This window comes from Pipistrellus hanaki, assembly GCF_964339955.1.
Source record: "Pipistrellus hanaki genome assembly, chromosome: 5".
In the NCBI taxonomy this organism is placed as follows: domain Eukaryota; kingdom Metazoa; phylum Chordata; class Mammalia; order Chiroptera; family Vespertilionidae; genus Pipistrellus; species Pipistrellus hanaki.
In genome coordinates, this window is record NC_140507.1 from 75377394 (window position 1) to 75449482 (window position 72089).

At 37.6% G+C, this 72089-nt stretch overlaps 4 protein-coding genes and 2 pseudogenes across 6 annotated transcripts; 2 read left to right on the forward strand and 4 right to left on the reverse strand.

The window, feature by feature from the left end:
- Positions 1-8379: 8379 nt before the first annotated feature.
- Positions 8380-9309, reverse strand: LOC311623545 (olfactory receptor 7E178-like; the record flags this gene model as incomplete). Its single annotated transcript, XM_084885742.1, has 1 exon — positions 8380-9309. The coding sequence occupies one exon, from the start codon at positions 9307-9309 to the stop codon at positions 8380-8382; it is 930 nt and encodes a 309-aa protein (XP_084741868.1).
- A 5161-nt stretch (positions 9310-14470) lies between these two features.
- LOC311623352 (olfactory receptor 7E24-like) lies at positions 14471-16054 on the reverse strand (annotated as a pseudogene). Its single transcript has 2 exons — positions 15969-16054; positions 14471-15387 (listed from the first exon to the last, which is right to left on the reverse strand). The product of its transcript is annotated as an olfactory receptor 7E24-like (transcript).
- A 6056-nt stretch (positions 16055-22110) lies between these two features.
- LOC311622583 (olfactory receptor 7E178-like) lies at positions 22111-39063 on the reverse strand (the record flags this gene model as incomplete). The annotated part of the gene is made up of 2 exons (XM_084883836.1): positions 38972-39063; positions 22111-22954 (listed from the first exon to the last, which is right to left on the reverse strand). The coding sequence occupies exon 2, from the start codon at positions 22939-22941 to the stop codon at positions 22111-22113; it is 831 nt and encodes a 276-aa protein (XP_084739962.1). The 5' UTR covers positions 22942-22954; positions 38972-39063.
- LOC311623560 (olfactory receptor 7E178-like) lies at positions 32289-39045 on the reverse strand (the record flags this gene model as incomplete). The annotated part of the gene is made up of 2 exons (XM_084885758.1): positions 38987-39045; positions 32289-33132 (listed from the first exon to the last, which is right to left on the reverse strand). Exon 2 carries the CDS (start codon positions 33117-33119, stop codon positions 32289-32291), a length of 831 nt encoding a protein of 276 aa, XP_084741884.1. The 5' UTR covers positions 33120-33132; positions 38987-39045.
- A 12822-nt stretch (positions 39064-51885) lies between the features above and the next one.
- LOC311623532 (olfactory receptor 7D4-like) lies at positions 51886-52824 on the forward strand (the record flags this gene model as incomplete). Its single annotated transcript, XM_084885725.1, has 1 exon — positions 51886-52824. One exon carries the CDS (start codon positions 51886-51888, stop codon positions 52822-52824), a length of 939 nt encoding a protein of 312 aa, XP_084741851.1.
- Positions 52825-63088: 10264 nt separating this feature from the next.
- Positions 63089-64026, forward strand: LOC311623535 (olfactory receptor 7D4-like; annotated as a pseudogene). The gene has a single exon. The product of its transcript is annotated as an olfactory receptor 7D4-like (transcript).
- Positions 64027-72089: the final 8063 nt, after the last annotated feature.

Sequence of the window (72089 nt, forward strand, 5' to 3'; positions counted from 1 at the left end):
AGAGACAGGATAGACTGAGTAGGTTGCCCAAATATTTTCTTTTTGATTTATTTTAATTTCCATATTTGATTTAACCCATTATACCAAAAACATAGTTTCACCAATATACACAATTGAGATTTTTAAAAATATTTTCTTAAATGTCTTCAAAATCCGGTGATTTACTAGTTTAAGGACAGCACATCTCTGTTTGGACTAGCCACATTTCAAGAGCTCAATAGCCATGTGAACCTAAATTGTACAGAAAGACACTGTTCTGCACCCTGTGTTCTGTGAATAGCGTCTCGCTATCCAAATCTGACTCCAGGAATCTGGGAACAGATTATATAGGAATATTTTGCTCTTTTCCTCAAATCTAAAATAACAATATTTGTATACCCTGATAATGAGGGTATCATGCAGGTGAAAATGGAAGCTACATAACACAGAGCTCTGAATCTGGCACAAGGAAACCTTCAAGGGTGTTTTTTGATATTAGGTTACTATCCTAATCAACACCATGATCATAACCACAGCATTCATGGTCATTCTGGAATTCTTAGGGAATGAAGACTTCCAGTTCCCACTCTGGTATAGGCAATGACTTTGGAAGATAGGAATGTAGTGGAGAAGTGCAGAATTCTGAATGAGAATTCTAAACTCCCCAATGGAAAGAATAACATAAATTCATAGGCCTCTGAGCTATAACTTTGCTTATCGATGCTCTCCCATCTGGCTATCTTAGCTGCCCTACTGCCTCATTAATGAGGAAACAAGTTTTTCCATAATTTCCCCTCCATCCACCATATCCCTTGATACTCACTGGTTTGTGCTATTTCTCTGCTGAGTCATGACCTAAAAGTTTGTATCCACTGCCCTCTCCTGCCTGGTAATGAGAAGGCTGAGGCTCTGTTCTCAGGACTGGCGTGAAGACAGACTCAGCCATGGACCTCCTGAAGCAGTTCTCAACTCTGGGAGGAAGAGCCACACGTATTACTCTTAACTGGGACTGCCAGCCTGTATATCCTTGAGAGTTTAATGCACAGAGCTCATAATTAGTGAAGTTGGTCCAGGTTTAATTATTCTCTGAGGACTTCCTACTATTAACAAAGAGAAGAAAGAGAATAGTGAATGTATGTAGAAGGGTCTGCAACTTCCCTCTTCTCATGAGAAAGCACATCTGTACACTTTGCTTCTGACTTCCAATTTCAATAATATTAATTTAGAATGCAGACATTTTTCAAGTTATGACCTTTTGACTTTGACATCTGCAAAATAATTATGTTAAAAATGTAAATTAGGGACATTAGTCCTTCTGTAATAAGAACCAATAATTATTTCCATTTTTTTCATTATGACTTCTGTCTTTAAAAGGAAAAGTTTATCTATTTTAGATTTTACATTTATTTATTTATTTATTTATTTATTTTTATTAAGGTATTATATTTGTACCTATCTTTCCGTTACCTCCCCACACCCATATAAGCCCTCCCTCCCAGAGTTTTTTGTCCATTGGTTTTGCTTATATACATGCATACAAGTCCTTCTGTTGATCTCTTATCTCCCCCATATCTTCCTATCCTCACCGTTGTAATTTGACAGTCTGTTTGTTGCTTTACCCTCTTTGTATCTATCGTTTTGTTCATCAGTTCATAATGTTCTTTATTATCCATAAATGAGTGAGGTCATGTGGTGTTTCTCTTTCAATGATTGGCTGATTTAACTCAGCATGATGTTCTCCAATTCCATCCAGGTTGCTGCAAATGATGAGAATTCCTTCTTTTTATGGCAGCATAGTATTCCATTGTGTAGATGTACCATAGTTTTTGATCCAATCATCTGCTATTGGGCATCTAGGCTGTTTCCAAATCCTAGCTATTGTAGATTGTGCTGCTGTGAACATAGGGATGCATATTTCCTTTCTGATTGGTGTTTCTGGTTTCTTTGGATATATTCCTAGAAGTGGGATTACTGGGTCAAATGGGAGTTCCATTTTCAGTTTTTTGAGGAAGCTCCATACTGTTCTCCACAGTGGTTGCACCAGTCTGCATTCCCACCAGCAGTGCACCAGGGTTCCTTTTTCTCCGCAACCTTGCCAACACTTGTCGTTTGTTGATTTATTGATGCTCCCCATTCTGACAGGTGTGAGATGGTACTGCATTGTTGTTTTGATTTGCATCTCTCTGATAATTAGTGACTTTGAGCATGTTTTCATGTGCCTCTTGGCCTTCCTTCTGTCTTCTTTTGAAAATATTCTATTTAGGTCCAGTGCCCACTTTGTAATTGGATCATTCATTTTCCTTTTATTAAGTTTTAAAAGCTGTCTATAAGCTGTCTATAAGCTGTCTATAAATGTTATCACTTTATCAGTGATAACATTTGCAAATATGTTTTCCCATACAGTGGGCTTTCTTGTCGTTGTGTTGATGGTTTCTTTTGCTGTAAAAAATCTTTTTATTTTGATGTAGTCCCATTTGTTTATTTTCTCTTTAGCTTACATTGCTCTAGGGGTAGTATCAGTGAAGAAGTTCTTTTGGCATGTCAGAGATTTTCCTACCTGTGGATGCCTCTATTATTTTTATGGTTTTTCATCTTATGTTTAAGTCCTGTATCCATTTTGAGTTTATTTTTGTGTATGGTGTAAGTTGGTGATCTAGTTTCATTTTTTGCAAGTTTCTGTCCAATTTTGCCAACACCATTTATTGTCTTGTCTCCATTGTATGTTCTTACCTCTTTTGTCAAACATTAATTGAGTATAGAGGTTTGGGTTGATATATGGGTTCTCAATACTATTCCATTGATCTATATGTCTGTTCTTGTGCCAATATCAGGCTGTTTTGAGAACGGTGGCTTTGTAATACAGCTTGAAATCTGGTATTGAGGTCCCTCCTACTTTATTCTTCTTTCTCAGGATTGCTATGGCTATTCGGGGTATTTTTATGTTCCAGATGAATTTTTGGAGAGTTCTTTCTAGGTCTGTGAAATATGCCGTTGGTATTTTAATGGGAAGTGCATTGAATTTAAAAATTTCTTTGGGAAATATGGACATTTTGATGACGTTGATTCTACTAATCCATGATCATGGTATGTTCTTCCATCTGTTTACATCTTCCTCTATCTGTTTTTTCAGTGTCATGAAGTATTCCGCATATAGGTATTTTACTTCCTTAGTTAAGTTTATTCCTAGGTATCTTATTTGTTTTGGTGCAATGGTAAATGGGATTGCTTTTTTAGTCTCTGTTTCTGTAAGTTCACTGTTGGTGTATAGAAATGCCATAGATTTCTTGGCGTTAATTTTGTATCCTGCTACATTGCCAAATTCATTCATTAAGTCAATTAGTTTTTTGATGGAATCTTTGGGGTTTTTGATGTACAATATCATGTCATCTGCAAATAAGGACAACTTTACTTCTTCTTTTCCAATTTGGATGCCTTTTATTTCCTCTTGTTGTCTAATTGCAATGGCTAGTACTTCCAGTACTATGTCAAACAGGAGTGGTGAGAGTGGGCATCCCTGTCTTATTCCTGTTCTTAGAGGGAATGATTTTAGTTTTTGCCCATTGAGTATGATGTTTGCTGTAGGTTTATGATATATAGCTTTTATTATGTTGAGGTATGATCCTTGTACTCCCACCTTGTTGAGAGTTTTTATCAGGAAAGGGTGTTGGATTTAATCAAAAGCTTTTTCTGCATCGATTGTTATGACTTTATGATTTTTATCTCTCAATTTGTTCATGTGATGTATCACGTTTACTGATTTGTGGATATTGTATCATCCTTGCATTCCCGGAATAATTCCTACTTGGTCATAGTGTATGATCTTTCTGATGTACTGCTGGATCCGATTTGCGAGAATTTTGTTGATGATTTTGGCATCTATATTCATGAGGGATATTGGCCTGTAATTCTCTTTCATTGTGTTGTCTTTATCTGGTTTTGGTATTAGGGTGATGCTGGCTTCATAGAAGGAGTTTGGAAGTGTTCCTTTCTCTTGAATTTTTTTGAATAGTCTGAGGAGGATAGATTTTGGTTCTTTCTTAAATATTTGGTAAAACTCTCCTGTGAAGCCATCTGGCCCTGGGCTTTTGTTTGCTGGAAGCTTTTTGATGACTGCTTCAATTTCTTCCCAAGTTACTTCTTTAATATATATGAGAGAGAGGGAGAGAGAGAGAGAGAGAGAGAGAGAGAGAGAGAGAGAGAGAGAGAGAGAGAGAGAGTAAAAAACAGAGAGAGAGAGAGAGAGAGAGAGAGAGAGAGAGAGAGAGAGAGAGAGAACACCATTCCCCTTTAAGAAATAAAAATTATTCTAATTATAAGAAATTAAGAAATAGCTACAAATACATTCTTTTATTCCAATAGAATGCTAGTTAGTTAATTCCTATATTTTGAGTATTTTCAACACTTATAAAAGACAGGATTGTGTAATCTGGATTCTAAATGAAAGTTGAATGTTCATAATCAGAAAATATTTTTTATGTGCTAGTTATCTTCATGACTTTTATCATTCTTTGGTTTTCGGTCTCTCCTTCATAGAAATAATGATTACTCAGGCATGAGAGTTGTTCTTTAAAAGTCAGTTGGAAGTTGTTTTTCAGTTAGTACTAGTTTAAAAATTTTTTTTTGTTTCTTATATTGTTTCTTATAATGAATGTAGGATATTTGTTCATACCAACAGTGTACCAGGGTTTTCTTTTCTCCACATCCTTGCCAACATGTGTCTTTTTAAATCTTAATTTATCTTTATTGTTGAAAGTATTACAAATGTCACCCTTTTTTTTCACATTGACCTCCGCCAGTCCAGACCTTTTATTAGAAGGGTATGCATTTGAAAGTATTTTTGAAATCTGTATCATAATAATCATTCCATGAGAGCTCCACATGAAATTTTCATCTTCATAGCAATTTATTTTCCATTTTGGATTTAAAAATTGGACTGTATAACGCATGACTATAGAAAACCATAATATCCTCAATGTTTGTTACATTATGGCTCCTGACACATTTCCTAATTCACACTGAACCAAACGGGTATAAATCAGTTCTTCTATCTCTATTTCCCATTGGGGACCAAGTAGGATTGAATGAACCACTCCTTAGCTAAAGTGGAGGTGACAGTGCCCTGGTGTGGGAATATGGAGATCGAGTTTGAGTCCTGAATCTTTTACTCCCTCCGTATGGAGTGTGTGGAAATCTCAGAATCTCTGTGCTTGCGTTCATTCTTGGAAATGGCCAGTCTAACATTGATCTCTAGACCACGTGTGGCACCTAAGGGAACTTTGGAAGTCAAGACAGGTTTGATCATTTTTTAACAAAGTATTTCAATCATTATTAGGGTAGTGTGCTTACTAATAAAATACAATTCCAAAATGTAATGCCATTTTATGGCAAAAAGGGTAATGCCTCTCCTGAATCAATCAAGTCACTAGTGCATGGAATGACATGAAACCTGAAATGTACCTCAGCTCAGCAATAACATTTACTACCCCCTTCTTTTCTGCCTCTATCTTTATATTTATGAGGACTCCTTTCAAAGGATATTCAGTATTTGAATAATATAGATACTACCACATGGAAATAAACAGTTGTCATAAAAAGCCGATGACATAGACACAAACAAACACTTTTATTTTCTCTCTATTCCTATGGGACATTCTAGAAATGGAAAGAAACACTGGCATGGATGGTCAAATGTGGGGAATTCATATTGGCCACTTTGTTTCTATAAACAATGGAAGAGTCTATTCAATATTTAAGAGAGATTTTTTGTTTTTTGATGTCTTCTGTCTGCCCATGACGTATAGGATTGGGTGGAGATCAAAAATAAATGATACTCAGTCACTTCCCTTGATATTCTAAGGATGTACTTGCAAAATCCAAAATTAAAGCTCATGTCAGGGATGTAGGGAAACCGTAAGTTCAGTACACCCTTACTGTATGCATCTATCATATATTTATTACATAGAGGGCATCAATTATGTGTTTAACCCTTATTCAGTGAAGTTGTGTCTACTGAGAATCAATAAGGAGGACAATCCCACATTACAAAGACATTAAGAACTTTCCCAGTAGCACACTAATAATAAGTAGAGCAGAAGGAATTCAAAATTAAATGTTCATTCTCTGAAGTCTCATGCACTAAACTTCATTGTGACCCAACTTTCTGAAATTTTAAGCTGAGGTATAGAGATCTTCACCACAGGTATCTCTGAGGTACATTTTGAACTGCTTTGAGTATCCTGAATAGGAATGGTCCCAAAGATTCTGACTTGGGCCCTAGCATATTTTGCCCATTGGATAGAGCATTGGCCTGAAGACTGAAGGGTCCCAAGGTCACATGCTCAGGTTTCAGGCTCAATCCCCAATAGGGGTTGTGCAGGAGTCAGCTAATCAATGATTCTCTCTCATCAATGATGTTTCTATCTCTCCCCACTTCCTCTCTAAAATCTGAAAAAGTATATATTTTAAAAAGACTGATTTTGTCTCCTTTTGAAATTGAGTAGATTGATTATAAGAATGGAGGAAGAAGAGGACAGTTGATGTGAAATCCAGGAGCAAGGACAAGACAGGGACCAAATTATCCGGCCTAAATTATCATGTGCCACTTCTTCCTATGACCTTTGTCTATGGTCTCATCCATCCTTTTTATAGTTGATGCAGCAAATGTGGCCTACTGCTCTCCACTGTAGTCTACCAGAAGACTCCATAGAAAAGACAATAGTAAGTATGGTTTTCCTGTTAGGATGAGGAGAGAAATGAAATGACTCTTTGGATTGGCCTAAGAGAAAACTGGCCAGATATCCTGAATCTGGAGTCACACTGCACAGATACAAACCTGGCTTCAGTTCTTACTAACCCATGATCTGTTTCCAGTTACATAAAATGCTATGCTCCTTTCTTTTTATGTAAAAGAATAATAATGTTTGCACTTTTAGTTCAGAAGAGATTACACAGATGAAACCAAACAAAATACATAAAACACATATTTCAGAGCCTAGCACTTAGGGAGCACCCAATAAAAGTGCATGATGTTATGGTTAATGTCACCCTTCTCACCATCACCTTCACGATCATTTTGAGGTGCTTAGGGGCAGGTTTAGAGAGATTCACTTTCTGGTATGCTGAAAAAGATGCCAACCAGATCCAGAACCAATGAGGATGAAAGGTGAACTCTGAAAGTCTTGCACCCCCACCAGAACCAAGAACACAAACTTGTGAAATTTTGCATATTGGTGCCATCTCACCTATTTATTCCAATCTGTTCCTTCTCCCATACCTCTGCATCTCTGCTGGAGCATGAGCAAGGAGTATCAATGAGTCTGCAGCCCTTCTCCTGCCTTGTATGTGAGAAGGGCTTGGGGTTTCTCCTCAGGGATGGCAGGAAAACAGGGACCTTCTGATGCATATGCCACAAAGAAAGAAGACACATATGTAGCCACTGCGGTAGCATTCTCATCCATAAGGGCTGGAGGAATCAGCCAATTATTTACTCATCATTGGTGAGAGAGGCCCGGTGCAGGATATTCATGCACTGGGGTGGGTGTCCCTCAGCCTAGCCTGCACCCTCTCCAACCTGAGACCCCTTGGGGGATGTCTGACAGCCAGTTTAGGCTTGCTCCCTCTCACAATCTGAAACTGCTTCTGCCTGTCAGCCTGATCTATGCCTAACTGCTCCCCTGCCAGCCCAATTGCCCCCAACTGCTTTTCCATACTAGCCCGTTCGTCTCCAACTACCCTCCCCTGCTAGCCTGGTCGCCCCTAACTGCCAGTCATTTTTAAATAAAAGGTCAGACCAAATTCAGGAGTTCTCGGCTAGGTCTCAATAAGGATTAGATTCACCTGGGCTATTGTTAAAAAACATTATCTTCTTTTCACTCTAATTCAGTTATATCTTTATGTATGGCTAATGGACTCAGGCATGAAGATTTTTAAAGCTTCTCAGATGCTTCCTAGATTTAAAATCCGTGACACACATTCTCTCACACACCTGCAATAATAGATTTAATTAAAGCCTAAGTTTAATGAAAAATAGCATAGGCAGTGAGATGGTTGAGTCATATATAACATTCACATTAAAAAAGAGGTGAATTTCTATAGGATGCCAGGGTCATAGGCAACAAATATAAAAAATTAAATATTGTGATAGGATTAAATTGTGCATCGATTTTGACATACATAGGATCCAAGAATACTCCCTTAATCCCATCAAAGATGTGCCCAAATAAATTATTATTAGACAAAATAGATCAAGAGGACTGAAAACAGTAAGCTACAATAATTGTATGACCAAAAAGATACTTTTGCCAACTACCACTTTTTTAGTCATTTCTAATCCACACATAAAATTAATTATAAATAAATTAATAAATTAGAAAAAATCTCCAATTGGCCCATGTATTAAGACTAGGCTATTCTGTTGAGGAATCGCTGCAAGGCCATCTTCATGTCCCTATTTCTCAGACTGTAGATGAAAGGGTTCAGCATAGGGGTGACCACAGCATACACCACAGAGGCTCCTGCAGCCTTCCTGGGAAAATGTGAGACAGTAGAACTGAGGTACACACCAAGGCCTGTTCCATAAAATAAACAAACAACTGACAGGTGAGAACCACAGGTGGAGAAGGCTCTGTACTTTCCACCTGATGATGAGATTCTCAGGATGGAGGAAACAATTTTATAGTAAGAGAAAAAGATACCTGAGATTGGAATACCAGCAAAGATGGCTCCTATAAAATAGAGTAATATTTTATTAGTAGAGGTATCATTACAAGCAAGCTGGAGCAGTTGAGGAGGGTCACAGAAGAAATGTGGAATTTCCATGCTTGTGCAAAAAGAAAGCTGTGAAATCATCAAGCAGTGCAGTTGGGAGTCCAAAACGCTCATTAAAAGGGCCACCAGAAGCAGCAGGCTACAGACACGGGGATTCATGATATCCAGGTAGTGCAATGGATAACAGACAGCAATAAACCGATCATAGGCCATCACAGATAGGAGTGCACTGTCCAAACATCCAAAAAAATTTAAAGATGACAACTGAGTCAAACAGCCAGCATAGGAGATGACTCTGCTATGAGTTTGAATGTCCACAATCACCTTTGGGACAGTAGTAGAAGACAAGCCAATGTCAGCCATGGACAACTTGGAGAGGAAGAAGTACATGGGGGTGTGCAGATGGGAGTCAGAGCTGATGGTCAGGATGATGAGCAGATTCCCCAGCAGAGTGACCACGTACATGGACAGGAACAGGCTGAACATTAGAGACTGTAGTTCCAGATCATCTGAGAAGCCCAAAAGGAGGAATTTCAATGCACCTGTTAGGTTCTGGGGCTCCATATTGCAGAGACACCTTTGAGAAAATAGACGAGGGCAACAAGAACATTAGTGTGTCAATATTTTGAATTTAAGCAATTCATCATTTTCACACTTAAGGACCATGCCTGTCTAATAATATTTCTTGGTTCTGACCAACATTCTTCTTAGAACTCTTTGCTTATTACATTTTTCTCCATGAGCCTATTACTGCATGCTTCACTTTCGAAATAATGAATCAATGAGAGGAGTATGGTTGTTTAGAGGTTTATAAATCCATAAGCACACACTAGCCTATCAGTACTAGTACAACATTGGAAAGAAAAAAAAAAAGAGAATTATCCCTCGCTCTTAACAAAGTGCTCTTCATTATTGTCCTTAATAATTGAAGGCTACTAATAATAAGTTAAATGTTCTTTATTTTATCCAAATGAAGAGTGATTAATTTTTTTGACCTGTAGTATTTATAAGCATGCGATATGATTTATGTAATAAACTGTCTGTAAAAAAGAATGAATCTCACCTTTTCTGACAGAATAGATGGACCTAGAGGGTATCTATAGTGAAGTAAGTCAGACAGAGATACAAAAATACCATATGAGTTCATTTGTATGTAAAATCTAAAGAGTAAAAAAAACAACAACAACAAAAAAACTTCAGTACAACTTAGCAACAAATTAGAAATTCTCAACCCCCCTCATTTGTTTCAATTAGTCATTCTGGGAAGGGTGCTTGGAGGAAAATGATGAATCTCATTCATTTCTTTAGTCACACACCATCCCTAGAAGTGATGAATCCCAGGCAGCAAAACCGCCAGTGTGTGTCAGCTTATGGAAGATGCTGTGTTATTGTACACTAACAACATGTAATCAGTATTTCACAATGTGTGTATATATTTTGTTTGTGTTAGTTGCCTACTCTGTGCCAACCACAGTGCAGTAGCTGGGCTATCAGAAATAAATGAGACTCAGCTGCTTCCCCACAGGCATGCTGCCTGGAGTGACCTGGAAAGAGAAAGGATAGACTGAGTAGCTTGGCCAAAATTTTGTTTTTGTTTATTTTCATTTTCATATTTGATTTAACCCATTATACAAAAAACTTGTATTAATAATTTCTTATACTTCTTCAAACTCTGTTGTTTTACTAGTCTAAGGACAGCACATCTCCGTTTGGACTAGCCACATTTCAAGAGCTCAATAGCCATGTGAACCTAAATTGTGCAGAAAAACACTGTTCTGCACCCTGTGTTCTGTGAATAGCATTTCACTATCCAAATCCGACTCCACTTTTTTTGCCCAAGAAACTGAGTACAAATTGAATAGGAGTATTTTGTTCCTTTCCTCAAATCTAAAATGGCAATAGTTGTATACCCTGATATTGAGGATATTATGCAGGTGACAATAGAAGCTACGAACACAGAGCTCTTAATCTGGCACAAGGAAACCCTCAATGGCGTTTGTTTAATATTAGGTTAATATCCTCATCACTGTTATGATCATAACCACAGGATTCATGATCATACTGGAATGCTTAAGGAATGAAGACTTCCCTTTCCCCCTCTGGGATGGGCAATGACTGTGGAAGGTAGGAATGGTAGTGGAGAAGTGCAGAATTCTGAATGAGAGTTCTAAAATCCCCAATGGAAAGAATAGCATAAACTTCATAGGCCTCTGAGCTATAACTTTGCTTCTTGATGTCCTACCATCTGGCTATCTCAGCTTTCCTGCTGCCTTGCTAAAGAGGAAACAAATTTCTCCATAACTTCCCCTACATCCACCATATCCCTTGCTACTCACTGTTTTGTGCTGTCTCTCTGCTGAGTCATGACCTAAAAGTTTAGATCCACTGCCCTCTCCTGCCTGGGAATGAGAAGGGTGAGGTTCTGTTCTTGGGACTGGCGTGAGGAAAGACTCAGGAATGGACCTCCTGAAGCAGGTCTCAATTCTGGGAGGAAGAGCCACACACCTGACATTTAACTGGGACGGGCAGCCTGTATGGCCTTGAGGGTTCAATGCACAGAGCTCATAATTAGTGAGGTTGGTCCATGTTTAACAAGCCCCTGAGGACTTCCTAATATTAACAAAGAGGAAATGGAGAATATTGAATGTACTTTGGAGGGTCTGGGACACTCCTCTTCTCAGGAGAAAGCGCATCTGTACCCATTGCTTCTGACTTCCAGATTCCAGATTCTTAACATAGATGCAGATTTTTTAAGTTATGACTTTTTTGAGTTTGACATCTGCAAAGTCATTGTATTAATCATGTAAATTAGGGACAATTAGGCCTTCTCTAATAAGAAACTATAACTGTTTCAATTTTCTTCATTATGACTTCTGCCTTTAAAAAGAAAAGTCTATTTCCCTTTTTTAGGTTTTACTTTTGACAGACATAAGTATTGTATACTGGTGTTTAATGTGTGCCATGTGCTCTTTGCAGCACGATGTATTTCTGATCTCTCTTTTTCACTTCTTTTTTCTTGAACTTATTGGGGATGACATTGATTAATACAATTACATAGGTTTCAGATGGGCTATCCTATAATATGTCACTTGTATATTGTATTGTGTGTTCAGTACCCCAAATCAAGAAGGGATTATTTATTTATTTAAATGACAGTCCAAGTTCTGATTTTTCTTGTTCATTGATGTTTTCGGTACACTAAAACACTACTGACTTTCTCTTAAATTAAGCAAGGTACCCAATAAGAGTGCAATCAAAGTATTAACTAGTGCTGCAGTCCCCTCAAAGTTTGACTGAGTTGATATATTTCCAATCACACTCACTTTTGGAAAGAAGGAGGTCCTTGTGGGCTGTTGGCCAGAGGCCTTCCTCAGGTCTCTGCCTAATGGGCTTTACTCAGGGAAGCTCCTGCATGGCTGTGGCTCCCATTAAGACAGGTTATAAGAGACAAGGAGAAGGAACATAAAGTCTTTTTTTACCCTGATATCAGAAGTGACATCTCCTCACTTTTGCCATGTTGTGTTGGTTGGAGACAAGTCATTAGGCCCAAGAAACACTCAACTGGATTGTTCTCCACAACAGCGTGAATTCGGGAGAAGATGTCATTGAATACATACTGGAATCAGCACACCATACAGGCCTCATCTCTATCAGAACATTGGTCACTAAGCACCAGAACTCTGGAGAGATGACTCTGATTCCCAGATAGTCCACAACCCATCACACCACAATGCTCTCAGCAAAATGTCTGGCAGAGAAACTGATACATGAGTAGAAATTGCCTATTTTTTGGTTTGGCTGTTAATCCCACCATGTTCTCTGAGGACACACAACCCAAAAAGCCAGCATGATTTCCCTTCCATCACCAGGGTCCCTCACATCAAGCTGCAGCCATTCTGTATCCACATTCAACAAATATCTCCAATGGCTTCTGGTTTCTGTCATTGAGAAGAGCTTAACCTATTCTAGGAAGAATTTTTCTTGAGCTTTGTGTCCACAGATCCTAAAATTTATATAGTGTGTTTGGGGCTTATTTCGTCCTTGTTGTTTTTTTCCAATTGATAATTTAAGTATGTGAATGATGGTACTTTTCAACCTCCCACATTCTACTCATGCAGTCCTCCTGTCTCAGAGAACTCTGGATGAGGAATTTAGAGATCAGTCTGTCATTCACTGATAGGAAATAAAATGTGGCAAAACAAAGATGGTGATATAGGAGACAACAGCCTCTGTTGCCAGGTAAAGATCCACAATCAGATCCATGAACAAAAGCAGATCTGGAAGACCTCAAGGGTCCACTTATGGAATGTCAGCAACACATTGGAATAAGACACCGGAGAATATGACACAAAATGAAGCAAAGAACAGCTTTATAGTTCCTGCATCATACTATCACCCAGTCCTCTATACTGAGCAACTATAGGCAACTCCAACCTAGAGTTGTTTACGTGGTGGAAGGAGGGAGAGTAGAGCAATGAACTAGTTTACCAAACCTTTTAGTGTCCCATAGGAAAGACATGTTTTATTTCACTCCACCCAGAGAATGGCAAATCTTAGACATAAAGACAGAGCTAAAAGCAATGAAAAAGAGTAGGGATTGACACAATGGGATATAGGAATGGATTAAAAATGGACACAGACACCAATGGTACATAATCTAGGGTCAGAAATAAATCACTGCATAAATAGCCAGGTAATATTTGACAAGGGAGACTCCAATGGTTCTCAATCTAAGAAACTTCCAGGTGAAATATGAACCAGCCCCCTTGCATGGAAAGCAGGGAGAGTCCAAAGAAAGCTCACTACAGATCGGGAGGTAGTAGTTTTCTTAAACCAGTGAATTTATAGTAAGGCTCGTCTTAGGTGGCTACAAGACAAGTAGATCGATATACCTTCTCACCAAATCTTAAAAGTTTATAAACAATAAAGGCCTTGACTAGGTTCAGTGATATATAACATCTAACTAGTCTGAAAAAAAATGTAACAAGCTCACGTGTATATCTTTGGTTCATCTTCTGGAGAAGGGTAGGCAAGTGAACTGAACATTCCCAGAAAGTCTCTGATCCCCACGAGCAGGTCTTGGGTTCACTGGCAGTCACATCGTGATGACCTCCTCTCACTGACCCAGTCATATTTATATATAAAACTCCCCAGAGGATTCCAATAAAATCCATAATTAAAAAACAGTAAATTGCATCCTCAGTAATTACCTGAATACATAGATTGGAAAAAAGCAAAATGTGTATGGAAAATACCGTAAAGCTATGGGGAAAGATGTAACATTTAAGTATCTACTAAGAGAACTGTACATTTCACCTGGATACCAGAATCAATGCATTTACCCTGTTTCCCCAAAAATAAGACAGTCTTATATTAATTTTTTCTCCCAAAGTTGAGCTAGATCTTATTTTTAGTGGATGTCATATCTTTCCATGCGCTAGGTCTTATTTACAGAAGATGTCTTATTTTCGGGGAAACACGGTATTATGCAATTATGATGATGGATAAAGGATCCCACTTTACTCTGCAATTCAATTAAAGTCAATCAAAAGAAATAAAGTTCATATGTGAAGCATGGAGAGGAATGAAACCCATGAGATTAAACACAATATGACTAAGGGAACAGTGTTCACTGGTCTACATGTTTGGTTTTACTAGATTTTCCAAATACACTCCAAAAGAGATAGCAGAGATATTAAGAGTAGTCTTTTCTGCTGTAGAGCCTCTAAAGGGCACTCTTAATGTCCCTGTCCCTCAGACTGTAAATGAAAGGGTTCATTTCAGAATGGGGGTGACTACAGTGTACATGACCGAGGCTACTTCATCCTTCCTGGGTAATGCAACAGTGCTGATCTAAGGTAACCTCCAATAGCTGTTCTATAAAATAAGCAAACAACTGACAGGTGAGAACCACAGATAGAGAATGCTTTATACTGCGCATCTATTGATGGAACTCTCAGAATGGAGAAAACAGTTTAATAGTTAGAACAAAAGTCCTTCAGATATGGAGAAAACCAGAGATGCCAACAAAATATATGACTATGTTATTTGTGAAGGTGTCAGAGCAGGCAATATGAAGGATTTGAGAAGGATCACAGAAGAAATTAGAAATGTTTACATCTTTGAAGCAGGTAATTTGTAACACAATTAAATTTGCAGCTGGGAGTCCAAAAGACTTATGAGAAATGACATGAAAACTAAGAAGCAGCAGAGGCATGGGCTCATGATGGCTGAGTAGTGCAGAGGGTGACAGATGGCCACAAGCTGGTCATAGGCCATGATAGTCAAAAGCATGCCATCCATACATCCAAAAAGGATCAAGAAAGACATTTGTGTCAGGCAGCCCCCATAGGAGATGACTCTGCTGTGATTCTGGATACCCACAATCATCTTTGGAACAGTGGTAGAAATGAAACCAATGTCAGCCAAGGACAGGTTGCAGAGGAATTAGTACATGTGTGTGTCAAGGTGGGAGTCAGAGCTGACAGTCAGGATGATGAGCATGTTTCCCAACATGGCAACCAGGTACATGGACAGGAAGAGCCCAAGAGCAGAGGCTGCAGTTCCAGGTCATCAGAGAGACTCAGGAGGAAGAATTGTGAGACATGTGTTAGATATTGTGGTTCTAGGTAGCTAGGACATCTTCAGAAGAGGATTGGGAAAAGAAAAATAAGTAAATGAGCACACAGCATTGTAACCATATTCTGTATTCAAGCTATTCACCCCTGATGTCATATATCCAAGTATTTTTACCAATATATCTCAGTATGAAAAAATCCTATTTAATTAGAACTGTTCTTTTTTAAAAAAATTATTGTTGAAAGCATTACGTATATACCCTTCTCCTCGCCCCCACATTGACACTTGCAGCCTGCTCTGCCCCCAGACCCAGGCCTTCACCACACTATTGTCTTTCTTTATTGATTTTCATGTTATTCACCTCTTTCTATATACACTTTACTGTCCAGAAACTCCATTGTAAAGTATCAGAGGAGTCATTGCTTACTTTCCTCCAAGAAAGCAGGTTGAATTTTAATGGAGGGTGGAGGAGGAAGGGAAAAATTGCATTCAGAGGAAATCCAGCATCATTTTCCTCTACAGTGTCCTTTTAAAAAGCCAGATAAAAGCCAAATGAGGAAGCAAGGAAAGAGTACACAATGTATCAGTTCTGAAAACCACCCTGCATTTCAGTCTGAAGCAGGGAGGTCATACCCAGGCATCACAATAGCTCTTCTGCTTTCAGAAAATTAACTGGTTCCTCTAGGTTCTTGCTCAAATTCTGGTTTCTGCATTCTGACTCCTGCATCATCGTCTCCTGCAGCATGACTCATTTTCAGGCCCCTTGATTGCTCCATATTTTGGTGGAGACCAGAGGGACACTGTTTTCAAGATGACTGTTCTTCGCAAACCAAAGATGTGACCAGCCTCTGGATGCTATTGAGGCATAACATTATGTCCTTTTGCACTGCAGAGGACATTTTGACACCTCTTAAAATTACCAGATTGGGGAAGAAACCAAGATGGCGGCAAAGGTAAACACCTAAACTGCTGTCTCACACAACAATTTCAAAACAACAACTAAAAGACAAAACGTCTATCACCGAGAACCACGGGAAAACTGGCTGAGTGGAAGTTCTACAACTAAAAGGAAAGAGAAAAGAGCATTGAGACGTACATAACCGCTGAAAAGCTGAGGTACAGAGGCATGCGAAGTGGGCTGGTGGTGGGCAATTGAATGTGCTGCTGCTTTTCAACCTTTAAGGAGACAAGCTCCCAATTACTATGAAATCCAGTTTCTGGGGAGATGCTAGGGACCCAAACTCCTACGGGAAAAGGCTGGACTGTTGGCCATTGGTTGGAAAATGAGATTGACTTTATTTCAGAGGTGTGCCAAATAATCATTGTTTACTGCAGCGTTTTTCAACCGCTGTTCCGCGGCACACTGATGTTGCCTGGTGTGCCGTAGGTGCAGACAAGACAAGAATTTTATAATTTTTCACTATTTTGTTTACTTAATATTTCATAATAAAGTAATTATAAAATACTTTCTTTGTGTTTATTTGATTCCTATTCAAGAGAATTACTTTATATATAGTCAATATAGGCACAGAGTTAAATTTTTTAACATTTTCTAATGGTGGTGTGCCTCATGATTTTTTTCATGAAACAAGTGTGCCTTTGCCCAAAAAAGGTTGAAAAACACTGGTTTACTGCACTGGAGTGTTGGATCGGGGACTTGGAAACGTGCAAGCACAGAGAAGGCTGACTAGCAGTCATTGCTCTTTGCCACGCCCAAGCCTAATGATGCCATGAGACTCCACCCTGCACAATCCACAAACACACTCAAGCTCCACACAGTGGCTTTTGCATATAAATGGCCTGCCCTATCACAGCTTAACCAAACTAACTGAAACTCCAGTCATATAGCTTCAAAACCTCCAAACTCCAAAGCAGAGGAGGAGAAAACTAATTCTTGCTGTAACTTCTGCTGGGTGACCTCAGACAGTAGCTGACTTACACCCCATTGGAGATACAGAAGCTAGTGTATCTAGTGGTCTGTGTGAGACAACACCAGATTTCAACTACTTTAATAAGGGACACTTTCAAGAGGCAGACTCAGTGAGCACCAAAGCCCCACTGAAATAAGTCCTGCCCCATAAGTGTGTCTCCAGCACAGCAATTATTCCATTATAGACACAGAGGGTCCTCACAGCCAATTGGCCTGGAGGTCAATTCCTCCCAGTGACCCCACAACAATCAAGACTTAAATTCAACAAGGCTGAACTCACAGTCCACAAAGGGGTGCACCACCAGTGCCCACCTCAGGTAAGTGGGAGGCTGACCCATTGAACCATATAGGACACCAAGCACATAAAGCCACCCTACTAATTCAGGGGAGCAGCAAAAATGAGGAGGCAAGGAAACAGGTCACAAATGAAAGAAATGGAAGAAAATGAATGACTGGATATAGAGTACAAAACCATGGTTATAAGGTTTTTCAAGAATTTCCTTAAAAAAAGTCTGATAAATTTAACAAGACCCTCTAGGATATGAAAAAGGACTAACTAGAAATTAAATATACACTGACTGAAATTAAAAATATTATACAGAGACCCAACAACAGACTAGAGAAACACAATAATCAAGTCAATGATTTGAAATACAAAGAAGCAAAAAACACTCAACTGGGAAAGCAAAAAGAAAAAAGAATTAAAAAAAATTTGGAGATAGTATAAGAAGTTTCTGGAGCAACTTCAAGTGTAACATCAGAATTATGGGGGTGCCAGAAGAAGAGCGAGATCAAAATACTGAAAATCTATTTGAAGAAATAATGACCAAAAATTTCCCCCACCTGGTGGAAGCCAAGAGAACTACAAACAAAAGGAATCCAAAGAGGACCACAGCAAGAAACAACATAATTAAAATGCCAAGGGTAAAAGGCAAAGAGAGAATCTTACAAGCAGCAAGAGAAAAACAGTTAATTACCTCTAAGGGAGCACCCATAGGATTGTCAGCTGATTTTTCAACAGAAAGTATGCAGGCCAGATGGGAGTGCAAGAAATAGTCAAAGTGATGTACAGCAAGAATCTACAATCAAGATTACTCTACCTAGAAAAGTTATCATTCAGAATTGAAGGTCAGATAAAGAGCTTCACAGATAAGAAAAAGCTAAAGAAGTTCACCACCAACAAACCAGTAGTAAATGAAATGCTGAAAGGTATTCTTTAAGAAGAGGAAGAAGAAGAAAAAAGATAAAAATTATGAACAACAAATACATATCTATCAACAAGTGAATCTAAAAATCAAGCAAATAAAAAATCAGAGAAACAGAATAAACTGATGAATATAATAGAATCAGGGGCATAGAATGAGAGTGGATTGATAATTCACAGAGGGAAAGGTGTGTGGAAGGTACAGGAAGAGCCTGGACAAAAATCATACACCTATGGATGAGGATAGTGGGGGGGGGGGGGGGGGAGGTAAGGGCAGAGAGAGAAGTGGGAACAGGGTGGAGGGGAGCTATGGCGGAAACAAGGAGAAACAATTGCAATAATCTGAACAATAAAGATTTATTAAATTAAAAAAGAAAAGTATCAGAAGAGCAGGAATATTAGAGATAACAAAGCCATAATCACAAGAAAACACAGCTACTTCATATATATATATATATATATATATATATATATATATATATATATATATATATATATATATATATATATATATTAGAGTACTGGTGCATGAAATTCATGCACCGGTGGTGAGGTGGTGGTGGTGTCTCTCAGCCCAGCCTGCACCCTCTCCAATCTGGGACCCTCAAGGGATGTCTGATTCCCATTCTTATAATTGGTGCCTTTGCTAATCAGCAGCCTCTGAACTAGTTTGATTATGAAAGAGAGGGCTAAGGGGCTCCCTGGCTCTAATGGCCAGAGCAACCTCTATTGCCTGCCTCATTAGGCCTTTACTAGAATTTTTATCTTTAGATACTATCAATAGGGTGAGTAATCTTGGGAGGATATATATGTTTACATTGTCCTCTAGGCATGAACAGCCAGAGATTCAGATTAAGGATTCCAGGAAACAACCAGGGGTTTGAATGCACACAGACTTGTTTGAAAAAGGCAAGGAATAATTAGAGGTGCTGCCTCCCACTCTCCCCTAAATCTCCTTCAGGTTGGAATGCCAATGAACACAGAAGGCAGCCTTCCACACACTTCCCTTTTATCAAAAGGTCCCCCTTACAACTTTCCAACCAAGTCTCTTGTGCTCCATGAAAGCTCCACATGAAAATTTCATCTTCATAGCAATTTATTTTCCATTTTGGATTTCAAAATTGGACTGTACAATGCATGACTATATATAGAAAACCATAGAATTCACAATGTTTGTGACATAATGGCCCCTGTAAATCACTGACACATTTCCTAATTCACAAGTGAAACCTCTGAAACAAGAGGAGGTGAATCAGTTCTTCTCCCTCCCTTTCCACTGGGGATCACATAGGTTTGGAGGAACCACTCTTTAGATAACGTGGAGGTAATGATGCCCTGCTACCGGAATAAGAGGATTGATTTTAAGTCCTGAATCTTTCACTCTCTCCATGTGGAGTGTGTGGAAATCTCAGAATCTCTGAGCTTGTATTCCTTTTTTGAAATGGCCAGTCAAACCTTCATCTCTAGACCCAGTATGGGGTGTGAGGGAAGTGTGGAAGTCAAGTAAGTTCTGATCATTTTTTTAAAAGGATTTCAATCATTATTAGGATAGTGTGCTTACTAATTAAATACAATTCCAAATAGGTAAAGCCGTTTTATGCCAGAAAGGGTGAAGCACCTCCTATCTTAATAAAGACAAGTATGCTAATTATGTGTGTGTTTCTAAATGGCAGAGGAAAACTTTGGGGATTCCAAATAAGCAAAGGACAAGAGTATAGAAAAGTGAAGAAGGAGATGTGAGTGTTGTACCTTTAAGAATGCTATGGTAGGAGTAAAAGTGTAATAGTACACAGAGCCAATTAGATATTCAATTCACTGAGTAAGGCTGGTAGAACATATAGTATAGTGCTTAAATTAAATGAGTTATTGGATAGTTTCTCAGAAAGCTCAGGCTTCTAACTCTCCAAATATGTATAGTATTTTTCTGGAAAATTAATATGTGTAAAGATACATAAGTATCCTATATGATAAGAACATAGTATTCAAATTACCCCTTCCACCGAGAATTCAAAATGGTGGTGTGGCTGCCCAGGGGAAGGGAGGGAGGTCCTGGCCAGCAGCTAGCAGCTGCTGGGGACCCAACCAGTGCATGTATGCCTCCCATATAGAATTAGACAATAGGAGATCAAGGACAGATTGTCCATGATTACAGAGAAGGAATGTTGGTTACAAAGTGGAATCCTAAGGACCTGGTTACCAGTGAAAGGAAAAATGTTCCCTTTGCTGAGGACATGGTCCTTTGCTATCCTTGAGTACTGTAAATGAAAATAGAGTTAAGTTCATTCATAATGACTTGGGAAACTTAAAAATCTACAGGCACAATCAGAATCACACAGCCATTGGAAATATCATACCATTATTTAAACCTCAATTGTATGTGCCTGACCCACACATAACATTACAATTGCCTTCTATACCTGAGCTCACTTTAAATTCTTCCAATGGTATATCATGACATAGCTTTATTCCCATATTATGAGTTATCGGTGAATGTTCGGTAAGGAGAGAGTAGCCACACTAGTCATTTTAAATGGAGATAGTTGAATATAGGTATGATTAAATAGTTTTTGAAAGATGTAAGGCATAAATGAAAAAACATGGTAATATAATGTCATAACCTTTAGATGTAGTGACAACTACATAGGCTAAGTGGCAAGGAAAATGGTTGGAAGAACATTTTCTCTTATTGACAATTACTGGAAGAATCTAAAGAGAAGACAGGTGGGAAATCAGAGGCCACACCACAGCGTAAGAACTGAAAGTATAGAAGGGTAAGTTTGGTGCAAAAAAACTATAGCTTAATATCAAATACAGAGAGACAGCTGTGGAGTGTGGAAAGAAGAGATATGTAAAAAAAGACATTACTCAGAGGGTGAGTGAAGGAAAACTCACTGTTACCAAGGCAAGCCCTTTCCTATATGGTACTTTTGAGCTCTGATCACTTTAAGATCTTTAGTATCTGATCATCAATAGTAAATAACCAAAGACATACAAGTCCTTTTTTAATAAAAGATCAGATAAAATTCAGCAGTTCTTGAACATATCTAAATACACATTAAAACCACCTGGATTACTGTTAAAATATTATACCCTTTCACTCTCCAATTCAATTAATTCTTAATGTATGATTATTGGAGTCAGGCACAAAGATTTTTAAAGCACATCAGATTCTTCCTAGACTGAAGATCAGTGACACACATTCTCTCACACACCTGCAATAATAGATTTGACTAAAGCCTAAGTTTTATGAAAATGAGTATGGATACAAAAAAATAGCATGGACAGTGAAATGATTGAGAATCATATATAACATGCACATTAAAAAAAGAGTTGTGAATTTCACAGGATGCCTGAGTCATAGGTAACAAATACATAAAATTCTATATTGTAATAGAATTTAATTGGGTGGTGATTTTGACATACAAAGGATACCAGAATACTCCCTTAATACTACCAACGATGTACCCAACTAAACTATTTTTAGACATGATAGATCAAGTGGAAGGAAAACCATAAGCTGCAAAAATGGTCTGACCAAAAAGGTTTGATTGCAAATTACCAATGTTTGGTTTTGAGTCATTTCTACTCCATAGATAAAATTAATTATAAATAGATGAATAATAAAAAATCTCCAATGGCCCATGTATTAAGACTAGAGTATTTTGTTGAGGAATCGCTTCAAGGCCATCTTGATGTCCCTGTTTCTCAGACTATAGATGAATGGATTCAGCATAGGGGTGACCACAGTATACACTACAGAGGCTCCAGCAGCCTTCCTGGGAAAATCTAAGACAGCAGAACTGAGGTACAACACAAGGCCTGTTCCATAAAATAAACAAACAACTGACAGGTGAGAACCACAGGTGGAGAAGGCTTTGTACTTTCCACCTGACGATGAGATTCTCAGAATGGAGAAGACAATTTTATAGTAAGAGAAAAGGATACCTGAGACTGGAATGCCACCAAAGATTGCTCCGATAAAATACAGTAATATTTTATTAGTAGAGGTATCATTACAAGCAAGCTTGAGGAGCTGAGGAGGGTCACAGAAGAAATGAGGAATTTCCATGTTTGTGCAAAAGGAAAGCTGTGAAATCATCAAGCAGTTCAGTTGGGATTCCAAAAGGCTGATCAAACAAGACACCAGAAGCAGCAGGCTACAGACACGGGGGTTCATGATATCCAGGTAGTGCAGGGGATAACAGATAGCAACAAACCGATCATAGGCCATCACAGATAGGAGTGCACTGTCCAAACATCCAAAAAAATTTAAAGAAGACAACTGAGTCAGGCAGCCAGCATAGGAGATGACTCTGCTATGAGTTTGAGTGTCCACAATCACCTTTGGGACGGTGGTAGAAGAATAGCCAATGTCAGCCATGGAGAGGTTGGAGAGGAAGAAGTACATGGGGGTGTGCAGATGTGAGTCAGAGCCGATGGCCAGGATGATGAGCAGATTCCCCAGCAGAGTGACCAGGTACATGCACAGGAACAGGCTGAATGTTAGAGACTGTAGTTTCGGATCATCTGAGAAGCCCAGAAGGAGGAATTCCAATGCACCTGTTAGATTCTGGGGCTCCACAAAGCAGAGACACCTTTGAGAAAATACATCAGAGCTGGTATAAAGGATACATACAGATTAGTGTATCAGTATTTTGCATTTAAGCAATTCATAGTTTTCACCCTTTAATAATATTATTGGTTATGACAAACATTTTTCTTAGAATTCTTTTCATATTGCATTTTTCTCCATAGTCTATTACTGAATGCATCAGTTTGGAAAGAATTGGCTGAATAAATAAGGGGAGTAAGGTTATTTTGAGATTTATAAATCCATAAGCACACACAAGCTTATCAGTACCCTCCTAAGAAAGAAATAAAAGGAATAAGAACTATCGATCTTTCTTAACAAAAATGCTCTTTATTATTGTCCTTATTTGTTCAAGGACACTGATAAGCTGTTAAATGTACTTTATTTTATCCAAGTGCTGTATGATTAATTTGACTTGTAGTATTTATAACCACATGATAAGAATTATGTAATAAACCGTTGAGTCCATTTTTTGTGTGTGGCAGAATTGATGGACCTACAGGGTATTATACTAAATGAAATAAGTCAGACAGAGATACACAAATACCATATGATTTCACTTGTATGCAAAATCTAAAGAGCAAAATAAAAACAGACTGCAGTCTAACTTAGCTACAAATCAGAAGTTCTCAAAGCCCCCCATTCCGTTTCAATTAGTCATTCTGGGAAGGGTGCTTGGTGGAAAATGATGAATCTCATTCATTTCTTTAGTCACACACCATCCTTGGAGGTAATGAACCCCAGGCAGCAAAACTGCCAGTGTGTGTCAGCTTATGGAAGATGCTGTGTTATTGTACACTAACAATATGTAATCAGTATTTCACAACCTGTGTCTATGTTTTGTTTGTGTTAGTTGCCTACTCTGTGCCAACCACAGTGTGGGTGCTGGACAATCAGATATAAATGCGACTCAGTTGCTTCCCCACAGGCCTGCTGCCTGGAGTGACCTGGGAAGAGAAAGGATAGACTGAGTAGGTTGCCCAAATGTTTTCTTTTTGATTTATTTTAATTTCCATATTTGATTTAACCCATTATACCAAAAACATAGTTTCACCAATATACACAATTGAGACATATTTTTTTTAATATTTTCTTCAATGTCTTCAAAATCCGATGTTTTAATAATAGAAGAACAGCACATCTCTGTTTGGACTAGCCGCATTTCAAGAGCTCAATAGCCATTTGAACCTAAATTGTAGAGAAATACACTGTTCTGTACCCTGTGTTCTGTGAATAGTATCTCACTATCCATATCTGACTCCAGGAATCTGGGAACAGATTATATAGGAATATTTTGCTCTTTTCCTCAAATCTAAAATAATATTTGTATACCCTGATAATGAGGGTATCATGCAGGTGAAAATGGAAGCTACATAACACAGAGCTCTGAATCTGGCACAAGGAAACCTTCAAGGGTGTTTTTTGATATTAGGTGACTATCTTAATCAACACCATGATCATAACCACAGCATTCATGGTCATTCTGGAATGCTTAGGGAATGAAGACTTCAGGTCCTGCTCTGGTATAGGAAATGACTTTGGAAGATAGGAATGTAGTGGAGAAGTGCAGAATTCTGAATGAGAGTTCTAAACCCCCCAATGGAAAGAATAACATAAACTTCATAGGCCTCTGAGCTGTAACTTTGCTTATTGATGCCCTCACATCTGGCTATCTTAGCTGTTCGACTGCCTCATTAATGAGGAAACAAGTTTCTCCATAATTTCCCCTCCATCCACCATATCCCTTGCTACTCACTGGTTTGTGTTGTCTCTCTGCTGAGTCATGACCTAAAAGTTTGGATACACTGCCCTCTCCTGCCTGGTAATGAGAAGGCTGAGGCTCTGTTCTCAGGACTGGCGTGAAGACAGACTTAGGCATGGACTTCCTAAAGCAGTTCTCAATTCTGGAGGAAGAGCCACACATATGACTTTTAACTGGGACTAGCAGCCTGTATGGCCTTGATGGTTCAATGCACAGAACTCATAATTAGTGAAGTTGGTCCAGGTTTAATTAATCTCTGAGGACTTCCTACTATTAACAAAGAGAAAAAAGAGAATAGTGAATGTATGTAGAAAGGTCTGCAACTTCCCTCTTCTCATGAGAAAGCACATCTGTACACTTTGCTTCTGACTTCCAATTTCAATAATATTAATTTAGAATGCAGACATTTTTCAAGTTATGACCTTTTGACTTTGACATCTGCAAAATCATTATGTTAAAAATGTAAATTAGGGACATTAGTCCTTCTGTAATAAGAACCAATAATTATTTCCATTTTCTTCATTATGACTTCTGTCTTTAAAAGGAAAAGTCTATCTGTCTATTTTAGGTTTTACATTTATTTATTTATTTATTTATTTATTCATTTACTTATTTATTTTTATTAAGGTATTATATTTGTACATATCTTTCCATTGCCTCCCCAGGCCCATATATGCCTCCCCCCCCCCCAGAGTTTTTTGTCCATTGGTTTTGCTTATATATTGATACATGCATACAAGTCCTTCTGTTGATCTCTTATCTCCCCCATATCTTCCTATCCTCACCGCTGTAATTTGGCAGTCTGTTTGTTGCTTTACCCTCTCTGTATCTATCGTTTTGTTCATCAGTTTATAATGTTCTTTATTATCCATAAATGAGTGAGGTCATGTGGTGTTTCTCTTTCAATGACTGGTTTATTTCACTCAGCATGATGTTCTCCAATTCCATCCAGGTTGCTGCAAATGATGAGAATTCCTTCTTTTTATGGCAGCATAGTATTCCATTGTGTAGATGTACCATAGTTTTTGATCCAATCATCTGCTGATGGGCACCCAGACTGTTTCCAAATCCTAGCTATTGTAGATTTTGCTGCTATGAACATAGGGGTGCTTATTTCCTTTCTGATTGGTGTTTCTGGTTTCATAGGATATATTCCTAGAAGTGGGATTACTGGGTCAAATGGGAGTTCCATTTTCAGTTTTTTGAGGAAGCTCCATACTGTTCTCCACAGTGGTTGCACCAGTCAGCATTCCCACCAGCAGTGCACGAGGGTTCCTTTTTCTCCGCAACCTTGCCAACACTTATTTGTTGATTTGTTGATGTTGGCCATTCTGACAGGTGTGAGATGGTACTGCATTGTTGTTTTGATTTGCATCTCTCTGATAATTAGTGACTTTGAGCATGTTTTCATGTGCCTCTTGGCCTTCCTTCTGTCTTCTTTTGAAAATATTCTATTTAGGTCCATTGCCCGTTTTTTAATTGGATCATTCATTTTCCTTTCATTAAGTTGTATAAGCTTCTATAAATGTTGGAGATTATACCTTTATCAGTGATAACATTTGCAAATGTTTTCCCATACAGTGGGCTTTCTTGTCGTTGTGTTGATGGTTTCTTTTGCAGTAAAAAGGCTTTTTATTTTGATGTAGTCCCATTTGTTTATTTTCTCTTTAGCTTACATTGCTCTAGGGGTAGTATCAGTAAAGAAGTTCTTTTGGTATGTCAGAGATTTTCCTACCTGTGGATGCCTCTATTATTTTTATGGTTTCTCATCTTATGTTTAAGTCCTGTATCCATTTTGAGTTTATTTTTGTGTATGGTGTAAGTTGGTGATCTAGTTTCATTTTTTTGCAAGTGTCTGTCCAATTTTGCCAACACCATTTATTGAAGAAACTGTCTTGACTCCATTGTTTGTTCTTACCTCCTTTGTCAAATATTAATTGAGTATAGAGGTTTGGGTTGATATCTGGGTTCTCAATTCTATTCATTTGTTCTATATGTCTGTTCTTGTGCCAATACCAGGCCGTTTTGAGAACAGTGGCTTTGTAATACAGCTTGAAGTCTGGTATTGAGATCCCTCCTACTTTATTCTTCTTTCTCAGGATTGCTATCGCTATTCGGGGTATTTTTATGTTCCAGATGAATTTTTGGAGAGTTCTTTCTAGGTCTGTGAAGTATGCCGTTGATATTTTAATGGGAAGTGCATTGAATTTAAAATTTCCTTTGGGAAATATGGACATTTTGATGATGTTGATTCTACCAATCCATGATCATGGAATGTTCTTCCATCTGTTTATATCTTCCTCTATCTGTTTTTTCAGTGTCAAGAAGTATTCCCCATATAGGTATTCTACTTCCTTAGTTAAGTTTATTCCTAGGTATCTTATTTGTTTTGGTGCAATGGTAAATGGGATTGCTTTTTTAGTCTCTGTTTCTGTAAGTTCACTGTTGGAAATGCCATAGATTTCTTGGCGTTAATTTTGTATCCTGCTACATTGCCAAATTCATTCATTAAGTCAATTAGTTTTTTGATGGAATCTTTGGGGTTTTTGATGTACAATATCATGTCATCTGCAAATAAGGACAACTTTACTTCTTCTTTTCCATTTTGGATGCCTTTTATTTCCTCTTGTTGTCTAATTGCAATGGCTAGTACTTCCAGTACTATGTCAAACAGGAGTGGGGAGAGTGGGCATCCTTGTCTTATTCCTGTTCTTAGAGGGAATGATTTTAGTTTTTGCCCATTGAGTATGATGTTTGCTGTGGGTTTATGATATATAGCTTTTATTATGTTGAGGTATGATCCTTGTACTCCCACCTTGTTGAGAGTTTTTATCAGGAAAGGGTGTTGGATTTTATCAAAAGCTTTTTTTTGCATCGATTGTTATGACTATATGATATTTATCCCTCAATTTGTTTATGTGATGTATCACGTTTACTGATTTGTGGATATTGTATCATCCTTGCATTCCCGGAATAATTCCTACTTGGTCATAGTGTATGATCTTCCTGATGTACTGCTGGATCCGATTTGCGAGAATTTTGTTGATGATTTTGGCATCTATATTCATGAGGGATATTGGCCTATAATTCTCTTTCATTGTGTTGTCTTTATCTGGTTTTGGTATTAGGGTGATGCTGGCTTCATAGAAGGAGTTTGGAAGTGTTCCTTTCTCTTGAATTTTTTTGAATAGTCTGAGGAGGATAGGTTTTGGTTCTTCCTTAAATATTTGGTAAAACTCTCCTGTGAAGCCATCTGGCCCTGGGCTTTTGTTTGCTGGAAGCTTTTTGATGACTGCTTCAATTTCTTCCCAAGTTACTTCTTTAATATATATATGAGAGAGAGAGAGAGAGAAAGAGAAACACCATTCCCCTTTAAGAAATAAAAATTATTCTAATTATAAGAAATTAAGAAATAGCTACAAATACATTCTTTTATTCCAATAGAATGCTAGTTAGTTAATTCCTATATTTTGAGTATTTTCAACACTTATAAAAGACAGGATTGTGTAATCTGGATTCTAAATGAAAGTTGAATGTTCATAATCAGAAAATATTTTTTATGTGCTAGTTATCTTCATGACTTTTATCATTCTTTGGTTTTCGGTCTCTCCTTCATAGAAATAATGATTACTCAGGCATGAGAGTTGTTCTTTAAACGTCAGTTGGAAGTTGTTTTTCAATTAGTACTAGTTTAAAAAAATTTGAGGAGCCTCCATATTGTTTCTTATAATGAATGTAGGATATTTATTTATACCAACAGTGTACCAGGGTTCCCTTTTCTCCACATCCTTCCCAACATGTATCTTTTTAAATCTTAATTTATCTTTATTGTTGAAAGTATTACAAATGTCACACTTTTTTCCCCATTGACCTCCGCCAGTCCAGACCTTTTATTAGAAAGCTTTGCATTTGAAAGTATTTTTGAAATCTGTATCATAATAATCATTCCATGAGAGCACAACATGAAATTTTCATCTTCATAGCAATTTATTTTCCATTTTGGATTTAAAAATTGGACTGTATAACGCATGACTATTTATAGAAAACCATAAAATCCTCAGTGTTTGTGACATTATGGCTCCTGACACATTTCCTAATTCACACTAAACCAAATGGGTATAAATCAGTTGTTCAACCTCCATTTCCCATTGGGGACCAAGTAGGATTGAATGAACCACTCCTTAGCTAAAGTGGAGGTGACAGTGCCCTGGTGTGGGAATATGGAGATTGAGTTTGAGTCCTGAATCTTTTACTCCCTCCTCGTTGGGTGTATGGAAATCTAAGTATCTCTGTGCTTGCGTTCCTTCTTGGAAATGGCCAGTCTAACATTCATCTCTAGACCACGTGTGGCACCTAAGGGAACTTTGGAAGTCAAGACAGGTTTGATCATTTTTTAACAAAGTATTTCAATCATTATTAGGGTAGTGTGCTTACTAATAAAATACAATTCCAAAAATGTAATGCCATGTTATAGCGGAAAGGTTAATCCCTCTCCTGACTCAATCAAGTCACTAGTGCATGGAATGACATGAAACCTGAAATGTACCTCAGCTCAGCAATAACATTTACTACCCCCTTCTTTTCTGCCTCTATCTTTACATTTATGAAGACTCCTTTCAAAGGATATTCAGTATTTGAATAATATATATACTACCACATGGAAATTAACAGTTGTCATAAAAAGCCGATGACATAGACACAAACAAACACTATTTTATTTTCTCTCTATTCCTATGGGACATTCTAGAAAAGGAAAGAAACACTGGCTTGGAAGGTCATATTGGAATGAACAATGGAAGAGCCTATTCAATATTTAAGGGAGATTTTTTGTTTTTTGATGCCTTCTGTCTGCCCATGAGGTATAGGATTGTGTAGGGATCAAAAATAAATGACACTCAGTCACTTCCCTTGATATTCTAAGGATGTATTTGCAAAAACAAAATTAAAGGTCATGTCAGGGATGTAGGGAAACTGTAAATTAAGTACACCCTTACGGTATGCATCAATCACTTATTTATTACAAAGTGGGCATAAATTATTTGTTTAAACCTTATTCAGTGAAGTTGTGTCTACTGAGAATCAATAAGGAGGACAATCCCACATTACAAAGACATTAAGAACTTTCCCAGTAGCACACTAATAATAAGTAGAGCAGAAGGAATTCAAAATTAAATGTTCATTCTCTGAAGTCTCATGCACTAAACTTCATTGTGCCCCAACTTTCTGAAATTTTAAGCTGAGGTATAGAGATTTTCACCACAGGTATCTCTGAGGCACATTTTGAACTGCTTTGAGTATCCTAAATAGGAATGGTCCCAAAGATTCTGACTTGGGCCCTAGCATATTTTGCCCATTGGATAGAGCATTGGCCTGAAGACTGAAGGGTCCCAAGGGCACATGCCCAGGTTGCAGGCTCAATCCCCAGTAGGGGTTGTGCAGGAGGCAGCTAATCAATGATTCTCTCTCATCAATGATGTTTCTATCTCTCCCCACTTCCTCTCTAAAATTTGAAAAAGTATATATTTTAAAAAGACTGATTTTGTCTCCTTTTGAAATTGAGTAGATTGGTTATAAGAATGGAGGAAGAAGAGGACAGTTGATGTGAAATCCAGGAGCAAGGACAAGACAGGGACCAAATTATCCGGCCTAAATTATCATGTGCCACTTCTTCCTATGACCTTTGTCTATGGTCTCAGCCATCTCTTTTGTAGTTGATGCAGCAAATGTGGCCTTCTGCTCTCCATTGTAGTCTACCAGAAGACTCCATAGAGAAGACAATAGTAAGTATGGTTTTCCTGTTAGGATGAGGAGAGAAATGAAATGACTCTTTGGATTGGCCTAAGAGAAAACTGGCCAGATATCCTGAATCTGGAGTCACACTGCACAGATACAAACCTGGCTTCAGTTCTTACTAACCCATGATCTGTTTCCAGTTACATAAAATGCTATGCTCCTTTCTTTTTTATGTAAAAAATAATAATGTTTGCCCTTTTAATTCAGAAGAGATTACACAGATGAAACCAAACAAAATACATAAAACACATATTTCAGAGCCTAGCACTTAGGGAGCACCCAATAAAAGTGCTTGATGTTATGGTTAATGTCACCCTTCTCACCATTACCTTCATGATCATTTTGAGGTGCTTAGGGGCAAGTTTAGAGAGATTCACTTTCTGGTATGCTGAAAAAGATGCCAACCAGATCCAGAACCAATGAGGATGAAAGGTGAACTCTGAAAGTCTTGCACCCCCACCAGAACCAAGAACACAAACTTGTGAAATTTTGCATATTGGTGCCATCTCACCTATTTATTCCAATCTGTTCCTTCTCCCATAGCACTTACTGGGGTGGCCTGCATCTCTGCTGGAGCATGAGCAAGGAGTATCAATGAATCTGCATCCCTTCTCCTGCCTTGTATGTGAGAAGAACTTGGGGTTTCTCCTCAGGGATGGCAGGAAAACAGGGACCTTCTGATGCATATACCACAAAGAAAGAAGACACATATGTAGCCACTGCGGTAGCATTCACATCCATAAGGGCTGGAGGAATCAGCCAATTATTTACTCATCATTGGTGAGAGAGGTCCGGTGAAGGATATTCATGCACTGGGGTGGGTGTCCCTCACCCTAGCCTGCACCCTCTCCAACCTGAGACCCCTTGGGGGATGTCTGACAGCCAGTTTAGGCTTGCTCCCTCTCACAATCTGAAACTGCTTCTGCCTGTCAGCCTGATCTATGCCTAATTGCTCCTCTGCCAGCCCAATCGCCCCCAACTGCTTTTCCATACTAGCCCGGTCATCTCCAACTACCCTCCCCTGCTAGCCTGGTCGCCCCTAACTGCCAGTCATTTTTAAATAAAAGGTAAGACCAAATTCAGGAGTTCTCGGCTAGGTCTCAATAAGGATTAGATTCACCTGGGCTATTGTTAAAAAAACATTTTCTTCTTTTCACTCTAATTCAGTTATATCTTTATGTATGGCTAATGGACTCAGGCATGAAGATTTTTAAAGCTTCTCAGATGCTTCCTAGATTTAAAATCCGTGACACACATTCTCTCACACACCTGCAATAATAGATTTAATTAAAGCCTAAGTTTAATGAAAAATAGCATGGACAGTAAGATGGTTGAGTCATATATAACATTCACATTAAAAAAGAGATGAATTTCTATAGGATGACAGGATCATAGGCAACAAATACAGAAACTCCATATTGTAATAGGATTAAATTGTGCATCGAGTTTGACATACATAGGATCCAAGAATACTCCCTTAATCCCATCAAAGATGTGCCCAAATAAATTATTATTAGACAAAATAGATCAAGAGGACTGAAAACAGTAAGCTACAATAATGGTATGACCAAAAACATACATTTGCCAACTACCACTTTTTTAGTCATTTCTAATCCACACATAAAATTAATTATAAATAAATTAATAAATTAGAAAAAATCTCCAAATGGCCCATGTATTAAGACTAGGCTATTCTGTTGAGGAATCGCTGCAAGGCCATCTTCATGTCCCTGTTCCTCAGACTGTAGATGAAAGGGTTCAGCATAGGGGTGACCACAGCATACACCACAGAGGCTCCAGAAGCCTTCCTGGGAAAATGTGAGACAGTAGAACTGAGGTACACACCAAGGCCTGTTCCATAAAATAAACAAACAACTGACAGGTGAGAACCACAGGTGGAGAAGGCTTTGTACTTTCCACCTGACGATGAGATTCTCAGAATGGAGGAAACAATTTTATAGTAAGAGAAAAAGATACCTGAGACTGGAATACCAGCAAAGATGGCTACTATAAAATAGAGTAATATTTTATTAGTAGAGGTATCATTGCAAGCAAGCTGGAGAAGTTGAGGAGGGTCACAGAAGAAATGAGGAATTTCCATGTTTGTGCAAAAGGAAAGCTGTGAAATCATCAAGCAGTGCAGTTGGGATTCCAAAAGGCTGATCAAACAGGACACCAGAAGCAGCAGGCTACAGACACGGGGATTCATGATATCCAGGTAGTGCAGGGGATAACAGACAGCAACAAACCAATCATAGGCCATCACAGTTAGGAGTGCACTGTCCAAATATCCAAAAAAATTTAAAGAAGACAACTGAGTCAAACAGCCAGCATAGGAGATGACTCTGCTCTGAGTTTGAATGTCTGAAATCACCTTTGGGACAGTGGTAGAAGACAAGCCAATGTCAGCCATGGACAGGTTGGAGAGGAAGAAGTACATGGGGGTGTGCAGATGGGAGTCAGAGCCGATGGCCAGGATGATAAGCAGATTCCCCAGCAGAGTGACAAGGTACATGGACAGGAACAGGCTGAACGTTAGAGAATGTAGTTCCGGATCATCTGAGATGCCCAGGAGGAGGAATTCCAATGCACCTGTTTGATTCTGGGGCTCCACATAACACTGACACCTTTGAGAAAATAGATGAGAGCAACAAGAACATTAGTGTGTCAATATTTTGAATTTAAGCAATTCATAGTTTTCACACTAAAGGACCATGCCTGTTTAGTAATATTTCTTGGTTATGACCAACATTCTTCTTAGCACTCTTTGCTTATTGCATTTTTCTCCATGAGCCTATTACTGCATGCTTCACTTTGGAAATAATGAATCAATGAGAGGAGTATGGTTGTTTAGAGGTTTATAAATCCATAAGCACGAACTAGCCTATCAGTACTAGTACAAAATAGGAAAGAAAAAAAAGAGAAGTATCCCCTTGCTATTAACAAAGTGGTCTTCATTATTGTCCTTATTAATTCAAGGCTAATAATAAACAGTTAAATGTACTTTATTTTATCCAAATGCAGTGATTACTTTTTTTTGACTTGTAGTATTTATAAGCATGCAATAAGAACTATGTAATACTAACTAAAAAAAGAACTATGTAATAACCTGTCTGTAAAAAAGAATGAATCTCACCTTTACTGACAGAATAGATGGACCTAGAGGGTATTATACTAAGTGAAGTAAGTCAGACAGAGATACAAAAATACCATATGATTTCACTTGTATGTACAATCTAAAGAGCAAAATAAATAAGATAAAAACAGACTTCAGTCCAAATTAGCTACAAATCAGAAGTTCTCAAACCCCCTCATCTGTTTCAATTAGTCATTCTGGGAAGGGTGCTTGGAGGAAAATGATGAATCTCATTCATTTCTTTAGTCACACACCATCCCTGCCAGTGTGTGTCAGCTTATGGACGATTCTTTATTATTGTACACTAACACCTTGTAATCAGTATTTCACAGTTTGGGTAAATATTTTGTTTGTGTTAGTTGCCTACTCTGTGCCAACCACGGTGTGGGTGCTGGGCAATCAGTAATAAATGAGATTCAGTTGCTTCCCCACAGGCATGCTGCCTGGAGTGACCTGAAAACAGACAGGATAGACTGAGTAGGTTGGCCAAAAGTTTTTTGGGGGTTTATATTAATTTTCATATTTGATTTAACCTATTATACAAAAAACATAGTTTTACCAATATACACAATTGAGATATTTTAGTCTTTTCTTATACATCTTCATAATCCGGTATTTTACTAATCTAAGGATAGCACATCTCAGTTTAAACTAGCCACATTTCAAGAGTTCAATAGCCATGTGAACCTAAATTGTATAGAAAAACACTGTTCTGCACCCTGTGTTCTGTGAATAGCATCTCACTCTCCAAATCTGACTCCACCTTTTTTGCCCAAGAACCTGGGTACAAATTTAATAGGAATATTTTTTTCCTTTTTCAAATCTAAAATAACAATAGTTGTATACCCTGATTTTGAGGGTATTATGCAGGTGACAATAGAAGCTACATAACTCAGAGCTCTGAATCATGATCTTAACCAGAGGATTCATGATCATACTAAAATGCTTAGGGAATGAAGACTACTGGTTCCCCCTCTGGGATGGGCAATGACTTTGGAAGGTAGGAATGGTAGTGGAGAAGTGCAGAATTCTGAATCAGAGTTCTAAAATCCCCAAATGGAAAGAATAACATAAACTTCACAGGCCTCTGAGCTGTAACTTTGCTTATCAATGCCCTCCCATCTGGCTATCTCAGCTTTCCTGCTGCCTTGCTAACGAGGAAACAAATTTCTCCATAACTCCCCCTACATCCACTATATCCCTTGCTACTCACTGGTTTGTGTTGTCTTTTTGCTCAGTTATGACCTAGGACTTTGGATCCACTGCCCTCTCTTTCCTGGTAATGACAAGGCTGAGGCTCTGTTCTCAGGACTGTTGTGAAGACAGACTCAGCCATGGACCTCCTGAAGCAAGCAAGTTTCAATTCTGGGAGGAAGAGCCACACACATGACTCTTAACTGGGACTGGAAGCCTGTACGGCCTTGAGGGTTCATAATTAGTGAGGTTGGCCCATGTTTAACTAGCCTCTGAGGACTGCCTAATATTAACGAAGAGGAAATAGAGAATAGTGAATGTATGTAGGAGGGTCAGGGACTTTCCTCTTCTCAGGAGAGAGCACATCTGTACACATTGCTTCTAACTTCCAGATTCAAGATTCTTAACATAGAAGCAGGCTTTTTAAGTTATGACTTTTTGAGTTTGACATCTGAAAAATCATTGTATTAATCATGTAAATTTGGAACAATTAGGCCTTCTTTAATAAGAAACTATTTCCATTTTCTTCATTATGACTTCTGTCTTTAAAAAAAGAAAAGCCTATTTCTCTTTTTTAGGTTTTACTTTTAACAGACATAAGTATTGTATATTGGTGTTTACTGTGTGCCAGGTGCTCTTTGCAGCACTATGTATTTCTGATCTCTCTTTTTCACTTCTTTTTTTTCTTTTCTTGAACTTATTGTGGATGACATTGATTAATACAATTACATAGGTTTCAGATGTACTATTCTAAAATATGTCACTAGTATATTGTATTGTGTGTTCAGCACCCAGAGTTAAGTAAGAGATTATTTGTTTATTTAAATGACAGTCCAAGTTCTGATTTTCATTGTTCATTGATGTTTTGGGTACACTAAAACACTACTGACTTTCTCTTAAATTAAGCAGGAGTGCAATCAAAGTACTAACAACACTGCAGTCCCCTCAAAGTTTGACTGAGTTGATCTATTTCCAATCGCACTCACTTTAAAAGGAAGGAGTTCCTGGTGGGCTGATGGCCATAAGCTTTCCTCAGTCCTCTGCCTAATGGGCCTCTCTCAGGGAAGCTCCTGCATGGCTGTGGCTCCCATTAGGACAGGTTACAAGAGACAAGGACCAGGAATATAAAGCCTTTTTGTACCCTAATATCATAAGTGACATCTCATCAGTTTTGCCATGTTTTCTTTGAAACCAGTCAGTAGGCCCAAGACACACTCAAGAGGATGGGTGTCCATAAAGCATGAATACAGGAGCAGATGTCATTGGAGCATATTGGAATCTGCCCACCATGCAGGCATCACCCTCTATCAGAACGTTGGTCTCTAAGCACCACAACCCAGGAGAGATTGCTCTACTTCCCAGATAGCCCACAACCATTACCACACAATCTCTCGGCAAAATTTCTGGCAGATAAACTGACACATGAGTAAAAATTGCCTCTGTTTTGGTGTTTTTGCTAACCTCACCATGTTCTCTCAGGACACACAATCCAAAAAAGCCAGCCTGGCTTTTTTTTCATCACCAGGGTCCCTCACATCAAGCTGCAGCCATTCTGTGCCCACATTCACCAACTGTCTCCAATGGCTTCTGACTTCTGTAATGAGAAGAACTTAACCTATTCCAGGATGAATTTTTCTTGAGCTTTGTGTCCAAAGATTCTAAAATTTATATAGTGAGTTTGAGGCCTATTTCATTGTTGTTGTTTTTCCAATAGATAACATGAGTATGGAAATGATGGTACTTTGCAACCTTCCACATCCTACTCATGTAGTCTTCCTGCCTTAGAGAACTCTGGAGGAGGAATTTAGAGATCTGTCTGTCATTAACTCATAAAAAGAAAATGTGCCAAAATCCAGTTGGCACAGTAGGAGACACCAGGCTCTGTTGCCCAAGGAAGATCAACAATCAGATCCATGAACAAAAGCATATCTGGGAGAGCTCAAGTGTTCACTTATGGAACGTCTACAACACAGTGGAACAAAACACCTGAGAATAACCACACAAAATGAAGCAAAGAGCAATGTCAGAGTTCCTGCATCATGCCATCATCCAGGCCTTGCTACTCAGCAACAACAGGCAACTCCAAAGTAGAAAGAGTTGTTAAGCTGGTGGAAGGAGGGAGAGCAGAGCAAACAACTAGTTTACCAAACCTTTTACTGCCCCATTTGAAAGACCTGTTTTATTTCACTCCACCCAGAGATTGGCAAAGCTTAGACATAAAGACACAGCTAAAAGCAAAGAAGAGGAGGGATTGCCACAATGGGATGTAAGAATGGATTAAAAATGGACACAGAGACTGATGGCACAGAATTAAGAGCTCAGAAATAAACCACTGCATACACACGCAACTAATATTTGAAAAGGGAGACTCTATTGGTTCTCAATCGAAGTAACTTTCTGGTGAAATATGAACCAGCCCCCATCCATGCAAAGCAGGGATATTCCAAATAAAGTTCCAGGAGATGGCAGTTTTCATAAACCAATGAATTTATATGCAAGGCTTCTCTTGGGCAGCCACAAGACAAAGTAGATCTGTATACCTGCCCACCAAATCTTAAAACTTTATATACAATAAAGGCCTTAACTGAGTTCAATGATGTATAATATCTAGATGGTCTCAACAAAACATAACTAGGTCACGGGCTAGCTTCTGGAGAAGGGTAGGCAAGTAAAATGAACATTCCAAAGACAGGAGAAGGGGTTGAGTCTCTGATTCCCCAGGGGCTGCTCTTAAGTCCACTGTTACTCAGTCTTGAGGAATTCCTCCAACTGACCCAGTCATCAGTATTGATGAAACTCCCAGAGGTTTCTAATAGAATCCACAATTAAAAAACCAGTGAACTGCATTCTCAGAAGTTTCCTGATTACATAGATTTGGCAGATGCAAATGTGTATGGAAAATGCAATAAAACCATGGGGAGAGATGTAACGTTTAAGTATTTATTAAGAGAATTGTACATTTCAAGTGGATACCAGAGTCAATGCATTTATTATGCAATTATAATGATGTACAAAAGATCCCAGATTACCCTGCAATTCAATTAAAGTCAAATCAAAAGAAGTAAAGTTCGTATGTGAAACATGGAGAGGAATGAAAACCATGAGACTAAACACAGTCTGACTAAGGAAACAGTGTTCACTGGGCTAAAAGTTTGGTTTTGCTAGATTTTCCAACTACACTCCAAAAGGGACTGTAGAGATGTTAAGAGTAGTCTGTTCTGCTGTAGAGCCTCCATAGGGCACTCTTAATGTCCCTATTCCTCAGACTGTAAATGAAAGGGTTCAGCATGGGAGTGACCATAGTGTACATGACAGAAGGCACCACACCCTTCCTGGGGGAAGGCAACAGTGCTGATCCAAGGTAACTTCCAATAGCTGTTCCATAAAATAAGCAAACAACTGACAGGTGAGAGCCACAGGTGGAAAAGGCTTTATACTTCCCACCTTTCGATGGAACCCTCAGGATTGAGGAAACAATTTTATAGTAAGAGAAAAATATCCCTGAAATAGGGAGAAAACCAGAAATGGCGCCAACAAAATACATGACTATGTTATTGGTAAAGATGTCAGAGCAGGCAAGATGAAGGAGTTGAGAAGGATCACAGAAGAAATTAGAAATGTTTACATCTTTGAAGCAGGTAAGTTGTAACACAATTAAAGTATGCAGCTGGGAGTCCAAAAGGCTGATGAGAAATGACATGAAAACTAAGAAGCAGCAGAGGCATGGGCTCATGATGGCTGAATAGTGCAGAGGGTGACAGATGGCCACAAACCGGTCATAGGCCATGACAGTCAAAAGCATGCCATCCATACATCCAAAAAGGATCAAGAAAGACATCTGTGTCAGGCAGCCTCCATAGGAGATGACTCTGCTGTGAGTCTGGATGCCCACAATCATCTTTGGAACAGTGGTAGAAATGAAACCGATGTCAGCCAAGGACAGGCTGCAGAGGAAGAAGTACATGGGGGTGTGGAGGTGGGAGTCAGAGCTGACAGTCAGGATGATGAGCATGTTCCCCAACACGGCAACCAGGTACATGGACAGGAAGAGCCCCAAGAGCAGAGGCTGCAGTTCCAGGTCATCGGAGAGACCCAGGAGGAAGAATTGTGAGACACGTGTTAGATTTTGTGGTTCTATGTAGCCGGGACACCTTTAGAAGAGGATTGGGAAAAGGAAAATAAGTAAATGAGCACACAGCATTGTAACCATGTTCTGTATTCAAGCTATTCACCCATGAGGTCATATGTCCCAGTACCTTTATCAATATTTCTCATATGATAAATCCTATTTAATTAGAACTGTTTCTTTTTTATTTTCTTGTTTTTATGGTTGATAGAATTACAGATGTACCCTTCCCCCCTCCCAAACATTGACCCTACCAGAACCCCCTGCCCTTATACCCAGGCCTTCACCACACTATTGTCTTTCTTTTTTGGTTCCATGTTATTCACCTCTTTCTATATACACTTTACTGTCCAGATTCTCCATTGAAAAGTATCAGAGGAGCAGGAACATTAGAGATAACAAATACATAATCACAGAAATCACAGCTACTTCTTTAATATATATATAGAATGAGAAACACCCATCCTCCTTTAAGAAAAAAAAAATCATTCCAATTTTAAGAAATTAAGAAGTAGCTAAATATACCTTTTTTTATTCAACTACAATCCTAGCTAGATAGTTCCTTTATTTAGATATTTTCAACACTGTATAAATGACAGGATTGTGTAATCTGGATTTTAAATGAAAGTTCAATGTTCATAGTCAGAAAATGTTTTTTGTGATTGCTATCTTCAGGATTTTTACCATTCTTTGGTTTTTGGTCTCTCCTTCATAGAACTGTTATTACTCAAGCATGATAGTTGTTCTTTAAGTCATTTGCAAGTTCTTTTTTCAATTAGTATTAGTTTAAAAATTTTGAGGAACTTCCATATTGTTTATTATAATGCCTGTAGGGATATTTATTCACATCAACAGGGTACCAGGGTTCCCTTTTTTCCACATCCTCTCCAACATGTGTATTTTTTTCCTTAATTTATATTTATTGTTAAAAGTATTACAAACAAATGTCACCCTTTTTCCCCTTGATCCCTTCCACTTTAGACCCCTCCCCCCCTCCCCAGGCCTTCACTACACAGTTGTCTGTATCCATGGGTTATGCATATAAATTATTTGGTTAATCTCTCCCCACCCACCACTACCTTCCTTCCGAGTTTCATCAGTCTATTCTATGTTTATATGACTTGGAATATATTTTGTTTATCATTTTATTGTATAGATTAGGTACTGCATAAAAGACTTTTCTTTTTTATAATAGCCATTCTGATAGGTGTGTGATTATGTACTTTTGTGATTTTTATTTGCATTTCCCTGATGGATAATGATGTTTAGCAGCTTTTCATATAGGACTGTTAGTTTTGTTTTTCTGATTATAATCCCTATGTAGGAATTCTGATAAACAGGTCAGGTGGCCTTCCACACACTTCTCTTTTATCAGGAGGTCCTCCTGACAACTTTCCAACCAAGTTTCTTGTGCTCCCCAACAATTTGGTACATGTGCAATATTTCTTGTTCCAATACAAAAAGCATTTTCTATTAACTACATCCTTTTATTATAAGGGTATGCATTTGAAAGTATTTTTGAAGTCTGTATCATAATAATCATTCCATGAGAGCTCCACATGAAATTTTCATCTTCATAGCAATTTATTTTCCATTTTGGATTTCAAAATTGGACTGTATATACAAAACCATAAAATCCACAATTATTTGTGACATTATGGCCCCTGTAAATCACTGACACATTTTCTAATTCACAGGTGGACACACTCAACCAAAAGGGGGTGAATCAGTTCTTCTCCCTCCCTTTCCATTGGGGACCAAGTAGGTTTGAAAGAACCACTCCTTAGCTAAAGTGGAGGTGACACTGCTGGAATAAGGAGATCGATTTTGAGTCCTGAATCTTTCACTCCCTCCATGTGGAGTGTGTGGAAATCTCAGAATCTCTGTACTTGTGTTCCTTCTTGGAAATGGCCAGTCTAACATTCATTTCTAGACCCAGTGTGGCATCTAAGGGACGTTTGGAAGTCAAGTAAGGTTTGATCATTTTTTAACAAAGGATTTCAATCATTATTAGGATAGTGTGCTTGCTAATAAAATGCAATTCCAAAAATGTAATGCCATTTTATGGTGGAAAGGGTGAAGCCTCTCCTGAAATGTACCTCAGTTCAGCAATAACCTTTACTTCCCCCTTCCTTCCTGCTGCTTTTTAAAATAATTATGAAAAACCCCTTGATATTCAATATTTGAATTTGAAAAGTAGTATTAAATGGAAATTAGCAGGTGTCATAAAAATCCCATGACATAGACACAAATAAACATTATTTTATCTTCTCTCTATTCCTATGAAACATTCTAGAAATGGAAGGAAACACTGGCATGGATGGTCAAATGCGGGGAATTCATATTGGCCACTTTGTTTCTATAAACAACGCAAGAGTCTATTCAATATTTAAGTGATATTTTTTGTTTGTTTTTTTATGCCTCCTGTCTGCCCACAAATTATAGGCTTGGGGTGGAGTATCAGAAATAAATGACACTCAGTCACTTGCCTCAATATACTAAGGATGTACTTGTAAAAACAAAAATGAAAGGTCATGTGAAGGATGTAGGGAAACCATAAGTTCAGCTCACTCTTACTGTATGCATTCATAATATATTTATTACATAGAGGGCATCAATTATTTAACCCTTATTCAGTGAAGTTGTGTCAACTGGGAGTCAATAAGGAGGACAATTCCACATTACAAAGACATTAAGAACTTTCCCAGTAGCACACTAATAATAAGTAGAGTAGAAGGAATTAAAAATTAAATGATCATCCTCTCAAGTCTCATGCACTAAACTTCATTGTGCCCCAACTTTCTAGAATTTTAAGCTGAGGCACAGAGATCTTAACCACAGGTATCTCTGAGGTACATTTTGAACTGCTTTGAGTATACTGAATAGGAATGGAAACAAAGATTCTAACTTTGGTCCTAGTCAGTTTTGCTCAGTGGATAGAGCATTGGCCTGAAGACTGAAGGATCCCAAGGGTACATGCCAAGTTGCAGGCTCAATCCCCAGTAGGGGGCATGCAGAAGGCAGCTAATCAATGATTCTCTTTCACCAATGATGTTTCTATCGCTCTTCCTTATTCTCTGAAATTAATGAAAATATATTTTAAAAAGACTATGACTTTGTCTCTTTTTGAAATTGAGTAGGTTGATTATAAGAATGAAGGAAGAAGTGGACAGTTGATGTGAAATCCAGGAGCAAGGACAAGACAGGGACCAAATTATCCACCCTAAATTATCATGTGCCAATTCTTTCTACGACCTTTGCAAGTGGTCTCAGCCATCCTTTTTATAGTTGATGCAACAAATGTGATCTACTGCTCTCCAAAGTGGACAGATGTCTTAAGTCTGGAGTCAGACTGCCCAGATACAAAACTAGCTTCAGTTCTTAATAACTCATGATCTGTTTCCAGTTACATAAAATGCTATGCTCCTTTCTTTTTATGTAAAAAAAATAATGATGTTTGCATTTATAATTCAGAAGAGATTATACAGATAAAACCAAACAAAATATATAAAACACATATTTCAGAGCCTAGCACTTAGGAAGCACCCAATAAAAGTGCTTAATGTTATGGTTAATGTCACCCTTCTCATCATCACCTTCATGATCATTTTGGGTGCTTAGGGGCAGGTTTAGAGAGATTCACTTTCTTCTATATTGAGGAAGATGCCAACCAGATCCAGAACCAATGAGGATAAAAGGTGATCTCTGAAAGTCTTACACCCCCACCAGAACTAAGAACACAAACTTCATAGGGCCCTGATCTGAAATTTTGCATATTGGTACCCTTTCATCTATCTATTCCTATCTGTTCCTTATTCAATCACCATCTCCCATAGCACTTACTGGGCTGGGTTGCATCTCTGCTGGAGCATGAACAAGGAGTATCAATGGATCTGCTACCCGTCTCCTGCCTTGTGTGTGACAAGCAAGGGCAAGAAAACAGACACAGGCTGAGACCTTCTGATGCATATGCCACAAAGAAAGGAGGCATATATATAGCCCTACAGTAGAATTAGGATCCATAAGGGATGGATGAATCAATTATTTACTATGTTATGATCATAAGGGCTCATTGCACAAATTTCCTAATTAGCCAATTGGTTCATGTTGTCCTAATCTCTGGATATTTGCTAGTATTAATGAAAGAGAAAAAAAAAGAAAAAAAGTGAATGTTCCTGGAGGACCTTGGTCCTTTCTCTCCTGAGAAGGAAAGTCACCTGTACTCCTTGCTTCTTACTTCTGAGTTTCAGGATCTTAACATTAAATTCAGACTTCTTCTTTTTTTTTTTTTTTTTTTTTTTTTTTTTTTTTTTTTTTTTTTTAATTTAACCACTTATTGTGTGATTTTGGTATCTGTAAAAGCATTGTATTTTAGTTCTCAAAATGAGCTGAACACTACCACCACCAGGATGTTTTTAAAAATTCTCAGGCTTCGGCCATATTCTAGAACAATTATAGAGGAGAGAAAATTTAGTTTTATAATCATGAGTATGAAAAACAGAGTTTATTCTTGAATTATTATTTATTCATTATTGTGTTATTTATTTGAATTACAACTAGAAACCTACTTTTTCCCACCCTTGTATATCATAACTAGAGGCCCAGTGCACAGATTTGTGCACCAGGTGGTTCCTTAACCTGGCTTACACCCTCTAGCAATCCAGGACCCCTTCGGGAATGTCAGAGAATTGGTTTTGGCCCAATCCCAGCAGGCTAGACTGAGGGACTCCACTGGTGCATGAATCCGTGTACCAGGCCTCTAATATTAATATAAGATTCTCTTCCAGTCCTCCCCCCTTCCCTCTGAGATTTATCAGTCTGTTCCATGCCTGTGCACTGAGCATCTGCACCCTGGTGGTCATTGTGTTCATAGCTACTAGTCAAAAGGTTGGATGGTTGCTTAGGCTTTTATATATATCTATATATATAGATAGATATAGATATAGATAAAGATATATAGATTAGATATAGATATAGATATAGATATAGATATAGATATAGATATAGATATAGATATAGATAGATAGATATAGATAGATGTATAGATATAGATATAGATGATATAGATATAGATATAGATATAGATATAGATATAGATATAGATATAGATATAGATATAGATATAGATAGATATAGATAACTGGTGATGAGACCCAGTTACTAGATTATTTCAATAAAAGGTAAGATTGAAAACCAAAGGAAGGCATCTCACCCACACCTTCATAAACAGGATTGGTAGATGATAAATTTGTATGGAAAATACACAGAGCTTTAAAAGGGATGTAAATTTTACATATATAAAGAGTTGTTCCTCATTCTGGCATGCCTGAGTCACCAATATTAAACTACAGATATCTCCATTTATATAATAAATATAATAAATATATAATAAGATTCAGTCAGGCAGTGATTATGATATACAAAGAATTCTAGAATGCTTCAAAGTTCTATTAAAGACATACCAAAAGAAGCAATATTCAGATGTTAAGCAAGGAGAGGAATCAAAGCCATAAGAGACACAAAAGTGAAGTGATAAGAGAAGTAGGATTTTCAAGTCTTGATGTTTAGTTTTCCTACATTTTCCAGCCTACACTTCAAATGGATGGCACAAGTATTGAAATAAGATTATTTTGCTAAGGATCTTCTGTATGGTCTTTTTGATATCCTTATTACTTAAACTGTAGATAAAGGAGCTCAACACGGGGGTGACCACCAAGATGTACACCACCAAGGCCACCACATTGTTCCTTGGAAAAAGTGAAACAGTGGAATTGAGGTACACCACAAGGTCTGTTGTATAAAATGAACAACTGATTGGTAACACCCACAAGTATAGAAGGCTTTATACTTCCCACCTGATGACAGAAAGAGAAAAAAGATGATTAAGATAAGGAAAAAAACAGATATGGCACCAAAAAAATGCATGACTATAGTATTGATGAAGGTTTCAGACAGGCAAGGTTCTGCATAAAGTCCAGTAAATATAGAGTCCCAAAAAGAAGAACCCAAACAGACTCAGACTCAGATACATTTTTTTAAAAAGATTGGTTATAGTTAAACCCAATACAACAAGATTGTGGGTTTGATTCTGGGTCAGGGCACATACAAGAATCAACTCATAAATATGCATAAATATAAGGAACAACAAATCAATTATCTATCTATCTACCGGTATCTATCTATCTATCTATCTATCTATCTATCTACCGATCTATCTATCTATCTATCTATCTATCTATCGTCTCTATCTTTCAGTCCCTTCCTCTTTCTCATTACTATTAATCAATTAAAAATAAATATAAAGTGCTACTATATTTTTAAAATGCCCAATGTTAAAGATAAAGAGAGAAGCTTCTTAAAAATATTTTTATTTATTTCAGAGAGGTAGGAAGAGGAAGAGAGAGATAGAAACATCAAATATAAGGAAGAATCATTGATCCGCTGTCTCCTGCACACCCACTACTGGGTACTGACTGAGCCTGGAACCCAGGCATGTTCCCTGACCTGGAATAAAATAGTGACCTCCTGGTTCATAGGTCAATGCTCAACCACTGAGCCAAATCCAGCTAGACTAAAAAAATCTTAAAAGAATCAAGAGAAAGGTGGTTACCTACAAGGGAGCTCCCTTTAGACTATCAGCTAATTTCTCAACAGAAATTTTACAGGCCAGAGGGATTGGCAAGAAAAATGCAAACTAATGAAAAGGAAGGACCAACAACCAAGACTGCTCTAATCAGGAAGCCTAACATTTAAAACTGAAGAAGAGAAAAAGAGCTTCCTGGACAAGAAAAATCTAAAAGAATTGATCACCATCAAACCAATATTACAGGAAATGTTAAAAGGACTTCTTTAAGGAAAAGGGAGAGAGAGGACGTTTTACAGTTTTTATGTTAAGTTCAGAATCTGATGTGTATTTTATACTTACAGTACATAGCAATTTGCGCTAGTCACATTTGAAGTGTTCAATAGCTACATGTAGCTGGTGGCTCTTGCATTGACAATGCATGTCTAGAAATACAGTATGAACAAACACATATAAAATCTAATTTAATCTAATCTAATTTTCTGCAAAAAAAAGTTTCCTTCTCTTCAAATGCTGTTTTTTAAAATTTATCTTTACTTTTGCAAGTATTACAGATGTCCCTTTATTTTCCCCATTGACCCCCTTCACCCTCCCCTCACTGCACTATTCTCTGTGTCCATGGGTTAAGCATACACTGAGGGGCCAGATTATTATGATCTCTGAACGCAAAATAATCTGGCCACTCAGTGTATATCCTATATAATAAAAGGCTAATATGCAAATTGTCCCCTAGACCAGGAGTTTGACCAGCAGGCAAGTCGGCCAACAGCCCATGTCCCCTACCCCTAGTCAGCCTGGCCAGACCCCACACACAAATGCGCGCGCACACACACACACACACACACACACACACACACACTGAGTGGCCAGATTGTTATGCATTAATATGGCCACTCAGTGTATATGCACATAAATTAATCTTTGGTTAAATTCTTTGTCAGTCTGTTTCATTTTTCTATGTCTCTGGATCTATTTTGTTCATCAGTTTATTCTGTTCATTAGCTTTCACATATGAGTGTGATCATGTGATACTCATCTTCCTCTGAATGACTTACAGAATTATTAAAAATTTGTTGAGGAAAAAAAAAAGGTTGATTCAAATGTCCCTAGAGATGGACTAGAGAATGCTGTGCTTTCTCTAGATCCTCCTTCAGAATTAAGGGTTTATGATGTAGGTGCAGGGAGGGCAGCCATCTGACTACACTCAGGCCTCTTTGCAAATACTCATCAGTTAAAGGAAGCTGCCTCACCCAGGAGACCCCCTCAGATCTCTTGACATTTACATTCACCACTGTATTTGCACTGTGGTTGCTCCTGAACTGCTCCCAGCCACTCACTGAGAACAGCAGAATGCCAGTGCATGCCCATTGCCATGGTCACACAATGACATGGATGACCAGGATCTATTACACCTACTAGAATGGTGAAGCCTCTGCTTACCATGAGGATGTAAAGTGTCAGGCAGCAGTAGATCTTGAAGTTCAAAGGGACTTTTGCCATGTGTCTGGAAGTGTATCTTTTTAGCAGCCAAGACCTCTTGACCTGCATAGGCCAGAGTTATGGAGATCTGAAGCACAAACTCCCAAGTGGCTCAATGGAAGTGTCATTTATAAAGGGCCACTTCTACTTCCAACCCTTGATTTATGGACAAAATATTCTATAAATCAAAGTGATAGCATACTATGATTGTCAGTGACCTAGAGTAGATACTGCATCCTGTGGGTTATATAGACAACACTCCCTGTGTATTCAAAAGCCTGAACTAAACTTGGTCATTCTCTTTAAAACTAAACCTGTTCTTATATCTTCCACTAAAACTTTTCTAAAACTCTCTCGTGTTCCACACTCTCTTTATAATATGCTTTTTACTCCTTCCCACCATCATGATAGGTGATTTATATTTATCACTTATATTTCCCCGATACTCACTCTTCAACCCCCTCTACTAAGATTGTTTCTGCCTCTACTCTTCTATTTAGAGGTAACAAATAGACCCCCACTAATATCAGCAGAGGATCCATCTCACCAGGAAATGCCAAAAACATTTTTCAGCCCTCATTTGGTTGGTCCTTTCAACAGAACCAAACTATTTAACCAAACTCTGCTTTTCTTTAGAAAGGACCTCTTTGCCTCTGCATCATTGTAAACATCAAGGGTCCATGACACCACAGAGTTGTTTAGGGGAAGAACATCACAGAAAGTTGCTTTCTGAGACAATTAAACATTCCTTCGGAGACACCTTGTCACTTTTAAGTCAAATCAAAGAACAAGTGTTTTTCCTAGGAGGGAATAAACGTAACTCTCCCAATGATGCTTGCCACAGCATCACACAAACTTTTTCTATTTTTTTAATCTTTGCACCCCAGAGGATATGAATTGTTTGGAGAGTAAAAATACAGAACTACAATTTACTTAATGAGGAGCTCTGAGAATTCAATATGAGTGCTGGAAAATTTAAATGTGTTTACTTGCTCCTTTCTTTAATTCTCTGATCACAGCCAAATAAAAACTCAACTGGCTTCAGTGACATCCTTCAGAGAAGGTCATCGCATTCCAGTGGCATGAAAAGGAAATGAGACAAAGTGGGTACTGGGGTTTACCTGTGGAATAATTAGACTGTGATTAGCCTGTATTATATGATTAACGAAAATGAAGACCCTGTACTTTGAAGGTATTTTTATTTCCACTGAAACCAGTCTTTTCCAGTATTCGCTCTGTTTCCTTCTCTCTCCTTTTTGGTATCTAGAGATCTCAAATAAGAATTGTATTCCAGAGAATCTCCACCTTTTTCCTACTCTTTCCTATAATTGTAGGCTCTTTTTTTTATTTCCATTATAACAATTTATTAACTGGAGATCTATTATGCATGAGGTATTGTCTATGCTGTTCCTAATGTGGTTGGATTTTTTTATTCCCTACCTTTTGTAGCAAGCTGGACTCACTGATAACACTTAATCGTTTTATATTGATGTTATTGTTCTTTCACCTTAGTGTCCACAATATTATCTGAGAATAATATAATTATTTCTGATGTTTAATACTCAGTTGAATTTTCTTTCCTCATTTTACCAATCTCTATAAATGTTTCAGCAGAATATCAAGTGATTGAAGTTGAAGTTGACTGCATTGGTCTTTTCATGAATTGAACAGAAATATGTTAGTGAGTTAATGTAGAATATCCTGTTGCCTGCAATTTTAAAACAACTGCTATTTATTGAATTAAGAAAATGCCATTGGTTTTCTTATTTAACCAGAGGAAACAAATTATATGATTAACTGGAAGATTTCTATTTTGTGTTATAGTTACTCTTTTGGTTTCAATCTTCATTATACGTCTAACATTTGTATGTTGAGCACTTACTATTTGTCAGGTACTTGATAGGTCCTTGGAATAACAGTGGTGAGCAAAAATAGTTACAACTTCTAACCCACAAATGAAAGTAAAATTACCAACATGAGAGGCATTTGGGAAAATAGTACAGGTGCTCAAAATGTGGGACTTACACATTCTGTCCCTCCTCACCCTGATTATCTATTCTCTGTCTCAGGAGCTTCTCAAATTTCTTCTTTTACCAACCCAAGTGCAACTGGAAATTCTGCTCTCTTAGCCACAAGTGCTTGCCCTTTTAAAATTTCTCCTAATTCACAATTATCCATCCTTTCTCTCATAGCTCAAATATATGTATTTCAGAAATGTCTTTTTTTTAATCAAATTTCCCAGAGAAATAGTTCCTTAGTGATTTTTTTCTCCTAATTTAATTAGTATCTACTAGACAATAGTTATATTTGAACATTTATATCATTGAGAATATAAACATTTATTTAATCTCTTTTTAAATTAAAAATATTGGGTTAATATTGGTAAATAACAATACATAGGTTTTAGGTGTAAAAATTTATAATATATCGTCTATATTATAGATGTGCTCACCAATCTAGTCTCTATCTATCACCAAATATTTGACTCTTTTTATCTTTTTTATCCTCTCCACAGCCTGCTTCTTTTCTGGTAGCCACCGCACTGCTGTCTATATATTTGTTTGTTTACTTGTTGTTTTATATTCAACATCTGAGTAAAATCACATGATATTTGTCCTTTTCCACCTGACTTATTTCACTTAACATGATACTCTCAAGATACACTGTTCCCAACAGCTTCCTAACATAGTCTGTTCTCTAACATTAAGAATTTTAAAATCTTTAAGGGATACCCAGGAGAACATTTAGCCCAACTCCCTTATTTTATAGATTAAGAAATAAGAGGTATAGGAAAGGAAAGTGACTTGCTTCAGGACACAAAGTTTGACAAGATGGCTGGAACACCTCTCTTTTTCATAAACATTATGACTTATTTAGGCTTTAATAAACAGTTTTTTGTATTAAAAAATATAAAAAAGATACACCATGTTGTCACAAAAGGCAGTATTCACAGTTTTAATGACTGAGAAGTATATATACCACATCTTCTTTATCCAATCATTGTCAAAGGACACTAAGTTTATTTCCATGTCTTGATATTTGTGAATAATGCTGCAATAAACATAAAGGTACATACATATATCTTTATGAATAAGTGTTTTTCAAACTGTTCAGGTGGATACCCAGAAGAAGAATTTTTGGGTGTTAAGATAATCTATTCTTTTTTTTTATGAACCTTCATACTGTTTTCCACAAAGGCTGCATCAATTTTTGTTTCTTTCTTTCCACATCATCTCAGAAACTTATTTCTTGACTGATTGATAATAGCCATTCTAACAGGTGTGAGGTGATATCTCCTTGTGGATTTTATTTGCATTTCCCCTATAGCTAGTGAAGTTAAGCATTTTTTCATATATCTGCTGTCTATCTGTATGTCTTCTTGGGAAAAGTGTCTGTTCAGGTTCTATATTTTTTAATTGAATTATTTGTTTCTTGTTTTAGATTTGTATGAGTTCTTTATATATTTTGGATATTAGCACCTATTGGAAGCTTTAGGATGATTTCATGTATAGACACTGAATATTTCTTAATAAAGTACATTAATTTTTTCATTTAATGTCACTAAATTTAATACAACACATCTCCACTCGAGAGCATGTGCATGTGTTTAGAGGCCCTCACACATGCTTTCTGTTTTATTATGATGATAGTGTGCTTTTGTTTCCACCTATTATCTATATAGTCAATGTAGATCTTCCTTTTCTTGGAAGAATCCACTTGGCAGGCAGTCTCTGAAACAGGAAACCATAAGAATTTTCATTAATTAGAAGTGCTGTGTTGTGATAAAAAAAAAAAAATAGGCCTGTTGTGTTTATAATGATGACTGTCCAAGTTTAAGAGAAATACTAAAAATGATCACCATTTGAGACAGCTGTACTGTGATGTTAAGAACAGAAATTCACATTCATCATGTGTCTAGTGTATATCACAGGAAACTACACTAGAAAAATTATATGCATCATGTCATTTAATCGGACACCTGTCCTACAATGTAGGGATTATTTACAATTCCCATTGAGAAGGTGAAGTACCTGCAAGTGAAAGAGATTAAATAACTTTGTCAAGGTCACAGAGATGTAACATGGCAGACCAAATTGTGTTCCAGGAAGTCTGACTCGAATCCTATTTTCCAAATCACAGCTCTATACTTTACTTTGAAAGAGATAGGTATCAAAAAAAATGTGACAAAAAAGATAGATTAATAATGTTAAAACTAACTATAAATTAGAAAGATCTTACTGTGGTTAAAGGCTTTTTCATACTTCACAATGATGGTCATAGCAGTAATTACATTTTAGAAAGAAACACAATAAGGCACATAGTTAAGGATGACATCAACATAAAGCATCAGGTCATAAAATTAAGGTTGTTTCAGTTGAAAACACATGTTTTATGCATTATTATGAAATGAAAATAGTGTGGAGATTAGAAAACACCTTGAATGTCTTTAGTTAATTTGGAAGGCTTATATGAAGAAGAAATTTGTTCATGTCCATAGATTTTAATAAGTGAATTAGAACCAGAGAGTTGAAGATAAAACAACAAAGACTTCTGCCAAATTAAAGAAAGTCTGCTTAATTACACAATTTAAAATAAAATCGGGTAATCACATAAATGAGTGAATGACTGGCATTGGAATGACTTCTAGATCATGAAGGATGCCCACACAAAAATGGAAATAGAAGGTGATGATTAGCTGATATGCCTTTTGGCTGTTTACTGAATGTTGCTTTTCCTCTTTCTTTAAAATACACAGCAGCTGCATGGAGGCAGAAAACCACACAGAAGCATCACAGTTCCTGCTCCTGGGTCTCTCAGATGATCCTAAACTGCAACCCCTCTTCTCTGGAGTGTTCCTGTCCATGTATCTATTGACTGTGCTTGGAAACCTGCTCATCATTGTGGCCATCAGCTCTGACTCCCACCTTCACACCCCAATGTATTTCTTTCTCACCAACCTGTCCTTTGTTGACATCTGTTTCACCTCCACCACGGTACCAAAGATGCTAGTGAATATCCAGGCACAAAGGAAAACCATCTCCTACATTGGGTGCCTCACTCAGGTGTATTTTTTTACACTATTGGCTGGAATGGACAACTTCCTCCTGACTGTGATGGCCTATGACCGGTATGTGGCCATCTGCCACCCCCTGTACTACACAGTCATCATGAACCCCCGCTTCTGTGGCTTTTTGGTTCTGATATCCTGGTTCATAATGTTATGGGTCTCCCTGCTTCATATTCTACTGATGAGGTGGCTGACATTCTGTGTCAGCACTGAAATCCCACATTTCTTCTGTGAATTGGCTCAGATTCTCAAGATGGCCTGCTCTGACAACCTCATCAATAACATCGTCTTGTATGTGTCTACTGCGCTACTGGGGGTGTTTCCTCTTACGGGGATTCTGTTTTCTTACTCTAGGATTGTCTCCTCTTTAATGAGAATGTCCTCTGCAGGAGGGAAATATAAAGCATTTTCCACCTGTGGGTCTCACCTCTCCGTGGTCTCCTTGTTCTATGGAACAGGCCTGGGGGTCTACCTCAGTTCTGCTCTGACCCATTCTTCCCTACAAAACTCAGCTGCCTCAGTAATGTACACTGTGGTCACCCCCATGCTGAACCCCTTCATCTACAGCCTGAGAAATAAGGATGTGAAGGGGGCCCTGAGAAGGCTCCTCAATCTAGCAGCACCTTGTCTGTGATGGATCTCCGGCCTCAGAACTAAGGGTACATTGTGTGCCCAAAGGTAAATGCTGCAAATTGGAATATCTAGTTCTTTTTCACACCTCAAAGACAGACTTGGTTTCTGCTATTTCCAAAGAATGGGTGATTTTGCTTTTGTTTGCATTTGTATTATTTTCTTCTTAGCTACTCCCTCAAAAATTCCTTTTTTACTTTTCTTCCCAAATGCTCTCTACAAAGTTTCATGTTTCATCAAATTCTTTCAGCTATTCTTAGGAATTTTAAATTTATGTCCTAGCTAGTTTAACTCCTTGGATAGAGCATTGACCTGCAGAATGAAGGATCCGAGAGTTGATTCACTGTCAAGGGCATATGCCCATGGCTTGATCCCAGTGGGGGCATGCAGTAGGCAACCAATAAATAATTCTCTCTTATTGATATTTGATGTTTCCATCTCTCTCTCCCTCACCCTTCTACTCTCTGAAATCAATAGAAATATTTTTAAAAAATAATTCTAAGTTTAAATTTAAAGCACTTATCAAGTGTCGACTTCCTTTCCCAAAATGTTGTCCTCATATGCTTCTTATCTTCACCTTAATTGAATTGTATGCTTATTTTTCCAGATCAAATTTTATGAAAATCATACAGTAATCAGGACAACATGCTTATGACATCAGGACTCTACTTGTTTCTTCAAATGGATGCCTTAATTTCATCTCAACAGCATTTCTTTTAGATATTTTCACTCATTCACTTCACTTTTTAAAAGAAGAGACTGCAATGAAGTTGGACTACAGCCTGGCAAGCTGACTTTAGGATCCTACCTTAGATAGGAACTGTGATGTGTTTTTCAAGTTCAGAGTAGGAATTTAGATTTGAAAGATGGATTTGTCAGATGCCCTATAGCAATTTACCACCTAGAAAACTGAAAATTATCATTCTTTATTATTCCTTCCATCCATCTTCCTTCATTTCCTTTTTTTTAAAAAAATATATTTTATTAATTTTTTTACATAGAGGAAGGGAGGACAGAGAGAAACATCAGTGAGAGAGAAACATTGATCAGCTGTCTCCTGCACACCTCCTACTAGGGATGTGCAGCCAAAGTACATGTCCTTGACCAGAATCAAACCTGAGACCCATCAGTCCTCAAGCCAATGCTCTATCCATTGAGGCAAACTGGTTAGGGCTCCTTTTTTATTTGACTTATATTTCCCATTATTGCAGTTGTGAGATAGACCTCTGAGATCCCAAACCGTGTAATAATGAGTACAATACAAAGAGTTGTTTTCTCATGTGATCTCATTTTATTATGGAACTCTGTAGGGGTGTCTCAGGAGGAATAGTTACACATATGTGGAACATGTTTGGAACTTAATTCTTTAGGGGAAGAATGTTAAAAGAATTGAGTCTGCAAGGAAGCATGGAGTAGTACATGCTGTCAGCATTTCCCCCCATTCCCTGAGATCCTCTCACCATTTCCACTGATGACTGGCAACATCCATACCAGCTGGACCCTACTTTTCCCAATGCCCAATATGTGGTAGCAGAAGTGACAGGGAATTAGGTCCCATCAGAGACAGCTCTTGAGGGAGAAAGGTGAGCCATAGCATGTCTTTCATCCTTTATCTGGGACAATGCTGAGGTTTATGCTTTTTGCCATTTACTGGAATTTCCCCCTGGAGATGAAATCTCTGTTTATTCACAATGGTAGGTGCCATAATGGAAGCTTCATTCGATATATTTTCTTTTATGTATCAGTTCTCCTCTCTCCCATCCATATCCCTGGCTCCTTCCAATAAAGTATTTGAACATAAACCCTTGGCTCAGCATCTGCTGCTGCGTGGACAAAAATCAACACAGGGGCTAATAATGTAACCAATTAAGGTAATATCATGAAAGGAATTAGGGACTTTGGAGAAAAAACAGAAACCAATTGCTTGGGATATAGGAAGGATTGTAAAAATTACTTAAAATCCATAATTTGTAATGAAGGGAAGACTTACTTGGTGAGACTTAAATTTATCTTGATTTAATTTAATCCAATGTGTATTTATTGTCTACTCTACAAATTGATGAAGGAACCAGAGTTACATATGATTGCACTGTGGAGTGGTAAGCATCAGAGTGTTGGTGTGTAGCAGGTCCTGTTCAAACAAAAGTTTTTCACTCACATTGAGTAATTCCAGAAAAATCTCTTTAAAATTTGTGTTTTAATATCGATATTTTATTGAGATATAGTTTACACATATAAAATTCTTCAATTGATGTAGTAAGAGAAATTATCTGAGTAAGTTTATAGTAATGTAATCATTAACAAAATCCAATTTTACAATCATTTATCATCTTAAAAATACGTTTTTACCCATTTAAAGTTAATTACCCATTCCACTTTAGCTTAGGAAACCCCTGATTACTTTCTCTCTTAATACATTTGTGTTTTCTACATATTTTATATAAATGGAATCATAAAATATGTGGCCTTTTCTACCTGTCTTCTATTTGGTGTATATTTTTTGGTCATTCATGTAGAAGTATGTGTCAATATTTTATTTATCTTATTGCAGAACTAGAGGCCCAGTGCATGAAATTTGTGGACAGTGTGTGTGTGTGTGTGTGTGTGTGTGTGTGTGTGTGTGTGTCCCTCAGTGCAGCCTGCATCCTCTCCAATCTGGGACCCTCAAAGGATGTCTGACTGCTCATTTAGGCCTGATCCCACCAGGATTAGGCCTAAATGGGCAGGCAGACATCCCTCTCACAATCCAGGACTGCTGGCTCCCAACTGCTCACCTGCCTGCCTGCCTGATTTCCCATAACCATTTCTGCCTGCCAGGCCAATTACTCCCTAACCAGCCTGATCAATGCCTAACTGCTCCCCTGCTGGCCCAATATCCCCAACTTCCCTTACCTGCAGGTCTGGTCCTCCCCATTTGCCCTCCCCTGCAGGTCTGGGTCCCACCAACTATCCTCCTTTGCAGTGTTGGCATCCCCCAACTGACCTCCCCTACAGGACTGGGTCCCCCCAACTGTCCTCCCCTTCAGGGCTGGCGTCCCACAACTGCCCTCCTGGCAGGCCTGGGTCCCCCCTCAACTGTCTTTCCTGCAGCCCTGGTCGCCCCCAACTGCCCTCCTTTGTAGGCCTGATCACCCCTAACTGCCATCCCCTGAAGGCCTAATTGCCCCCAACTACCCTTCCTTTCAGGCTTGGTCCCTCCCAACTCCTTCGCCTGTTGGCCTGATCACCAACAACTGCCCTCTCCTGCTGGCCCAATCACCCACAACTGCCCATCCCTGCTGGCCATCTTGTGTCCACATGGGGTGGCCATCTTGTGTCATAGAGTGATGGTCATTTGCATACTGCATCCTGATTAAATAGGATAGACTTTTATTGTATGCTTATACCTCATTTTGCTTATCCATTTACAGTTAATGAACATTTAGATATTTCCACTTTGAAGATATTAATAATGTGGCTGTGAACATTATGCTAATACACATTTTCATTTGTCTTGGGTATATACCTTGGTGTGCAATTACTGGGTCATATGGTAAATATATGTTTAACTTTTTATGACACTACCATAGTACCTTTGAAAGTGGCTATACCAGTTCAAATTCTCATGATGAATTCATGAAGTTTTCATATTTTTCCACATCTTCACAATACTTAGTATTCATGCTAATAGGAGAATATGCTTGCATTCTGAGTAAAAAGGAGAAGAAATTTAACTGGAGAATATGTTGGGTGACATTCAAGAGACATTCAAGAGTCTGACAATAAGCAAGATTTATGGAACTGTGGCTGAGTTACTAGAAATAGGTTAGATACATAAATGGACATCATATCATTGAGGTCATTATAATTTTTTCATAAGTTTCTACAGCAAATGAAATTATTGCTTCTATTCTGATCCCTAAGGTCTTCTTCTCCATGCAAAGGCTCTATTGAATAGAGGTTGCTGCTTTAGGTTCATTCTGTCTGAACCTGAGGAAATCCAGGCTCTTCCCCTCACCACATTTTTATCTGTATTTTCAATTTTTAATCTTCTCGGTCATGGTAGATCAGTGTTCATCCAGAAATGGTTTTGATTTTAAGAAAATATAATGCATGTTTGGGTATCAGTTGTGACCTTAAGACCACCTAAGAAAGCAAAAGCTATAGATTGTCTCACTGATCCTCCTCTTCACCTTCTTCCCCTAAAACATACTAATAAAAATCATGGAAGAGGTTCTCCCAAAATTTATACCAAAAAAATTGATTCAAACAAAAAATAATAATCCAAATATAAATAAATTGGAGCACATCCAATCAAAAAGCTTTGTATAGCAATGGAAGCCATCAACCGAATTAATAAGCAAACTTCAGAAATGGAGAAAATATTTGCAAATCATATATCTTATGAGAGGTTAATATCCAAAATATGTCAAAAATAATACAACTTGATAGTACAAGCCAAATGATCTAACTTAAAAATGGGTAGAGACTTGAATAGACATTTTTCTTCAAATGACATATAGATGGACAAGAGGCACATGAAAATGTGATCAGTTCAAGATGGCAGCAGAGTAGGTGCAAAGCACACTAATCTCAACCCAGGACCAAACTACAATTACAACTAAAATACAGAACAATCAACCTGAATAATCAACAGAAAACTAGCTCTACAGAAGTCTTATAACCAAGGATTTACGGAACAAGCTACATCCAGACTATAAAAAAGTATGGAGACATGAAAATGACTGTCCTCACACTCATGAGCAGAGGCTGAGGTTCTGGAGGGATATCTCAGCTGCAAAGGTTCCTGCTGAGGATCATGGGGACCTCAATCCCATGCCAGGCTCTGCAGCCCAGAGAACCAGAGCCAGCAAGAGGTGCACACATAACAAGTGGCTGTGAAAATCAGCTCCCACATTTAGTTGGTCCTTTCAACAGAACCAAACTATTTAACAGCTCTGCTTCTCTTTTGAAAGGACCTCTTTGCCTTGGTGACTCTATGCACACCAAGAGATACATGGAGCCTCAAAGGGTTTCCAAGGGAAGAACATCACAGGAAGTTGGTTTTTGAGGCAATTAAACATTCCTTAGGAGACACCTTGTCACTTTTATATTTTTGTTTTTTAATTTTATATTATTTATTTTAAAATTTTATTATTGAAAGTTTTACATATGTCTCCTTTTTCCTCCATCGAACTCTCCCTAACCATACAAGCCCTTTGGTTGATCTATTACCCTCCACCCCCACCCTCCAGCCTTCCCTCTGAGGTTTGAAGGTCTGTTCGATCCTTCTATGTCCCTGGATCTATTTTTGTTCATCAGTTTATGTTGTTCATTATATTCTACAAATGGGTGAAATCATGTGATATTTATCTCTCTAAAATTGGTTAATTTTTCTTACCATAATGCTCTCCAGGTTCATCCATGCTGTTGCAAATGGTTAAGAGTTCTTTCTTTTTTCAGCAGCATAGTATTCCATTGTGTAGATGTACCACCGTGTTTTCATCCACTCATCTGCTGATGGGCATTTAGGCTGTTCCCAAATCTTAGCTATCATGACTTGTGCTGCCATGAACATAGGGCTGCATATATCCTTTCTGATTGGTGTTTCTGATTTCGTGGGACTTCCTTGGTTCTTGGTATTTCCTTCTATAAATCTAACTTTCTCCAAAGCACTTTGTAGATACTTTAGGGATGGAGGCACTGAAGAGAAATAACTTCTCAAAGCTCATGCATTTGTGAGCAGAGCTGTAGTCACTCTCTTAGCCTAGAATACTTTCAACTAAGTTTCCCTCCCTCTCATGTGAATTGTACTTTAATCACTGCAGATACTAGTCAAGCAAGAAAGTGTGCTTTGGAGTGCTCTGCCTCTTTAAGGGCTTGAAATTTACATACTAGATGTTTGACCTTGCTGCTTTTAAGTAATATCAAAGGAAGATGTGTTTCTCAGTGGAAGAAAGAAATTTATCTCCCAGCTTTGATGCCTATACAGATACAGCAGCATAGAAAAACTTTTCCATTCTTTTATCTTTGCACCCCATGGGATCTGAATTGTTTGGAGAATGAAAAGACTGCAGAACAATTTACTTAATGAGGAGCTCTGAGAATTAGACCCTTGAGATGCTTGAACATGTTAAACATGTACCTTTTGCCACTTTCCTTAATTCTCTGGTCCCAGCCAAATAAAAGCTCAATTGAGCTTCCTTGGGACAGACCTTGGAGAAGAGAAAGCTTCAGTGATACCCTTCAGAGAAGGTCACTGTATTCCAGAGTTCTGGTGCAAGGAGAAGGAAATGAGACAAAGTGGGTACTGGGCTTTACCTCTGGAATAATTAGATGGGAACAGTCCTGTAGTATATAGTTTAAGACATTGTAATTAATTTTCTAAAGTACAAATATTCTAGATGTAATTTACTTTCAGAATATTTTTCCTTATATGATATTCTTCTACTTTCCCCCCCTTTTTGATTTAAATATTAGGAGGCTTTTGAAATTTTTATAATGTAGTCTTGATAGCTTTTAAATTTTAATTTTTTGCACTCTAATATGACTGCTTTAGGTTCATTTCCTGTTGTGAGATTTTATTCTGAGATGAACTACCATTAAAAAAATTTAGTTAACACTTTAGGAACAGCTTTTTGTCAAGTGCAATTAGTTTTTCTAGGATATTTGCTTATTTCAATTAGCCAATTTAAATTAGCCTGAAAACTCGAGGGGGGTGGGGGAGTGAGGGATTGGAATGGGGGGGTTGAGGACAAATATGAGATACATTAATCAATAAAGAAATTAATTTTTAAAAGAAGACAATGAAGACCCCGTACTTTGAAGGTACTTCATTTTCCCCTAAAACCTGTCTTTACAGTGTTTGTTCTAATTTCTTCTCCCTTTCTTTGGAGTCCAGAGCCTCTCCTGAATAAAAATTATTTTCTGGAGAATCTCCACTCTTTTCTACCTTTTCCCATAACTGATTTCCGTGTTCAACAATTTATTCATTAACTACTCACTGGAGATCTACTATGTATGAGGTATTGTCTGTTTTGTTACTATTGTAATATGATTGGGTATCTTTATTTCATTCTCTATCTATTTTGCAGCAGATTTGACTTACTGTTGAAACTTAATACAATAGTTCTATATGGTTGTTATTGTTGTTTCACCTCAGTGTCCACAATATTATCTCCAAATAATATAATTATTTCTGTCATTCAGTTCTCGGGCTAATTTCCTTGCATCGTTTTGCCACTCTCCTTAACTATTCAGCAGAATATAAAATAATTAAATTTGGAACTGGCTGTATTGGTCTGTTAGTGAATTTAAAAAAAAATATTTTAGTGAGTTAATGTAGAATATCATGTTGTCTGCTGCTTTAAAACAACTGTTCTTTATTGAATTAAGAAATTGCCTTTGGTTTCCTCATTTAGCCAAAGGAAACCAATTAGATGATGACCTTGAAGATTTTTTGTAGTTTGTATTTGATGCTTTTGATCTCAATCTGTATTATATATCTAACATTTGTATATGTTGAATACCTCCTTTGTGCCAGGCACCTGATAAGTCCCTGAAATGACAATGGTGAACAAAATAGTTGGAGCTTATAACCCACAAATGAACATAAAGTTACCAGCAGGAGAGGCACTTTAAAGAACAGTACAGGATGCTGCAACTGTGCTTCTCACATACTCTGTCCCTCCTGACCCCAATTATCTGTTTGTTATCTTACTATTCTCTCAAATACCTTCTTTACCAAGCTCACCGACACATGTGCATCTTAAAATTCGCTTCTCTTAGTCCCAAATGCTTGTGCTTTTTGAATTTCTCCTAATTCACAATTATACATTCTTCCTCTCATAGTTCAAGTAATAGTATTTTAGAGGAGTCTTTTCTACCCATCTCCACAGACTCAATGGATCCTCAATTATATTTTTTCTCTCCTTAATTAATCCCCATCCTCTAGATATTAGTAATAGTGGAACATTTTGTCATTGAAAATATAAACATTTATTTTCTTTTTGAATTAAAAATATTGGGAGATAATATTGGTTAATAACAATGCATAAATTTTAGGTGTAAAACTTATTATATGTCATCTGTATATTATATTGTGTGCTCACTACTCAATGTCTAGTTTCCATCCATCACCAAATATTTCACTCCATTTTATTTCCTTTATTTTCCTGCCAATCTCCTCCTCATCTGGTAACCACTCTACTGCTATCTATTTATATGGGTTTGATTTATTTGTTCATTTATGGTTTTCTGGTTTATATCCAACATATGAGTCAAGTCACATAGTTCTTATCAATTTCCATCTGACTTATTTCACTTAGCATGATACTCTCAAGATCCATCCATGTTGGCACAAATGACAGTATTTCACATTTTAATGTTTGAGTAGTGTATGCACCACATCTTCATTACCCAATCATCTGTCAAAGGGCACCAAGGTTGTTATCATGTCTTGCTTATTGTGAATAATGCTGCTATAAGCATTTAGGTACATACATATTTCTTTATCAATAAGTGTTTTCACATTTTTCAGTTGGATACTCTGAAAAGGAATTTCTGGTGATAAGGTAATCTATTATTTATATTTTTATAAACCTCAATAATATTTTACATAAAGGCTGCACCAATTTTTATTCCCACAAATCTTCACTTTTCTCCACATCATCTCAAAAACTTATTTTTTGACTGATTGATAATAGCCATTCTAACAGGCATGAGGTGATATCTCCTTGTGGACTTTATTTGCATGTCCCCTATAGCTAATGCAGTTGAGCATTGTTTCATATAGCTGTTGGCTATCAGTAAGTCTTCCTGGGAAAAGTATCTGTTTAGGTCCTCAGCACATTTTTTAATTAAACTATTTGTTTCCTGTTGTTGTTGTTGTTCAGTTGTATGAGTTCTTATATACTTTGGATATTAGCCCCTTTATCACAGGTATTATTTGCAAATATCTTCTCCCATTACACTAGTTGCCTTTTATTTTCAAATCTTAAATATGCCTTTCAATGTTTAGGATAATTTCATTTATAGACACTTTGAATAATTTTAAATGAAGCTTATTTTTTATGCTTATACCACTAATTATAATGCAACACATCTTCACTTGAGAGCATTTAAACATGCATACATGCCCTCACACATGCTTTCTATTTTATTAAAATGGTAGTATGCTTTTGTTCTCCCCTATTATCAATGAGGTCTATGTGTATCTTCTTCTTCTTGGAATATTCTACTTGGCATGAAGTCTCTGAAAGAGGAAGACATAAGGATCTTCATTAATTAGAAGCGCTACATGGCAATAAATAATAAAGGTAACAAACCAATTCAGTTTATGATGATGACTGCCAAAGTTTGAGAGAAATATTAATAATGATAACCATGCAAGACAGATTCATTGTGATGTTAAGAACAGAAATTCCCTTTAGTCACATGTCAACTTTATGTCACAGAAACTACACTAGAAAAATTATACACATCATCTCATTTCATTACTCATCCATCTTACATTACAGGGAATATTCACTACTCCACTGGTGTAAGTGAGGTATATACAGGTAAGTGGGATTAAATAACTTTGTCAAGTTCACACATATGTAACATGGTAGACTAAATTCTATTCCAGGAAATCTGACTCAAAATCCAATTTTCTAAATCACAGCTCTATACTGGATTTAGAAAGAGTTACATATCAAAAACAATTATAATGAAAGAATAAATTAAAATGATAACAATTACTCTATTTAGTGAGAACTTACTAAAATTACAGGTATTTTTGAACCACACAAAGTGGAAAGAGCAATAACCATATTTTTAAAAACAAATGCAGTAAGGCACAAGGAGAGTTAACTGTGACATCAATATGAAGCATCAGGTCACACAGAAATAAAGATGTTTGAGTTGAAAAGACATGTTTTAATTACCATTATGAAATAAAACAAACATGGAGATTATCAAAGAAAAGACACTTAAGTGTCTTTATATATTTGAAAGGTTCATATAAATGAAGAAATTGGTGAATGTCCATAAATTCAGAGAAGTGAATTAGAACCAGTCTATAGAGCATAAAAAGAGAAAGTTTCTGTTGACTTAAAGAAAGTCTGAATAATTACTACAATTTAAAATAAGATTGGGTTACCATTTAAATGAGTGAATCATTGTCATTAGAATGACTACCAGATCATGAAGGATGTCCACACAAAGGTGAAATCAAAAGTTGATGACTCCCTTGGATGCTTTTATTGAATGTTGCTTTTGCCTCCTTCTTCATAAGAAAAGCCAGCTTCATGGAAGCAGAAAACCACACAGAAGCATCACAGTTCCTGCTCCTGGGTCTCTCAGATGATCCTAAACTGCAGCCCCTCCTCTGTGGAGTGTTCCTGTCCATGTACCTGTTCACTGTGCTTGGAAACCTGCTCATCATTGTGGCCATCAGCTCTGACTCCCACCTTCACACCCCAATGTATTTCTTTCTTGCCAACCTGTCCTGTGTTGACATCTGTTTCACCTCTACCACGGTCCCAAAGATGCTGGTAAATATCCAGACACAAAGGAAAACCATCTCCTACATTGGGTGCCTCATTCAGTTGTATTTTTTTATGATTTTGGTGGAATGGACATCTTACTACTGACTGTGATGGCCTATGACCGGTATGTGGCCATCTGCCACCCCCTGTACTACACAGTCATCATGAACCCCCGCTTCTGTGGCTTTTTGGTTCTGATGTCTTGGTTCATCATTTTCTGGGTCTCTCTGCTTCATACTCTTCTTGTGAGGCAGCTGACCTTCTGTGTAGGCACTGAAATCCCACATTTCTTCTGTGAATTGGCTCAGATTCTCAAGGTGGCCTGCTCTGACACCCTCATCAATAACGTCGTCTTGTATATGTCTGCTGCCCTTATGGGCGTGCTTCCTCTCACAGGAATTCTGTTTTCTTACTCTAGGATTGTCTCCTCTTTAATGAGAATGTCCTCTGCAGGAGGGAAATATAAAGCATTTTCCACCTGTGGGTCTCACCTCTCCGTGGTCTCCTTGTTCTATGGGACAGGCCTGGGGGTATACCTCAGTTCTGCTCTGACCCATTCTTCCTTATAAAATTCAGTTGCCTCAGTAATATACACTGTGGTCACCCCCATGCTGAACCCCTTCATCTACAGCCTGAGGAACAAGGATGTGAAAGGGACCCTGAGAAGGCTCCTCAACCTAGCAGCACATTGTCTGTGATAGATCTCTGGCCTGAGAATTAAGGGTACACTGTGTGCCCAAAGGTAAATGCTGCAAATTGAAATATCTGGTTCTTTTTCACACCTCAAAGACAAGCTTGATTTCTGCTAATTCCAAAGAATGGATGATTTGCTTTTATTTGCATTTGTATTATTTTCTTCTTAGCTACTCCCTCAAAAATTCCTTTTTTACTTTTCTTTCCTATATGCTTTCTACAATGTTTCATGTTTCATCAACATTTTTACAGCTCTTCTTAAGAATTCTAAATTTATGTCCTAGCTGGTTTAACTTCGTGGATAGAGCATTGGCCTGCAGAATGAAGGAACCCAGGTTTGATTCTCTTTCAAGGGCATATGCCCATGACTTGATCCCAGTGGGGACATGCAGTAGGCAACCAATAAATAATTTTCTCTCATCATTGATGTTTCCATCTCTCTCTCCCTCACCCTTCTACTCTCTGAAATCAATAAAAAATATTTTTTAAAAATAATTCTAAGTTTAAATTTAAAGCACTATCAAGTGTTGACTTCTTTTCCAAAAAGTCATCCTCATATGCTTCTGATCTTCACCTTAATTGAATTGTATGCTTATTTTTCCAGATCAAATTTTATGAAAATCATACAGTAATCAGGACAACATGCTTATGACATCAGGACTCTACTTGTTTCTTCAAATGGATGCCTTAATTTCATCTCAACAGCATTTCTTTTAGATATTTTCACTCATTCACTTCACTTTTCAAAAGAAGAGACTGCAATGAAGTTGGACTACAGCCTGGCAAGCTGACTTTAGGATCCTTCCTTAGATAGGAACTGTGATGTGGTTTTTAAGTTCAGAGTGGAAATTTAGATTTGAATGATGATTTCATCAGATGCCCTATAAGAATTTACCACCTAGAAAACAGAAAAGTATCATTCTTTATTATTATTTGTTCTATCCATCTTCCTTCATTTCTTTTTTGAAAAATATATATTTTAGTGATTTTTTTTACAGAAAGAAAGGAAGAAGGACAGAGAGAAACATCAGTGAGAGAAAATAATTGATCAGCTGTCCCCTGCACACCTCCTACTAGGGATGTGCCCATAACCGAGGTACATGTCCTTGACTGGAATTGAACCTGATACCCTTCAGTCTGCAAGCCAACACTCTATCCATTGAGCAAAACTGGTTAGGACTTCTATTTTATTTGATTTATATTTCCCATTATTTCAGTTTTGAGATAGACCTCTGAGACCCAACCATGTTATAATGAGTACAATACAAAAAGAATTGTTTTCTCATGTGATCTCATTTTATTATGGAACTATGTAGGAGTGTCTCAGGAAGAATAGTTACACATATGTGGAACATGTTTGGAACTTAATTCTTTAGGGGAAGAATGTTAAAAGAATTGAGTCTGCAAGGAAGCATGGAGTAGTACATGCTGCCAGCATTCTCTCCCCACCCCACCCCCCCATTCCCTGAGATCCTCTCACCATTTCCACTGATGACTGGCAAAATCCATACCAGCTGGACCCTCCTTTGCCCAATGTGTGGTAGCAGAAGTGACAGGGCATTATGTCCCACCAGAGAAAGCTCTTGATGGAGAGGTGTAGAGTACAGCATGTCTTTCATCCTTTATCTGGAATAATGCTGAGGGTTTTTGTTTGTTTGTTTGTTTGTTTGTTTGTTTACCATTTAATGGAATTTCCCGGGGAGATGAAATCTCTGTTTATTTACAGTGGTAGGTGCCATAATGCAAGCTTCATTCAATATATTTTCTTTTGTGTATCAGTTCCCCCCTCTCCCATCCATGTCCATGGCTCCTTTCAATAAAGTGTTTGCACATAAATTCTTGGCTCACCATCTGCTTCTATGTGAACAGAAATCAACACAGGGGCTAAGAATGTGACCAATTAAGGTAATATCATAAAAGGAATTAGGAACTTTGGAGAAAAAATAGAAACCAATTGTTTGGGGTATAGGAAGAATTAAAAAATTACTTAAAAGCCATAATTTGTTATGGAGGAAGACTTACTTGGTGAGACTTAAATTTATCTTGATTTAATTTAACCCAATGTGTATTTACTGTGTATTCTACAAATTGAGGAAGGAACCAGAGAGTTACACATCATTGCACTATGGAGTGGTAAGCATCAGAAAGTTGGTGTGTAGCAGGTCCTGTTCAAACAAAAGTTTTTAACTCACATTGAGTAATTCTAGAAAAAACTCTTGAAAATTGATTTAATATTTTATTGAGATATAGTTTACACACATAAATTTTTTCAATTGATGTAGTAAGTTAAATTATCTTAGTAAATTTATAGTAGAGCTATGTAATCATTAACAAAATCCAATTTATGATAATTTATCATCTTAAAAATACCTTTTTACCCATTTAAAGTTAATTACAAATTCCACTTTAGTCTTGGAAACCCCTGATTACTTTCTGTCTTAATACATTTGTGTTTTCTACATATTTTATATAAATTGAATCATAAAATATGTGGCCTTTTCTATCTGTCTTATATTTGGTGCATTTTTTGGGTCATTCATGTAAAAGTATGTGTCAATATTTTATTTCTTTTATTGCAGAACTAGAAGACCCAGTGCATGAAATTTGTGCACAGTGTGTGTGAGTATGTGTGTGTCCCTCAGTGCAGCCTGCATCCAATCCAATCTGGGACCCTCAAGGGATGACTGAATGCTCATTTAGGCCTGATCCCACCAGGATTAGGCCTCAAGGGCCACTCAGACACCCCTCTCACAACTCAGAACTGCTAGCTCCCAACCACTGACCTACCTGCCTGCCTGATTTCCCTGAACCATTTCTGCCTGCCAGTCTGATCACCCCCAAACCACTCCCCTATCAGCCTGATCAATGCCTAACTGCTCTCCTGCTGGCCTGATTGGCCCCAACTTTCCTCCTCTACAGGCCTTGTTCCCCCCAACTGCCCTCCCTTGCAGGGCTGGTCCCCCGCAACTGCCCTCCCCTGTAGTCCTGTGTCCCCCACCAACTGTCCTTCCTGCAGAACTGTTCACCCTCAACTGCCTTCCCTTTTAGGCCGGCTCCCTCACAACTGCCTTTACCTGCAGGCCTGATCACTCACAACTTCCCTCCCTTGCTAGACATCTTGTGTCCACATGGGGTGGCCATCTTGTGTCTTGGAGTGATGGTCAAATTGCATACTCTCTCTTTATTATATAGGATAGATTTCTATTGTATGTTTACACCACATTTTGCTTATCCACTTCTGCAGGCCACTTATAGTTACAGTTGATGAACATTTAGATATTTCCAATTTGGAGATATTAATAATTCTGCTGTGAACATTGTGCTAATTCACATTTTCATTTGTCTTAGGTAGTACAATTACTGGGTCATATTGTTAATATATGTTTAACTTTTTATGACACTGCCATGGTACCTTTTAAAGCGGCTATACCAGTTCAAATTCTCCTGATGAATTCATGAAGGTTTCATATTTTCCCACATCTTCCCAATACTTAGTACTCATGAAAAACTGCTAATAAGAGAATATGCTTGCATACTGAGTAAAAAGGAGAAGAAATTTTACTGGAGAATATTTTAGGTGACATTCAAGAGACATTCAAGAGTCTGACAATAAGCAAGATATATGGAACTGTGGCTGAGTGACTAGAAATAGGTTAGATACCTAGATGGACATCATATCATTGAGGTCATTATAACTTTTTTGTTATTTTCTACAGCAAATGAAATTATTGCTTCTATTGTGAGCCTTAAAGACTTCTTCTCCATGTAAAGGCTCTATTGACTAGAGGTTGCTGCTTTAGGTTCATTCTGTCTGAACCTGAGGAAATCCAGGGTCTTCCCTTCACTACATTTTTATCTGAATTTTCCATTTTTTAATCTTCTCGGTCATGGTAGATCAGTGTTCATCCAGAAATGGTTTTGATTTTAAGAAAATATAATTCACGTTTGGGTATTAGTTGTGACCTTAAGACGACCTACAGAAGCAGAAGCTATAGATTGTCCCACTGATCCTCCTCTTATAGGTGTACCTCATTAACCTTCTTCCCCTATAACAGACTAATAAAAATCATGGGAGAGGTTCTCCCAAAAACTTATACAAAAAAATTGATTCAAGCAAAAAATTATAATCAAATATAAATAAATTGGAGCACATCCAATCAAAAAGCTTTGTATAGCAATGGAAACCATCAACTGAATTAATAAGCAAACTTCAGAAATGGAGAAAATATTTGCAAATCATATATCTTATGAAAGATTAATATCCAAAGTATGTCAAAAATAATACAACTTGATAGTACAAGCCAAATGATCTAACTTAAAAATGGGTCGAGAATTGAATAGACATTTTTCTAAAAATGTCATAGAGGTGGACAAGAGGCACATGAAAATGTGATCAGTTCAAGATGGCAGCAGAGTAGGTGCAAAGCACACTCACCTCCTCCAAGGACCAAACTAGAATTACTTCTAAAATACAGAACAATCAACCTGAATAACCAACAGAAAACTAGCTGTACAGAAGTCTTATAACCAAGGATTTACGGAACAAGCTACATCCAGACTATAAAAAAGTATGGAGACACAAAAATGGCTGTCCTCAGACTCATGAGCAGAGGCTGAGGTTCTGGAGGGATATCTCAGATGCAAAGGTTCCTGCTGAGGATCATGGGGATCTCAATCCCATGCCAGGCTCTGCAGCCCAGAGAATCAGAGCCAGGAAGAGGTGCACACATAACAAGTGGCTGTGAAAATCAGCGCCCACATTTGATTGGTCCTTTCAACAGAACCAAACTATTTAACAGCTCTGCTTCTTTCTTGAAAGGACCTCTTTGCCTTGGTGACTCTATGGACACCAAGTGATCCATGGACCCTCAAAGGGTTTTCAATGGAAGAATATGATAGGAAGTTGGTTTCTGACTTTCATTCCTGAGGCATTTAAATATGTCTGATGAGACACCTTGTCACTTTTATATTTTTACTTTTTAATTTTATATTATTTATTTTAAAATTTTATTGTTGAAAGTTTTACATATGTCTCCTTTTTCCTCCATCAAACTCTCCCTAACCATTCTGGCCCCCCAGCACTTGCCCCCACCCCCTTATTGTCTGTATCTATTGATCATGTCAACATGCATGGATATAAGCCCTTTGCTTGATCTATTACCGTCCACCCCCACCCTCCTGCCTTTCCTCTGAGGTTTGAAGGTCTGTCCGATCCTTCTATGCCTCTGGATCTATTTTTGTTCTTCAGTTTATGTTGTTCATTATATTCTACAAATGAGTGAGATAATGTGTTTTTTATCTTTCTCCAACTGACTTATTTCACTTAGCATAATGCTCTCCAAGTCCATCCATGCTGTTGCAAATGATAAAAGTTATTTCTTTTTTACAGCAGCATAGTATTCCATTGTGTAGATGTACCACCGTGTTTTCATCCACTCATCTGCTGATGGGCACTTAGGCTGTTTCCAAATCTTAGTTATGGTGACTTGTGCTGCTATGAACATAGAGCTGCATATATCCTTTCTGATTGGTGTTTCTGATTTCTTGGGATTCCCTTGGTTCTTGATATTTCTTTCTATAAATCTAACTTTCTCCAAAGCACATTGTAGATACTTTAGGGATAGAGGCACTGAAGAGAAATGTCTTTTCAAAGCTTATGCCTTTTTGAGCCAGAGCTGTAGACACTCTCTTAGCCTAGAATACTTTCAACTAAGTTTCTCTCCCTCTCATGTGAATTGTACTTTAATCACTGCAGATAGATACTAGTCCAGTAAGAAAGTGTGCTTTGGAATGCTCTGCCTCTTAAGGGCTTTAAATTTACATAGATGTTTGACCTTGTCACTTTTAAGTCAAATCAAAGGAAGATGTGTTTCTCCGTGGAAGAAATAAATTTATCTCCCACCTGTGATGTTTATAACCACACAGCATCAGAGAAAAACTTTTCCATTATTTTATCTTTGCACTCCATGGGATCTGAATTGTTTGGAGAGTGAAAAGACGTTAGCATAATTAACTTAATGAGGAGCTCTGAGAATTTGACCCTTGAGATGCTTGAAACTTTCAATATGTACCTTTTGCCACTTTCCTTAATTCTCTGGTCCCAGCCAAATAAAAGCTCAACTGAGCTTTCCAGGGACAGACCTTGGAGAAGAGAAAGTTTCAGTAATACCCTTCAGAGAAGGTCTTTGTGTTCCAGAGAGTTCTGGTATGATGAGAAGGAAATGAGACAAAGTGGGTACTGGGCTTTACCTCTGGAATAAATAGACTGGAACAGTCCTATAGTATATAGTTTAAGACATTGCAATTAATTTTCTAAAGTACAAATTTTCTAGATGTAATTTACTTTCAGGATATTTTTCCTTACATGGTATTCTTCTACTTCCCCCCCTTTTTGTTTTAAATATTAGGGGGCTTTTGAAAATTTTACTATGTAGTCTTGATAGCTTTTAAATTTTAATTTTTGCACTATACTATGACTACTTTAGGTTCATTTCCTGTTGTGAGATTTTATTCTGAGATGAACTAACATTAAAAATTTTAATTAACACTTTAGGAACAGCTTTTTGTCAAGTGCAATTAGTTTTTCTAGGATATTCACGTATTTCAATTAGCTGATTTAAATTAGCCTGAATACTCGAGGAGTAGGGGTGAGGGATTAGAATGGGGGGTTGAGGACAATTATGAGATACCTTAATCAGTAAAGAAATTAATTTTTAAAAACAGACATTGAGGACCCTGTGAAGGTACTTCAGTTTTCCCTAAAACCTGTCTTTACAGTGTTCTAATTTCTTCTCCCTCTCTTTGGATTCCAGAGCCTCTCCTCAATGAAAATTATTTTCGAAGAATCTCCACTCTTTTCTACATTTTCCCATAACTGTAGGCTCTTCTTGATTTCCATGTTCAACAATTTATTCATTAACTACTCATTGGAGATCTACATGCATGAGGTATTGTCTATTTTATTACTAATATGATTGGGTATTCTTTTTTTCATTCTCTATTTTGCAGCAGATTTGACTTACTGATGAAACTTAATAGTTCTATATGGTTGTTATTGTTGTTTCACCTCAGTGTCCACAATATTATCTCCAAATAATTTAATTATTTCTGTCAATCAGTTCTCAGGCTAATTTCCTTCCCTCGTTTTGCCAATCTCTGTAAATGTTCAGCAGAATATAAAATAATTAAATTTGGAGCTGGCTGTATTGGTCTGTTAGTGAATTTTAAAAAAATTTTAGCATGTTAATGTAAAATATTATGTTCTCTGCTGCTTTAAAACAACTATTCTTTGTTAAGAAATTGGAATTAAGAAATTGCATTTTGTTTCTTTAATTAGCAAAAGGAAACCAATTATATAATGAGCTTGAAGATTTCCTTTTTGCGTTATATTTGATGCCTTTGGTCTCAATCTGTACTATACATCTAACATTTGTATATGTTGAGCCCCTCCTTTGTGCCAGGCACCTGATAAGTCCCTGGAATGACAATGGTGAGCAAAAGCAGTTACAGCTTATAACCCACAAATGAACATAAAGTTAGCAACATGAGAGGCACTTTAAAGAACAGTACAGGATGCTCCAATTGTGCCCCTCACATACTCTTGTTCCTCTTGACCCCAATTATCTGTTTGCTACATTACTGTTCTCTCAAATACCTTCTTTACCAAGCTCACCGACACATGTGCATCGTAAAATTCAGTTCTCTTAGTCCCAAATGCTTGTGCTTTTTGAATTTCTCCTAATTCACAATTATACATTCTTCTTCTCATAGTTCAAGTAATCATATGTTAGAGGAGTCTTTTCTACCCATCTCCACAGACTCAATGGATCATCAGTAATATTTTTTTCTCTCCTTAATTAATCCGCATCCTAGATATTAGTAATAGTGGAACATTTTGTCATTGAAAATATAAACATTTATTTTCTTTTTGAATTAAAAATATTGGGAGATAATATTGGTTAATAACAATGCATACGTTTTAGGTGTAAAACTTATTATACATCATCTGTATATTATATTGTGTACTCACTACTCAATGTCTAGTTTACATCCATCACCAAATATTTCA